A 72089-nucleotide genomic window follows, 5' to 3' on the forward strand; every position below is an offset into this window, starting at 1 on the left:
TGGCCTTACGGTTCAAAAGTTATTAGCAAAATAAAAGTGAAACTTTGGACAGGTGGTGGCGCTAGAGGGAATGACTTAGAAACACCAAAATTGGTGTATTTAATGTTGAGACGGTCCTCTATCAGAATGTCAAACCAAAACAACTTTCCCGCAATCGGTTCTATGGGCTGCCATAGACTCCCATGGCGGAAGAATAATAATAATAATAATAAATATAGCTGCAAGCAGCAATTACCGGGGCCAAGCAGAATAAGACGACAAGACATTTCGACATGTTTGAAAGTGTCAGACCAACTGCAACAATGAGCAATTAAAGACATTTAAAGAGGATTTTAGGCAAAATGGCTGAAAAATCATAGAAACAATAATTAAAAATATGATGTAATGGATTATCACTTTCGACCAATAGGTGGTGCAGTTACAAAACTGATGTGATGTGGTCAGAGTGAAGTGACAATGACACATGCAAAGTTTGGTGTCAATATGTCAAGGCATTGCAGACATAAAGCCTGAATAATGCTTTTAGCATCATGCCTCAAATTTGCTGCTGCGCTATACGAAAACGGTTTCGTCAATCGACACGAAATCCATAACTTTCAGTCGGCACGGTCTGGAGATGATATGATTCGATTTTGGTGAAAATCGGACAAACGGTGTAGGAGGAGTTCGAAAAAGTAGGTTTTTAATGAAAATAGCATTTTATTTCACAAAACTGTATTGAAGTCAATGGGAATTTTATGTTTTGTTCTATTATAGCGCCACCAAGAGGCTCAGTCTCACAATTTTTTTTACGTGTCCTCAGAGTGAGCCCATACATATGTGTGTCAGTTTTGGTGAAAAAATCTCAATTTGCTTCAGAGTTATAGGCATTTATATGAAAAAACACGTAAAAAATGACTGACACATGACTTTGTTTGGAATTTACTACCCCTAAACATCAATATTTTCGCATTTGGGCATTGGCGTATAGCTATCGACCTATGTTTCCAAACTTCTGACGGTGGTTTCGTCTCGATCGGACTAGCGGTTTCGAAGATATAGCCAAATGTTTTTTAAGCGCTAAATCACAACGCTACACAAACCGTAAGGCAAAACCTAGCATGTTTGGTATCGTAGGACTCGGCAAGGTTTCAGGAGTCTAATTAGATGAGTCTCGTGAAAATAAGTTGACCACACCCAAAGTTATAAGCATTTGAAAAAAAAAATTCACCACTAGGTGGCGCTGTTTCGAAACTTCTCACGCTCCTTCAGGACAACGTGCTGATGACCCATACCAAGTTTCGTAACAATTCGTTCATGCGTTCTTAAAATACAGTATTTTAGCACAAAATTCAAAATGGCCGACAGTCAAAAGGGCCGATATGGTAAAACTGGATATCATACGAATCGGCATATTGCCCTGAATCTAACGATACCAATTTTATGATTTTTGGACAAACTGTTCAGAAGTTATAAGCAAAAATAGCCATTTTTCATATCTCCGGACCAGTAGGTGGCGCTGCGCCGAAACGCAGCATGTAGCCTCAGGTCATGCTTGTGAGTACATGTACCAAGTTTGGTCTGAATACGATAAACCTTTGCGGAGATACAGCCTTACGACTGTTTTTGCTAGCGCTACGTAAAATGTATTTGTGCGTTTATCGAAAACGGTTTGACGAATCAATTTGAATTCCATAACTTTTGGTCAACACTGCCTGAAGATGATCTGGTTCAATTTTCGTGCAAATCGGACAAACCGTCTAGGACGAGTTCGAAAAAGTAGCTTTTTCAAAAAATTAAAAATGGCGGCCATATTTATATGACGGAAAATGACGTCATAGGGTGCAATCGAATCGGCATGAGCTCAGAAATAAGAGGAAAAAAGAATTTTGTTGATTGGCCTTACGGTTCAAAAGTTATTAGCAAAATAAAAGTGAAACTTTGGACAGGTGGTGGCGCTAGAGGGAATGACTTAGAAACACAAAAATTGGTGTATTTAATGTTGGGACTGTCCTCTATCAGAATGTCAAACCAAAACAACTTTCCCGCAATCGGTTCTATGGGCTGCCATAGACTCCAAGAGCGGAAGAAGAAGAAGAAGAAGAAGAAATATAGCTGCAAGCAGCAATTACCGGGGCCAAGCAGAATAAGACGACAAGACATGCCAACATGTCTGAAAGTGTCAGACCAACTGCAACAATGAGCAATTAAAGACATTTAAAGAGGATTTTAGGCGAAATGGCTGAAAAATCATGTAAAAAGTGATTCAAAATATGATTTAATGGATTGTCACTTTTGACCAAAAGGTGGCGCTGTTACGAAATTGATGTGGTGTGGTCAGAGTAAGGAGACAGTGACACATACAAAGTTTTGTGTCAATATGTCGAGGCATTGCAGATATAAAGCCTGAATAGTCATTTTGGCATCATGCCTCAACTTTGCTGCTGTGCTATACGAAAACGGTTTCATCAATCGACACGAAATCCATAACTTTTTGTCGGCACAGTCTGGAGATGATACGATTCGATTTTGGTGAAAATCGGACAAACGGTCTAGGAGGAGTTCGAAAAAGTAGGTTTTGAATGAAAATCAAGATGGCGGACAGGAAGTTTGGCCAAATAAGGAAAACTTGGTATCTATGTTCTCGGCTTGACCCAAGGAATCTATTAAGACCCGTGGCATTTCAATAGCCAGATTTATTCAAAAGTTATTAGCCTTTTTGGAAATTTTGTTATAACTTTTGACCACTAGGTGGCGCTGTCTTGAAATATTTTGGTTGCCTTCAGGGGATGGTGCTGATGACACAATCTGAGTTTCGTAATATTACACCAATGCATTTGTTTAGTATAGCATTTTATTTCACAAAACTGTATTGAAGTCAATGGGAATTTCATATTTTGTTCAATTATAGCGCCACCAAGAGGCTCAGTCCCACAATTTTTTTTACGTGTCCTCAGAGTGAGCCCATACATATGTGTGTCAATTTTGGTGAAAATATCTCAATTCGCTTCGGAGTTATAGACATTTATATGAAAAAACACGAAAAAAATGACTGACACATGACTTTGATTGGAAATTAGTACCCCTAAACATCAATATTTTCGCATTTGGGCATTGGCGTATAGCTATCGACCTATGTTTCCAAACTTCTGACGGTGGTTTCGTCTCGATCGGACTAGCGGTTTCAAAGATATAGCCAAATGTTTTTTAAGCGCTAAATCACAACGTTACACAAACCGTAAGGCAAAACCTAGCATGTTTGGTATCGTAGGACTCGGCAACGATTCAGGAGTCTAAAAAGATGAGTTTCGTGAAAATAAGTCGACCACACCCAAAGTTATAAGCATTTGAAAAAAAAAATTCACCACTAGGTGGCGCTGTTTCGAAACTTCTCAGGCTCATTCAGGGCATCGTGCTGATGACCCATACCACGTTTCGTAACAATCCGTTCATGCGTTCATAAAATACAGAATTTTAGCACAAAATTCAAAATGGCCGACAGCCAAAATGACCGATATGGTCAAATTGGATATCAGTCGACTCGGCATGTTGCCCTGAATCTAACGAGACCAATTGTATGATTTTTGGACAAACTGTTCAGAAGTTATAAGCAAAAATAGCCATTTTTCATATCTCCGGACCAGTAGGTGGCGCTGCGCCGAAACACAGCATGTAGCCTCAGGTCATGCTTGTGAGTACAAGTACCAAGTTTGGTCTGAATACGATAAACCGTTGCGGAGATACGGCCTTACGACTGTTTTTGCTAGCGCTACGTAAAATGTATTTGTGCGTTTATCGAAAACGGTTTGACGAATCCATTTGAATTCCATAACTTTTTGTCAGCACTACCTGAAGATGATCTGGTTAAATTTTCGTGCAAATCGGACAAACCGTCTAGGACGAGTTCGAAAAAGTAGCTTTTTTTGAAAATTCAAGATGGCGGCCATATTTTTATGACGGAAAATGACGTCATAGGGTGCAATCGAATCGCCATGAGCTCCGGAATCAGAGAAAAAAAGAATTTCGCTGATTGGCCTTACGGTTCAAAAGTTATTAGCAAAGTAAAAGTGAAACTTTGGACAGGTGGTGGCGCTAGAGGGAATGACTTAGAAACACCAAAATTGGTGTATTTAATGTTGAGACGGTCCTCTATCAGAATGTCAAACCAAAACAACTTTCCCGCAATCGGTTCTATGGGCTGCCATAGACTCCCATGGCGGAAGAATAATAATAATAATAATAAATATAGCTGCAAGCAGCAATTACCGGGGCCAAGCAGAATAAGACGACAAGACATGCCAACATGTCTGAAAGTGTCAGACCAACTGCAACAATGAGCAATTAAAGACATTTAAAGAGGATTTTAGGCGAAATGGCTGAAAAATCATGTAAAAAGTGATTCAAAATATGATTTAATGGATTGTCACTTTTGACCAAAAGGTGGCGCTGTTACGAAATTGATGTGGTGTGGTCAGAGTAAGGAGACAGTGACACATACAAAGTTTTGTGTCAATATGTCGAGGCATTGCAGATATAAAGCCTGAATAGTCATTTTGGCATCATGCCTCAACTTTGCTGCTGTGCTATACAAAAACGGTTTCATCAATCGACACGAAATCCATAACTTTTTGTCGGCACAGTCTGGAGATGATACGATTCGATTTTGGTGAAAATCGGACAAACGGTCTAGGAGGAGTTAGAAAAAGTAGGTTTTGAATGAAAATCAAGATGGCGGACAGGAAGTTTGGCCAAATAAGGAAAACTTGGTATCTATGTTCTCAGCTTGACCCAAGGAATCTATTAAGACCCGTGGCATTTCAATAGCCAGATTTATTCAAAAGTTATTAGCCTTTTTGGAAATTTTGTTATAACTTTTGACCACTAGGTGGCGCTGTCTTGAAATATTTTGGTTGCCTTCAGGGGATGGTGCTGATGACACAATCTGAGTTTCGTAATATTACACCAATGCATTTGTTTAGTATAGCATTTTATTTCACAAAACTGTATTGAAGTCAATGGGAATTTCATATTTTGTTCAATTATAGCGCCACCAAGAGGCTCAGTCCCACAATTTTTTTTACGTGTCCTCAGAGTGAGCCCATACATATGTGTGTCAATTTTGGTGAAAATATCTCAATTCACTTCGGAGTTATAGACATTTATATGAAAAAACACGAAAAAAATGACTGACACATGACTTTGATTGGAAATTAGTACCCCTAAACATCAATATTTTCGCATTTGGGCATTGGCGTATAGCTATCGACCTATGTTTCCAAACTTCTGACGGTGGTTTCGTCTCGATCGGACTAGCGGTTTCAAAGATATAGCCAAATGTTTTTTAAGCGCTAAATCACAACGCTACACAAACCGTAAGGCAAAACCTAGCATGTTTGGTATCGTAGGACTCGGCAACGATTCAGGAGTCTAAAAAGATGAGTTTCGTGAAAATAAGTCGACCACACCCAAAGTTATAAGCATTTGAAAAAAAAAATTCACCACTAGGTGGCGCTGTTTCGAAACTTCTCAGGCTCATTCAGGGCATTGTGCTGATGACCCATACCACGTTTCGTAACAATCCGTTCATGCGTTCATAAAATACAGAATTTTAGCACAAAATTCAAAATGGCCGACAGCCAAAATGACCGATATGGTCAAATTGGATATCAGTCGACTCGGCATGTTGCCCTGAATCTAACGAGACCAATTGTATGATTTTTGGACAAACTGTTCAGAAGTTATAAGCAAAAATAGCCATTTTTCATATCTCCGGACCAGTAGGTGGCGCTGCGCCGAAACACAGCATGTAGCCTCAGGTCATGCTTGTGAGTACAAGTACCAAGTTTGGTCTGAATACGATAAACCGTTGCGGAGATACGGCCTTACGACTGTTTTTGCTAGCGCTACGTAAAATGTATTTGTGCGTTTATTGAAAACGGTTTGACGAATCCATTTGAATTCCATAACTTTTTGTCAGCACTACCTGAAGATGATCTGGTTCAATTTTCGTGCAAATCGGACCAACCGTCTAGGACGAGTTCGAAAAAGTAGCTTTTTTTGAAAATTCAAGATGGCGGCCATATTTTTATGACGGCAAATGACGTCATAGGGTGCAATCGAATCGCCATGAGCTCAGGAATCAGAGGAAAAAAGAATTTCGCTGATTGGCCTTACGGTTCAAAAGTTATTAGCAAAATAAAAGTGAAACTTTGGACAGGTGGTGGCGCTAGAGGGAATGACTTAGAAACACCAAAATTGGTGTATTTAATGTTGAGACGGTCCTCTATCAGAATGTCAAACCAAAACAACTTTCCCGCAATCGGTTCTATGGGCTGCCATAGACTCCCATGGCGGAAGAATAATAATAATAATAATAATAATAAATATAGCTGCAAGCAGCAATTACCGGGGCCAAGCAGAATAAGACGACAAGACATGCCAACATGTCTGAAAGTGTCAGACCAACTGCAACAATGAGCAATTAAAGACATTTAAAGAGGATTTTAGGCGAAATGGCTGAAAAATCATGTAAAAAGTGATTCAAAATATGATTTAATGGATTGTCACTTTTGACCAAAAGGTGGCGCTGTTACGAAATTGATGTGGTGTGGTCAGAGTAAGGAGACAGTGACACATACAAAGTTTTGTGTCAATATGTCGAGGCATTGCAGATATAAAGCCTGAATAGTCATTTTGGCATCATGCCTCAACTTTGCTGCTGTGCTATACAAAAACGGTTTCATCAATCGACACGAAATCCATAACTTTTTGTCGGCACAGTCTGGAGATGATACGATTCGATTTTGGTGAAAATCGGACAAACGGTCTAGGAGGAGTTAGAAAAAGTAGGTTTTGAATGAAAATCAAGATGGCGGACAGGAAGTTTGGCCAAATAAGGAAAACTTGGTATCTATGTTCTCGGCTTGACCCAAGGAATCTATTAAGACCCGTGGCATTTCAATAGCCAGATTTATTCAAAAGTTATTAGCCTTTTTGGAAATTTTGTTATAACTTTTGACCACTAGGTGGCGCTGTCTTGAAATATTTTGGTTGCCTTCAGGGGATGGTGCTGATGACACAATCTGAGTTTCGTAATATTACACCAATGCATTTGTTTAGTATAGCATTTTATTTCACAAAACTGTATTGAAGTCAATGGGAATTTCATATTTTGTTCAATTATAGCGCCACCAAGAGGCTCAGTCCCACAATTTTTTTTACGTGTCCTCAGAGTGAGCCCATACATATGTGTGTCAATTTTGGTGAAAATATCTCAATTCGCTTCGGAGTTATAGACATTTATATGAAAAAACACGAAAAAAATGACTGACACATGACTTTGATTGGAAATTAGTACCCCTAAACATCAATATTTTCGCATTTGGGCATTGGCGTATAGCTATCGACCTATGTTTCCAAACTTCTGACGGTGGTTTCGTCTCGATCGGACTAGCGGTTTCAAAGATATAGCCAAATGTTTTTTAAGCGCTAAATCACAACGCTACACAAACCGTAAGGCGAAACCTAGCATGTTTGGTATCGTAGGACTCGGCAACGATTCAGGAGTCTAAAAAGATGAGTTTCGTGAAAATAAGTCGACCACACCCAAAGTTATAAGCATTTGGAAAAAAAAATTCACCACTAGGTGGCGCTGTTTCGAAACTTCTCAGGCTCATTCAGGGCATTGTGCTGATGACCCATACCACATTTCGTAACAATCCGTTCATGCGTTCATAAAATACAGAATTTTAGCACAAAATTCAAAATGGCCGACAGCCAAAATGACCGATATGGTCAAATTGGATATCAGTCGACTCGGCATGTTGCCCTGAATCTAACGAGACCAATTGTATGATTTTTGGACAAACTGTTCAGAAGTTATAAGCAAAAATAGCCATTTTTCATATCTCCGGACCAGTAGGTGGCGCTGCGCCGAAACACAGCATGTAGCCTCAGGTCATGCTTGTGAGTACAAGTACCAAGTTTGGTCTGAATACGATAAACCGTTGCGGAGATACGGCCTTACGACTGTTTTTGCTAGCGCTACGTAAAATGTATTTGTGCGTTTATTGAAAACGGTTTGACGAATCCATTTGAATTCCATAACTTTTTGTCAGCACTACCGGAAGATGATCTGGTTCAATTTTCGTGCAAATCGGACAAACCGTCTAGGACGAGTTCGAAAAAGTAGCTTTTTTTGAAAATTCAAGATGGCGGCCATATTTTTATGACGGAAAATGACGTCATAGGGTGCAATCGAATCGCCATGAGCTCAGGAATCAGAGGAAAAAAGAATTTCGCTGATTGGCCTTACGGTTCAAAAGTTATTAGCAAAATAAAAGTGAAACTTTGGACAGGTGGTGGCGCTAGAGGGAATGACTTAGAAACACAAAAATTGGTGTATTTAATGTTGAGACGGTCCTCTATCAGAATGTCAAACCAAAACAACTTTCCCGCAATCGGTTCTATGGGCTGCCATAGACTCCCATGGCGGAAGAATAATAATAATAATAAATATAGCTGCAAGCAGCCATTACCGGGGCCAAGCAGAATAAGACGACAAGACATGCCGACATGTCTGAAAGTGTCAGACCAACTGCAACAATGAGCAATTAAAGACATTTAAAGAGGATTTTAGGCAAAATGCCTGAAAAATCATAGAAACAATAATTAAAAATATGATTTGATGGATTATCACTTTCGACCAATAGGTGGCGCAGTTACAAAACTGATGTGATGTGGTCAGAGTGAAGTTACAATGACACATACAAAGTTTGGTGTCAATATGTCAAGGCATTGCAGAGATAAAGCCTTAATTAATGCTATTAGCATCATGCCTCAACTTTGCTGCTGCGCTATACGAAAACGGTTTCGTCTATCGACACGAAATCCATAACTTTTAGTCGGCACGGTCTGGAGATGATACGATTCGATTTTGGTGAAAATCGGACAAACGGTCTAGGAGGAGTTCGAAAAAGTAGGTTTTGAATGAAAATCAAGATGGCGGACAAGAAGTTTGACCAAATAAGGAAAATTTGGTATCTATGTTCTCGGCTTGACCCAAGGAATCTATTAAGACCAGTGACATTTACATAGGCCGATGTATTCAAAAGTTATTAGCAGTTTTGGAAATGTTGTTATAACTTTTGACCACTAGGTGGCGCTGTCTCTAAATATTTTGGGTACCTTCAGGGGATGGTGCTGATGGCACATTCTGAGTTTCGTAATATTACACCAATGCATTTGTTTAGTATAGCATTTTATTTCACAAAACTGCATTGAAGTCAATGGGAATTTCATGTTTTGTTCTATTATAGCGCCACCAAGAGGCTCAGTCCCACCATTTTTTTAATGTGTCCTCAGAGTGAGCCCATACATATATGTGTCGATTTTGGTGCAAAAATCTCAATTTGCTTCGGAGTTATAGACATTTATATGAAAAAACACGAAAAAAATGACTGACACATGACTTTGATTGAATATTACTACCCCTAAACATCAATATTTTCGCATTTGGGCATTGGCGTATAGCTATCGACCTATGTTTCCAAACTTCTGACGGTGGTTTCGTCTCGATCGGACTAGCGGTTTCAAAGATATAGCCAAATGTTTTTTAAGCGCTAAATCACAACGCTACACAAACCGTAAGGCGAAACCTAGCATGTTTGGTATCGTAGGACTCGGCAACGATTCAGGAGTCTAAAAAGATGAGTTTCGTGAAAATAAGTCGACCACACCCAAAGTTATAAGCATTTGAAAAAAAAAATTCACCACTAGGTGGCGCTGTTTCGAAACTTCTCAGGCTCATTCAGGGCATCGTGCTGATGACCCATACCACATTTCGTAACAATCCGTTCATGCGTTCATAAAATACAGAATTTTAGCACAAAATTCAAAATGGCCGACAGCCAAAATGACCGATATGGTCAAATTGGATATCAGTCGACTCGGCATGTTGCCCTGAATCTAACGAGACCAATTGTATGATTTTTGGACAAACTGTTCAGAAGTTATAAGCAAAAATAGCCATTTTTCATATCTCCGGACCAGTAGGTGGCGCTGCGCCGAAACGCAGCATGTAGCCTCAGGTCATGCTTGTGAGTACAAGTACCAAGTTTGGTCTGAATACGATAAACCGTTGCGGAGATACGGCCTTACGACTGTTTTTGCTAGCGCTACGTAAAATGTATTTGTGCGTTTATTGAAAACGGTTTGACGAATCCATTTGAATTCCATAACTTTTGGTCAGCACTACCTGAAGATGATCTGGTTCAATTTTCGTGCAAATCGGACAAACCGTCTAGGACGAGTTCGAAAAAGTAGCTTTTTTTGAAAATTCAAGATGGCGGCCATATTTTTATGACGGCAAATGACGTCATAGGGTGCAATCGAATCGCCATGAGCTCAGGAATCAGAGGAAAAAAGAATTTCGCTAATTGGCCTTACGGTTCAAAAGTTATTAGCAAAATAAAAGTGAAACTTTGGACAGGTGGTGGCGCTAGAGGGAATGACTTAGAAACACCAAAATTGGTGTATTTAATGTTGAGACGGTCCTCTATCAGAATGTCAAACCAAAACAACTTTCCCGCAATCGGTTCTATGGGCTGCCATAGACTCCCATGGCGGAAGAATAATAATAATAATAATAATAATAATAATAAATATAGCTGCAAGCAGCCATTACCGGGGCCAAGCTGAATAAGACGACAAGACATGCCGACATGTCTGAAAGTGTCAGACCAACTGCAACAATGAGCAATTAAAGACATTTAAAGAGGATTTTAGGCAAAATGCCTGAAAAATCATAGAAACAATAAATAAAAATATGATTTGATGGATTATCACTTTCGACCAATAGGTGGCGCAGTTACAAAACTGATGTGATGTGGTCAGAGTGAAGTTACAATGACACATACAAAGTTTGGTGTCAATATGTCAAGGCATTGCAGAGATAAAGCCTTAATTAATGCTATTAGCATCATGCCTCAACTTTGCTGCTGCGCTATACGAAAACGGTTTCGTCTATCGACACGAAATCCATAACTTTTAGTCGGCACGGTCTGGAGATGATACGATTCGATTTTGGTGAAAATCGGACAAACGGTCTAGGAGGAGTTCGAAAAAGTAGGTTTTGAATGAAAATCAAGATGGCGGACAAGAAGTTTGACCAAATAAGGAAAATTTGGTATCTATGTTCTCGGCTTGACCCAAGGAATCTATTAAGACCAGTGGCATTTACATAGGCCGATGTATTCAAAAGTTATTAGCAGTTTTGGAAATGTTGTTATAACTTTTGACCACTAGGTGGCGCTGTCTCTAAATATTTTGGGTACCTTCAGGGGATGGTGCTGATGGCACATTCTGAGTTTCGTAATATTACACCAATGCATTTGTTTAGTATAGCATTTTATTTCACAAAACTGCATTGAAGTCAATGGGAATTTCATGTTTTGTTCTATTATAGCGCCACCAAGAGGCTCAGTCCCACCATTTTTTTTATGTGTCCTCAGAGTGAGCCCATACATATATGTGTCGATTTTGGTGCAAAAATCTCAATTCGCTTCGGAGTTATAGACATTTATATGAAAAAACACGAAAAAAATGACTGACACATGACTTTGATTGGAAATTAGTACCCCTAAACATCAATATTTTCACATTTGGGCATTGGCGTATAGCTATCGACCTATGTTTCCAAACTTCTGACGGTGGTTTCGTCTCGATCGGACTAGCGGTTTCAAAGATATAGCCAAATGTTTTTTAAGCGCTAAATCACAACGCTACACAAATTGTAAGGCAAAACCTAGCATGTTTGGTATCGTAGGACTCGGCAATGATTCAGGAGTCTAAAAAGATGAGTTTCGTGAAAATAAGTCGACCACACCCAAAGTTATAAGCATTTGAAAAAAAAAATTCACCACTAGGTGGCGCTGTTTCGAAACTTCTCAGGCTCATTCAGGGCATTGTGCTGATGACCCATACCACGTTTCGTAACAATCCGTTCATGCGTTCATAAAATACAGAATTTTAGCACAAAATTCAAAATGGCCGACAGCCAAAATGACCGATATGGTCAAATTGGATATCAGTCGACTCGGCATGTTGCCCTGAATCTAACGAGACCAATTGTATGATTTTTGGACAAACTGTTCAGAAGTTATAAGCAAAAATAGCCATTTTTCATATCTCCGGACCAGTAGGTGGCGCTGCGCCGAAACACAGCATGTAGCCTCAGGTCATGCTTGTGAGTACAAGTACCAAGTTTGGTCTGAATACGATAAACCGTTGCGGAGATACGGCCTTACGACTGTTTTTGCTAGCGCTACGTAAAATGTATTCGTGCGTTTATCGAAAACGGTTTGACGAATCCATTTGAATTCCATAACTTTTTGTCAGCACTACCTGAAGATGATCTGGTTCAATTTTCGTGCAAATCGGACAAACCGTCTAGGACGAGTTCGAAAAAGTAGCTTTTTTTGAAAATTCAAGATGGCGGCCATATTTTTATGACGGCAAATGACGTCATAGGGTGCAATCGAATCGCCATGAGCTCAGGAATCAGTGGAAAAAAGAATTTCGCTGATTGGCCTTACGGTTCAAAAGTTATTAGCAAAATAAAAGTGAAATTTTGGACAGGTGGTGGCGCTAGAGGGAATGACTTAGAAACACCAAAATTGGTGTATTTAATGTTGAGACGGTCCTCTATCAGAATGTCAAACCAAAACAACTTTCCCGCAATCGGTTCTATGGGCTGCCATAGACTCCCAGTCGGAAGAAGGAAGAATAATAATAATAATAATAATAATAATAATAAGAACGGGAACGAAAACAATAGGTGCCTCCGCACCTTCGGTGCTTGGCCCCTAATAATAATAATAAGAAACGGAACAGATACAATAGGTGCCTCCGCACCTTCGGTGCTTGGCCCCTAATAATAATAATAATAAGAAACGGAACAGATACAATAGGTGCCTCCGCACCTTCGGTGCTTGGCCCCTAATAATAATAATAATAAGAAACGGAACAGATACAATAGGTGCCTCCGCACCTTCGGTGCTTGGCCCCTAATAATAAGAAACGGAACAGATACAATAGGTGCCTCCGCACCTTCGGTGCTTGGCCCCTAAATATAGCTGCAAGCAGCAATTACCGGGGCCAAGCAGAATAAGACGACAAGACATGCCAACATGTCTGAAAGTGTCAGACCAACTGCAACAATGAGCAATTAAAGACATTTAAAGAGGATTTTAGACGAAATGGCTGAAAAATCATAGAAACAGCAATTAAAAATATGATTTAATTGATTATCACTTTTGACAAATAGGTGGCGCAGTTACAAAACTGATGTGATGTGGTCAGAGTGAGGAGACAATGACACATACAAAGTTTGGTGTCAATATGTCAAGGCATTGCAGAGATAAAGCCTGAATAGTGCTTTTATCATCATGCCTCAAATTTGCTGCTGCGCTATACGAAAACGGTTTCGTCAATCGACACGAAATCCATAACTTTTAGTCGGCACAGTCTGGAGATGATATGATTCGATTTTGGTGAAAATCGGACAAACGGTGTGGGAGGAGTTCGAAAAAGTAGGTTTTGAATGAAAATAGCATTTTATTTCACAAAACTGTATTGAAGTCAATGGGAATTTCATGTTTTGTTCTATTATAGCGCCACCAAGAGGCTCAGTCACACCATTTTTTTTATGTGTCCTCAGAGTGAGCCCATACATATATGTGTCGATTTTGGTGCAAAAATCTGAATTTGCTTCGGAGTTATAGACATTTATATGAAAAAACACGAAAAAAATGACTGACACATGACTTTGATTGGAAATTAGTACCCCTAAACATCAATATTTTCGCATTTGGGCATTGGCGTATAGCTATCGACCTATGTTTTCAAACTTCTGACGGTGGTTTCGTCTCGATCGGACAAACGGTTTTGAAGATATAGCCTAATGTTTTTTAAGCGCTAAATCACAACGCTACACAAACCGTAAGGCGAAACCTAGCATGTTTGGTATCGTAGGACTCGGCAAGGTTTCAGGAGTCTAATTAGATGAGTCTCGTGAAAATAAGTCGACCAAACCCAAAGTTATAAGCGTTTGAAAAAAAAAATTCACCACTAGGTGGCGCTGTTTCGAAACTTCTCACGCTCCTTCAGGACATCGTGCTGATGACCCATGCCAAGTTTTGTAACAATCCGTTCATGCGTTCCTAAAATACAGCATTTTAGCACATAATTCAAAATGGCCGACAGTCAAAATGGCCGATATGGTAAAATTGGATATCAGTCGACTCGGCATGTCGCCCTGAATCTAACGAGACCAATTTTATGATTTTTGGACAAACAGTTCAGAAGTTATAAGCAAAAATAGCCATTTTTCATATCTCCGGACCAGTAGGTGGCGCTGCGCCGAAACGCAGCATGTAGCCTCAGGTCATGCTTGTGATGACATGTACCAAGTTTGGTCTGAATACGATAAACCGTTGCGGAGATACAGCCTTACGACTGTTTTTGCAGGCGCTACGTAAAATTTGTTCGAGCGTTTATCGAAAACGGTTTGACGAATCAATTTGAATTCCATAACTTTTTGTCAGCACTCCCTGAAGATGATCTGGTTCAATTTTCGTGCAAATCGGACAAACCGTCTAGGACGAGTTCGAAAAAGTAGGTTTTTCGAATGATTCAAAATGGCGGCCATATTTTTATTACGGAAAATGAAGTAATAGGATGCAATCGAATCGGCATAAGCTCAGGAATCAGATGAAAAAAGAATTTTGTTGATTGGCCTTACGGTTCAAAAGTTATTAGCAAAATAAAAGTGAAACTTTGGACAGGTGGTGGCGCTAGAGGGAATGACTTAGAAACACAAAAATTGGTGTATTTAATGTTGGGACTGTCCTCTATCAGAATGTCAAACCAAAACAACTTTCCCGCAATCGGTTCTATGGGCTGCCATAGACGCCCAGTCGGAAGAAGAATAATAATAATAATAATAAATATAGCTGCAAGCAGCAATTACCGGGGCCAAGCAGAATAAGACGACAAGACATGCCGACATGTCTGAAAGTGTCAGACCAACTGCAACAATGAGCAATTAAAGACATTTAAAGAGGATTTTAGACGAAATGGCTGAAAAATCATAGAAACAGTAATTAAAAATATGATTTAATGGATTATCACTTTCGACAAATAGGTGGCGCAGTTACAAAACTGATGTGATGTGGTCAGAGTGAGGAGACAATGACACATACAAAGTTTGGTGTCAATATGTCAAGGCATTGCAGAGATAAAGCCTGAATAGTGCTATTAGCATCATGCCTCAAATTTGCTGCTGCGCTATACGAAAACGGTTTCGTCAATTGACACGAAATCCATAACTTTTAGTCGGCACAGTCTGGGGATGATACGATTCGATTTTGGTGAAAATCGGACAAACGGTGTGGGAGGAGTTCGAAAAAGTAGGTTTTGAATGAAAATAGCATTTTATCTCACAAAACTGTATTGAAGTCAATGGGAATTTCATGTTTTGTTCTATTATAGCGCCACCAAGAGGCTCAGTCCCACAATTTTTTTTACGTGTCCTCAGAGTGAGCCCATACATATGTGTGTCAGTTTTGGTGAAAATATCTCAATTTGCTTTAGAGTTATAAACATTTATATGAAAAAACACGTAAAAAATGACTGACACATGACTTTGTTTGAATTTTACTACCCCTAAACATCAATATTTTCGCATTTGGGCATTGGCGTATAGCTATCGACCTATGTTTCCAAACTTCTGACGGTGGTTTCGTCTCGATCGGACAAGCGGTTTCGAAGATATAGCCTAATGTTTTTTAAGCGCTAAATCACAACGCTACACAAACCGTAAGGCGAAACCTAGCATGTTTGGTATCGTAGGACTCGGCAAGGTTTCAGGAGTCTAATTAGATGAGTCTCGTGAAAATAAGTCGACCGCACCCAAAGTTATAAGCATTTGAAAAAAAAAATTCCCCACTAGGTGGCGCTGTTTCGAAACTTCTCACACTCCTTCAGGACATCGTGCTGATGACCCATGCCAAGTTTCGTAACAATCCGTTCATGCGTTCATAAAATACAGCATTTTAGCACATAATTCAAAATGGCCGACAGTCAAAATGGCCGATATGGTAAAATTGGATATCAGTCGACTCGGCATGTCGCCCTGAATCTAACGAGACCAATTTTATGATTTTTGGACAAACTGTTCAGAAGTTATAAGCAAAAATAGCCATTTTTCATATCTTCGGACCAGTAGGTGGCGCTGCGCCGAAACGCAGCATGTAGCCTCAGGTCATGCTTGTGATGACATGTACCAAGTTTGGTCTGAATACGATAAACCGTTGCAGAGATACAGCCTTACGACTGTTTTTGCAGGCGCTACGTAAAATTTGTTCGTGCGTTTATTGAAAACGGTTTGACGAATCAATTTGAATTCCATAACTTTTGGTCAGCACTGCCTGAAGATGATCTGGTTCAATTTTCGTGCAAATCGGACAAACCGTCTAGGACGAGTTCGAAAAAGTAGCTTTTTCAGAAAATTAAAAATGGCGGCCATATTTATATGACGGAAAATGACGTCATAGGGTGCAATCGAATCGGCATGAGCTCAGAAATAAGAGGAAAAAAGAATTTTGTTGATTGGCCTTACGGTTCAAAAGTTATTAGCAAAATAAAAGTGAAACTTTGGACAGGTGGTGGCGCTAGAGGGAATGACTTAGAAACACAAAAATTGGTGTATTTAATGTTGGGACTGTCCTCTATCAGAATGTCAAACCAAAACAACTTTCCCGCAATCGGTTCTATGGGCTGCCATAGACTCCCATGGCGGAAGAAGAAGAAGAATAATAATAATAAATATAGCTGCAAGCAGCAATTACCGGGGCCAAGCAGAATAAGACGACAAGACATTTCGACATGTCTGAAAGTGTCAGACCAACTGCAACAATGAGCAATTAAAGACATTTAAAGAGGATTTTAGACAAAATGGCTGAAAAATCATAGAAACAGTAATTAAAAATATGATTTAATGGATTATCACTTTCGACAAATAGGTGGCACAGTTACAAAACTGATGTGATGTGGTCAGAGTGAGGAGACAATGACACATACAAAGTTTGGTGTCAATATGTCAAGGCATTGCAGAGATAAAGCCTGAATAGTGCTATTAGCATCATGCCTCAAATTTGCTGCTGCGCTATACGAAAACGGTTTCGTGAATTGACACGAAATCCATAACTTTTAGTCGGCACAGTCTGGGGATGATACGATTCGATTTTGGTGAAAATCGGACAAACGGTGTGGGAGGAGTTCGAAAAAGTAGATTTTGAATGAAAATAGCATTTTATCTCACAAAACTGTATTGAAGTCAATGGGAATTTCATGTTTTGTTCTATTATAGCGCCACCAAGAGGCTCAGTCCCAGCAATTTTTTTTTACGTGTCCTCAGAGTGAGCCCATACATATGTGTGTCAGTTTTGGTGAAAATATCTCAATTTGCTTTAGAGTTATAAACATTTATATGAAAAAACACGTAAAAAATGACTGACACATGACTTTGTTTGAATTTTACTACCCCTAAACATCAATATTTTCACATTTGGGCATTGGCGTATAGCTATCGACCTATGTTTCCAAACTTCTGACGGTGGTTTCGTCTCGATCGGACAAGCGGTTTCGAAGATATAGCCTAATGTTTTTTAAGCGCTAAATCACAACGCTACACAAACCGTAAGGCGAAACCTAGCATGTTTGGTATCGTAGGACTCGGCAAGGTTTCAGGAGTCTAATTAGATGAGTCTTGTGAAAATAAGTCGACCAAACCCAAAGTTATAAGCGTTTGAAAAAAAAATTTCACCACTAGGTGGCGCTGTTTCGAAACTTCTCACGCTCCTTCAGGACATCGTGCTGATGACCCATGCCAAGTTTTGTAACAATCCGTTAATGCGTTCCTAAAATACAGCATTTTAGCACATAATTCAAAATGGCCGACAGTCAAAATGGCCGATATGGTAAAATTGGATATCAGTCGACTCAGCATGTTGCCCTGAATCTAACGAGACCAATTTTATGATTTTTGGACAAACAGTTCAGAAGTTATAAGCAAAAATAGCCATTTTTCATATCTCCGGACCAGTAGGTGGCGCTGCGCCGAAACGCAGCATGTAGCCTCAGGTCATGCTTGTGATGACATGTACCAAGTTTGGTCTGAATACGATAAACCGTTGCGGAGATACAGCCTTACGACTGTTTTTGCAGGTGCTACGTAAAATTTGTTCGAGCGTTTATCGAAAACGGTTTGACGAATCAATTTGAATTCCATAACTTTTTGTCAGCACTCCCTGAAGATGATCTGGTTCAATTTTCGTGCAAATCGGACAAACCGTCTAGGACGAGTTCGAAAAAGTAGGTTTTTCGAATGATTCAAAATGGCGGCCATATTTTTATTACGGAAAATTAAGTAATAGGATGCAATCGAATCGGCATGAGCTCAGGAATCAGATGAAAAAAGAATTTTGTTGATTGGCCTTACGGTTCAAAAGTTATTAGCAAGATAAAAGTGAAACTTTGGACAGGTGGTGGCGCTAGAGGGAATGACTTAGAAACACAAAAATTGGTGTATTTAATGTTGGGACTGTCCTCTATCAGAATGTCAAACCAAAACAACTTTCCCGCAATCGGTTCTATGGGCTGCCATAGACTCCAAGAGCGGAAGAAGAAGAAGAAGAAGAAGAATAATAATAATAAGAACGCGAACGGATACAATAGGTGCCTCCGCACCTTCGGTGCTTGGCCCCTAAATATAGCTGCAAGCAGCAATTACCGGGGCCAAGCAGAATAAGACGACAAGACATGCCAACATGTCTGAAAGTGTCAGACCAACTGCAACAATGAGCAATTATAGACTTTAAAGAGGATTTTATGCAAAATGCCTGAAAAATCATAGAAACAATAATTAAAAATATGATTTTATGGATTATCACTTTCGACCAATAGGTGGCGCAGTTACAAAACTGATGTGATGTGGTCAGAGTGAAGTGACAATGACACATACAAAGTTTGGTGTCAATATGTCAAGGCATTGCAGAGATAAAGCCTGAATAGTGCTATTAGCATCATGCCTCAACTTTGCTGCTGCGCTATACGAAAACGGTTTTGTCTATCGACACGAAATCCATAACTTTTAGTCGGCACGGTCTGGAGATGATACGATTCGATTTTGGTGAAAATCGGACAAACGGTCTAGGAGGAGTTCGAAAAAGTAGGTTTTGACTGAACATCAAGATGGCGGACAGGAAGTTCGGCCAAATAAGGAAAACTTGGTATCTATGTTCTCGGCTTGACCCAAGGAATCTATTAAGACCAGTGGCATTTCAATAGACAGATTTATTCAAAAGTTATTAGCCTTTTTGGAAATTTTGTTATAACTTTTGACCACTAGGTGGCGCTGTTTCGAAATATTTTGAGTACCTTCAGGGGATGGTGCTGAAGGCACATTCTGAGTTTCGTAATATTACACCAATGCATTTGTTTAGTATAGCATTTTATTTCACAAAACTCTATTGAAATCAATGGGAATTTCATGTTTTGTTCTATTATAGCGCCACCAAGAGGCTCAGTCCCACCATTTTTTTTATGTGTCATCAGAGTGAGCCCATACATATATGTGTCGATTTTGGTGCAATAATCTCAATTTGCTTCGGAGTTATAGACATTTATATGAAAAAACACGTAAAAAATGACTGACACATGACTTTGATTGAATATTACTACCCCTAAACATCAATATTTTCACATTTGGGCATTGGCGTATAGCTATCGACCTATGTTTCCAAACTTCTGACGGTGGTTTCGTCTCAATCGGACAAACGGTTTCGAAGATATAGCCTAATGTTTTTTAAGCGCTAAATCACAATGCTACACAAACCGTTAGGCGAAACCTAACATGTTTGGTATCGTTGGACTCGGCAACAATTCAGGAGTCCAATGAGATGAGTTTCGTGAAAATAAGTCGATCACACCCAAAGTTATAAGCATTTGAAAAAAAAAATTCACCACTAGGTGGCGCTGTTTCGAAACTTCTCACACTCCTTCAGGACATCGTGCTGATGACCCATACCAAGTTTCGTAATAATCCGTTCATGCGTTGTTAAAATACAGCATTTTAGCACAAAATTCAAAATGGCCGACAGTCAAATTGGCCGATATGGCAAAATTGGATATCAGTCGACTCGGCATGACGCCCTGAATCTATCAAGACCAATTTTATGATTTTTGGACAAACTGTTCAGAAGTTATAAGCAAAAATAGCCATTTTTCATATCTCCGGACCAGTAGGTGGCGCTGCGGCGAAACGCAGCATGTAGCCTCAGGTCATGCTTGTGATGACATGTACCAAGTTTGGTCTGAATACGATAAACCGTTGCGGAGATACAGCCTTACGACTGTTTTTGTAAGCGCCACGTAAAATTTGTTCGAGCGTTTATCGAAAACGGTTTGACGAATCAAAAAGATTTTAATAACTTTTTGTCACCACTGCCTGAAGATGATCCGATTCAATTTTCGTGCAAATCGGACAAACCGTCTAGGACGAGTTCGAAAAAGTAGCTTTTTAGGAAAATTCAAAATGGCGGCCATGTTTTTATGACGGAAAATGACGTCATAGGGTGCAATCGAATCGTCATGAGCTCAGGAATCAGAGGAAAAAAGGATTTCGCTGATTGGCCTTACGGTTCAAAAGTTATTAGCAAAGTAAAAGTGAAACTTTGGACAGGTGGTGGCGCTAGAGGGAATGACTTAGACACACCAAAATTGGTGTACTTAATGTTGGGACTGTCCTCTATCAGAATGTCAAACCAAAACAACTTTCCCGCAATCGGTTCTATGGGCTGCCATAGACTCCCATGGCGGAAGAAGAAGAATAATAATAAATATAGCTGCAAGCAGCAATTACCGGGGCCAAGCAGAATAAGACGACAAGACATGCCAACATGTCTGAAAGTGTCAGACCAACTGCAACAATGAGCAATTATAGACTTTAAAGAGGATTTTATGCAAAATGCCTGAAAAATCATAGAAACAATAATTAAAAATATGATTTTATGGATTATCACTTTCGACCAATAGGTGGCGCAGTTACAAAACTGATGTGATGTGGTCAGAGTGAAGTGACAATGACACATACAAAGTTTGGTGTCAATATGTCAAGGCATTGCAGAGATAAAGCCTGAATAGTGCTATTAGCATCATGCCTCAACTTTGCTGCTGCGCTATACGAAAACGGTTTTGTCTATCGACACGAAATCCATAACTTTTAGTCGGCACGGTCTGGAGATGATACGATTCGATTTTGGTGAAAATCGGACAAACGGTCTAGGAGGAGTTCGAAAAAGTAGGTTTTGACTGAACATCAAGATGGCGGACAGGAAGTTCGGCCAAATAAGGAAAACTTGGTATCTATGTTCTCGGCTTGACCCAAGGAATCTATTAAGACCAGTGGCATTTCAATAGACAGATTTATTCAAAAGTTATTAGCCTTTTTGGAAATTTTGTTATAACTTTTGACCACTAGGTGGCGCTGTTTCGAAATATTTTGAGTACCTTCAGGGGATGGTGCTGAAGGCACATTCTGAGTTTCGTAATATTACACCAATGCATTTGTTTAGTATAGCATTTTATTTCACAAAACTCTATTGAAATCAATGGGAATTTCATGTTTTGTTCTATTATAGCGCCACCAAGAGGCTCAGTCCCACCATTTTTTTTATGTGTCATCAGAGTGAGCCCATACATATATGTGTCGATTTTGGTGCAATAATCTCAATTTGCTTCGGAGTTATAGACATTTATATGAAAAAACACGTAAAAAATGACTGACACATGACTTTGATTGAATATTACTACCCCTAAACATCAATATTTTCACATTTGGGCATTGGCGTATAGCTATCGACCTATGTTTCCAAACTTCTGACGGTGGTTTCGTCTCAATCGGACAAACGGTTTCGAAGATATAGCCTAATGTTTTTTAAGCGCTAAATCACAATGCTACACAAACCGTTAGGCGAAACCTAACATGTTTGGTATCGTTGGACTCGGCAACAATTCAGGAGTCCAATGAGATGAGTTTCGTGAAAATAAGTCGATCACACCCAAAGTTATAAGCATTTGAAAAAAAAAATTCACCACTAGGTGGCGCTGTTTCGAAACTTCTCACACTCCTTCAGGACATCGTGCTGATGACCCATACCAAGTTTCGTAATAATCCGTTCATGCGTTGTTAAAATACAGCATTTTAGCACAAAATTCAAAATGGCCGACAGTCAAATTGGCCGATATGGCAAAATTGGATATCAGTCGACTCGGCATGACGCCCTGAATCTATCAAGACCAATTTTATGATTTTTGGACAAACTGTTCAGAAGTTATAAGCAAAAATAGCCATTTTTCATATCTCCGGACCAGTAGGTGGCGCTGCGGCGAAACGCAGCATGTAGCCTCAGGTCATGCTTGTGATGACATGTACCAAGTTTGGTCTGAATACGATAAACCGTTGCGGAGATACAGCCTTACGACTGTTTTTGTAAGCGCCACGTAAAATTTGTTCGAGCGTTTATCGAAAACGGTTTGACGAATCAAAAAGATTTTAATAACTTTTTGTCACCACTGCCTGAAGATGATCCGATTCAATTTTCGTGCAAATCGGACAAACCGTCTAGGACGAGTTCGAAAAAGTAGCTTTTTAGGAAAATTCAAAATGGCGGCCATGTTTTTATGACGGAAAATGACGTCATAGGGTGCAATCGAATCGTCATGAGCTCAGGAATCAGAGGAAAAAAGGATTTCGCTGATTGGCCTTACGGTTCAAAAGTTATTAGCAAAGTAAAAGTGAAACTTTGGACAGGTGGTGGCGCTAGAGGGAATGACTTAGACACACCAAAATTGGTGTACTTAATGTTGGGACTGTCCTCTATCAGAATGTCAAACCAAAACAACTTTCCCGCAATCGGTTCTATGGGCTGCCATAGACTCCCATGGCGGAAGAAGAAGAATAATAATAATAAGAACGGGAACAGATACAATAGGTGCCTCCGCACCTTCGGTGCTTGGCCCCTAAATATAGCTGCAAGCAGCAATTACCGGGGCCAAGCAGAATAAGACGACAAGACATGCCAACATGTCTGAAAGTGTCAGACCAACTGCAACAATGAGCAATTATAGACTTTAAAGAGGATTTTATGCAAAATGCCTGAAAAATCATAGAAACAATAATTAAAAATATGATTTTATGGATTATCACTTTCGACCAATAGGTGGCGCAGTTACAAAACTGATGTGATGTGGTCAGAGTGAAGTGACAATGACACATACAAAGTTTGGTGTCAATATGTCAAGGCATTGCAGAGATAAAGCCTGAATAGTGCTATTAGCATCATGCCTCAACTTTGCTGCTGCGCTATACGAAAACGGTTTTGTCTATCGACACGAAATCCATAACTTTTAGTCGGCACGGTCTGGAGATGATACGATTCGATTTTGGTGAAAATCGGACAAACGGTCTAGGAGGAGTTCGAAAAAGTAGGTTTTGACTGAACATCAAGATGGCGGACAGGAAGTTCGGCCAAATAAGGAAAACTTGGTATCTATGTTCTCGGCTTGACCCAAGGAATCTATTAAGACCAGTGGCATTTCAATAGACAGATTTATTCAAAAGTTATTAGCCTTTTTGGAAATTTTGTTATAACTTTTGACCACTAGGTGGCGCTGTTTCGAAATATTTTGAGTACCTTCAGGGGATGGTGCTGAAGGCACATTCTGAGTTTCGTAATATTACACCAATGCATTTGTTTAGTATAGCATTTTATTTCACAAAACTCTATTGAAATCAATGGGAATTTCATGTTTTGTTCTATTGTAGCGCCACCAAGAGGCTCAGTCCCACCATTTTTTTTATGTGTCATCAGAGTGAGCCCATACATATATGTGTCGATTTTGGTGCAATAATCTCAATTTGCTTCGGAGTTATAGACATTTATATGAAAAAACACGTAAAAAATGACTGACACATGACTTTGATTGAATATTACTACCCCTAAACATCAATATTTTCACATTTGGGCATTTGCATATAGTTAACAAGCTATGATTCCAAACTTCTGACGGTGGTTTCGTCTCAATCGGACAAACGGTTTCGAAGATATAGCCTAATGTTTTTTAAGCGCTAAATCACAATGCTACACAAACCGTTAGGCGAAACCTAACATGTTTGGTATCGTTGGACTCGGCAACAATTCAGGAGTCCAATGAGATGAGTTTCGTGAAAATAAGTCGATCACACCCAAAGTTATAAGCATTTGAAAAAAAAAATTCACCACTAGGTGGCGCTGTTTCGAAACTTCTCACACTCCTTCAGGACATCGTGCTGATGACCCATACCAAGTTTCGTAATAATCCGTTCATGCGTTGTTAAAATACAGCATTTTAGCACAAAATTCAAAATGGCCGACAGTCAAATTGGCCGATATGGCAAAATTGGATATCAGTCGACTCGGCATGACGCCCTGAATCTATCAAGACCAATTTTATGATTTTTGGACAAACTGTTCAGAAGTTATAAGCAAAAATAGCCATTTTTCATATCTCCGGACCAGTAGGTGGCGCTGCGGCGAAACGCAGCATGTAGCCTCAGGTCATGCTTGTGATGACATGTACCAAGTTTGGTCTGAATACGATAAACCGTTGCGGAGATACAGCCTTACGACTGTTTTTGTAAGCGCCACGTAAAATTTGTTCGAGCGTTTATCGAAAACGGTTTGACGAATCAAAAAGATTTTAATAACTTTTTGTCACCACTGCCTGAAGATGATCCGATTCAATTTTCGTGCAAATCGGACAAACCGTCTAGGACTAGTTCGAAAAAGTAGCTTTTTAGGAAAATTCAAAATGGCGGCCATGTTTTTATGACGGAAAATGACGTCATAGGGTGCAATCGAATCGTCATGAGCTCAGGAATCAGAGGAAAAAAGGATTTCGCTGATTGGCCTTACGGTTCAAAAGTTATTAGCAAAGTAAAAGTGAAACTTTGGACAGGTGGTGGCGCTAGAGGGAATGACTTAGACACACCAAAATTGGTGTACTTAATGTTGGGACTGTCCTCTATCAGAATGTCAAACCAAAACAACTTTCCCGCAATCGGTTCTATGGGCTGCCATAGACTCCCATGGCGGAAGAAGAAGAATAATAATAAATATAGCTGCAAGCAGCAATTACCGGGGCCAAGCAGAATAAGACGACAAGACATGCCAACATGTCTGAAAGTGTCAGACCAACTGCAACAATGAGCAATTATAGACTTTAAAGAGGATTTTATGCAAAATGCCTGAAAAATCATAGAAACAATAATTAAAAATATGATTTTATGGATTATCACTTTCGACCAATAGGTGGCGCAGTTACAAAACTGATGTGATGTGGTCAGAGTGAAGTGACAATGACACATACAAAGTTTGGTGTCAATATGTCAAGGCATTGCAGAGATAAAGCCTGAATAGTGCTATTAGCATCATGCCTCAACTTTGCTGCTGCGCTATACGAAAACGGTTTTGTCTATCGACACGAAATCCATAACTTTTAGTCGGCACGGTCTGGAGATGATACGATTCGATTTTGGTGAAAATCGGACAAACGGTCTAGGAGGAGTTCGAAAAAGTAGGTTTTGACTGAACATCAAGATGGCGGACAGGAAGTTCGGCCAAATAAGGAAAACTTGGTATCTATGTTCTCGGCTTGACCCAAGGAATCTATTAAGACCAGTGGCATTTCAATAGACAGATTTATTCAAAAGTTATTAGCCTTTTTGGAAATTTTGTTATAACTTTTGACCACTAGGTGGCGCTGTTTCGAAATATTTTGAGTACCTTCAGGGGATGGTGCTGAAGGCACATTCTGAGTTTCGTAATATTACACCAATGCATTTGTTTAGTATAGCATTTTATTTCACAAAACTCTATTGAAATCAATGGGAATTTCATGTTTTGTTCTATTATAGCGCCACCAAGAGGCTCAGTCCCACCATTTTTTTTATGTGTCATCAGAGTGAGCCCATACATATATGTGTCGATTTTGGTGCAATAATCTCAATTTGCTTCGGAGTTATAGACATTTATATGAAAAAACACGTAAAAAATGACTGACACATGACTTTGATTGAATATTACTACCCCTAAACATCAATATTTTCACATTTGGGCATTTGCATGTAGTTAACAAGCTATGATTGCAAACTTCTGACGGTGGTTTCGTCTCAATCGGACAAACGGTTTCGAAGATATAGCCTAATGTTTTTTAAGCGCTAAATCACAATGCTACACAAACCGTTAGGCGAAACCTAACATGTTTGGTATCGTTGGACTCGGCAACAATTCAGGAGTCCAATGAGATGAGTTTCGTGAAAATAAGTCGATCACACCCAAAGTTATAAGCATTTGAAAAAAAAAATTCACCACTAGGTGGCGCTGTTTCGAAACTTCTCACACTCCTTCAGGACATCGTGCTGATGACCCATACCAAGTTTCGTAATAATCCGTTCATGCGTTGTTAAAATACAGCATTTTAGCACAAAATTCAAAATGGCCGACAGTCAAATTGGCCGATATGGCAAAATTGGATATCAGTCGACTCGGCATGACGCCCTGAATCTATCAAGACCAATTTTATGATTTTTGGACAAACTGTTCAGAAGTTATAAGCAAAAATAGCCATTTTTCATATCTCCGGACCAGTAGGTGGCGCTGCGGCGAAACGCAGCATGTAGCCTCAGGTCATGCTTGTGATGACATGTACCAAGTTTGGTCTGAATACGATAAACCGTTGCGGAGATACAGCCTTACGACTGTTTTTGTAAGCGCCACGTAAAATTTGTTCGAGCGTTTATCGAAAACGGTTTGACGAATCAAAAAGATTTTAATAACTTTTTGTCACCACTGCCTGAAGATGATCCGATTCAATTTTCGTGCAAATCGGACAAACCGTCTAGGACGAGTTCGAAAAAGTAGCTTTTTAGGAAAATTCAAAATGGCGGCCATGTTTTTATGACGGAAAATGACGTCATAGGGTGCAATCGAATCGTCATGAGCTCAGGAATCAGAGGAAAAAAGGATTTCGCTGATTGGCCTTACGGTTCAAAAGTTATTAGCAAAGTAAAAGTGAAACTTTGGACAGGTGGTGGCGCTAGAGGGAATGACTTAGACACACCAAAATTGGTGTACTTAATGTTGGGACTGTCCTCTATCAGAATGTCAAACCAAAACAACTTTCCCGCAATCGGTTCTATGGGCTGCCATAGACTCCCATGGCGGAAGAAGAAGAATAATAATAATAAGAACGGGAACAGATACAATAGGTGCCTCCGCACCTTCGGTGCTTGGCCCCTAAATATAGCTGCAAGCAGCAATTACCGGGGCCAAGCAGAATAAGACGACAAGACATGCCAACATGTCTGAAAGTGTCAGACCAACTGCAACAATGAGCAATTATAGACTTTAAAGAGGATTTTATGCAAAATGCCTGAAAAATCATAGAAACAATAATTAAAAATATGATTTTATGGATTATCACTTTCGACCAATAGGTGGCGCAGTTACAAAACTGATGTGATGTGGTCAGAGTGAAGTGACAATGACACATACAAAGTTTGGTGTCAATATGTCAAGGCATTGCAGAGATAAAGCCTGAATAGTGCTATTAGCATCATGCCTCAACTTTGCTGCTGCGCTATACGAAAACGGTTTTGTCTATCGACACGAAATCCATAACTTTTAGTCGGCACGGTCTGGAGATGATACGATTCGATTTTGGTGAAAATCGGACAAACGGTCTAGGAGGAGTTCGAAAAAGTAGGTTTTGACTGAACATCAAGATGGCGGACAGGAAGTTCGGCCAAATAAGGAAAACTTGGTATCTATGTTCTCGGCTTGACCCAAGGAATCTATTAAGACCAGTGGCATTTCAATAGACAGATTTATTCAAAAGTTATTAGCCTTTTTGGAAATTTTGTTATAACTTTTGACCACTAGGTGGCGCTGTTTCGAAATATTTTGAGTACCTTCAGGGGATGGTGCTGAAGGCACATTCTGAGTTTCGTAATATTACACCAATGCATTTGTTTAGTATAGCATTTTATTTCACAAAACTCTATTGAAATCAATGGGAATTTCATGTTTTGTTCTATTGTAGCGCCACCAAGAGGCTCAGTCCCACCATTTTTTTTATGTGTCATCAGAGTGAGCCCATACATATATGTGTCGATTTTGGTGCAATAATCTCAATTTGCTTCGGAGTTATAGACATTTATATGAAAAAACACGTAAAAAATGACTGACACATGACTTTGATTGAATATTACTACCCCTAAACATCAATATTTTCACATTTGGGCATTTGCATATAGTTAACAAGCTATGATTCCAAACTTCTGACGGTGGTTTCGTCTCAATCGGACAAACGGTTTCGAAGATATAGCCTAATGTTTTTTAAGCGCTAAATCACAATGCTACACAAACCGTTAGGCGAAACCTAACATGTTTGGTATCGTTGGACTCGGCAACAATTCAGGAGTCCAATGAGATGAGTTTCGTGAAAATAAGTCGATCACACCCAAAGTTATAAGCATTTGAAAAAAAAAATTCACCACTAGGTGGCGCTGTTTCGAAACTTCTCACACTCCTTCAGGACATCGTGCTGATGACCCATACCAAGTTTCGTAATAATCCGTTCATGCGTTGTTAAAATACAGCATTTTAGCACAAAATTCAAAATGGCCGACAGTCAAATTGGCCGATATGGCAAAATTGGATATCAGTCGACTCGGCATGACGCCCTGAATCTATCAAGACCAATTTTATGATTTTTGGACAAACTGTTCAGAAGTTATAAGCAAAAATAGCCATTTTTCATATCTCCGGACCAGTAGGTGGCGCTGCGGCGAAACGCAGCATGTAGCCTCAGGTCATGCTTGTGATGACATGTACCAAGTTTGGTCTGAATACGATAAACCGTTGCGGAGATACAGCCTTACGACTGTTTTTGTAAGCGCCACGTAAAATTTGTTCGAGCGTTTATCGAAAACGGTTTGACGAATCAAAAAGATTTTAATAACTTTTTGTCACCACTGCCTGAAGATGATCCGATTCAATTTTCGTGCAAATCGGACAAACCGTCTAGGACTAGTTCGAAAAAGTAGCTTTTTAGGAAAATTCAAAATGGCGGCCATGTTTTTATGACGGAAAATGACGTCATAGGGTGCAATCGAATCGTCATGAGCTCAGGAATCAGAGGAAAAAAGGATTTCGCTGATTGGCCTTACGGTTCAAAAGTTATTAGCAAAGTAAAAGTGAAACTTTGGACAGGTGGTGGCGCTAGAGGGAATGACTTAGACACACCAAAATTGGTGTACTTAATGTTGGGACTGTCCTCTATCAGAATGTCAAACCAAAACAACTTTCCCGCAATCGGTTCTATGGGCTGCCATAGACTCCCATGGCGGAAGAAGAAGAATAATAATAAATATAGCTGCAAGCAGCAATTACCGGGGCCAAGCAGAATAAGACGACAAGACATGCCAACATGTCTGAAAGTGTCAGACCAACTGCAACAATGAGCAATTATAGACTTTAAAGAGGATTTTATGCAAAATGCCTGAAAAATCATAGAAACAATAATTAAAAATATGATTTTATGGATTATCACTTTCGACCAATAGGTGGCGCAGTTACAAAACTGATGTGATGTGGTCAGAGTGAAGTGACAATGACACATACAAAGTTTGGTGTCAATATGTCAAGGCATTGCAGAGATAAAGCCTGAATAGTGCTTTTAGCATCATGCCTCAACTTTGCTGCTGCGCTATACGAAAACGGTTTTGTCTATCGACACGAAATCCATAACTTTTAGTCGGCACGGTCTGGAGATGATACGATTCGATTTTGGTGAAAATCGGACAAACGGTCTAGGAGGAGTTCGAAAAAGTAGGTTTTGACTGAACATCAAGATGGCGGACAGGAAGTTCGGCCAAATAAGGAAAACTTGGTATCTATGTTCTCGGCTTGACCCAAGGAATCTATTAAGACCAGTGGCATTTCAATAGACAGATTTATTCAAAAGTTATTAGCCTTTTTGGAAATTTTGTTATAACTTTTGACCACTAGGTGGCGCTGTTTCGAAATATTTTGAGTACCTTCAGGGGATGGTGCTGAAGGCACATTCTGAGTTTCGTAATATTACACCAATGCATTTGTTTAGTATAGCATTTTATTTCACAAAACTCTATTGAAATCAATGGGAATTTCATGTTTTGTTCTATTATAGCGCCACCAAGAGGCTCAGTCCCACCATTTTTTTTATGTGTCATCAGAGTGAGCCCATACATATATGTGTCGATTTTGGTGCAATAATCTCAATTTGCTTCGGAGTTATAGACATTTATATGAAAAAACACGTAAAAAATGACTGACACATGACTTTGATTGAATATTACTACCCCTAAACATCAATATTTTCACATTTGGGCATTTGCATGTAGTTAACAAGCTATGATTGCAAACTTCTGACGGTGGTTTCGTCTCAATCGGACAAACGGTTTCGAAGATATAGCCTAATGTTTTTTAAGCGCTAAATCACAATGCTACACAAACCGTTAGGCGAAACCTAACATGTTTGGTATCGTTGGACTCGGCAACAATTCAGGAGTCCAATGAGATGAGTTTCGTGAAAATAAGTCGATCACACCCAAAGTTATAAGCATTTGAAAAAAAAAATTCACCACTAGGTGGCGCTGTTTCGAAACTTCTCACACTCCTTCAGGACATCGTGCTGATGACCCATACCAAGTTTCGTAATAATCCGTTCATGCGTTGTTAAAATACAGCATTTTAGCACAAAATTCAAAATGGCCGACAGTCAAATTGGCCGATATGGCAAAATTGGATATCAGTCGACTCGGCATGACGCCCTGAATCTATCAAGACCAATTTTATGATTTTTGGACAAACTGTTCAGAAGTTATAAGCAAAAATAGCCATTTTTCATATCTCCGGACCAGTAGGTGGCGCTGCGGCGAAACGCAGCATGTAGCCTCAGGTCATGCTTGTGATGACATGTACCAAGTTTGGTCTGAATACGATAAACCGTTGCGGAGATACAGCCTTACGACTGTTTTTGTAAGCGCCACGTAAAATTTGTTCGAGCGTTTATCGAAAACGGTTTGACGAATCAAAAAGATTTTAATAACTTTTTGTCACCACTGCCTGAAGATGATCCGATTCAATTTTCGTGCAAATCGGACAAACCGTCTAGGACGAGTTCGAAAAAGTAGCTTTTTAGGAAAATTCAAAATGGCGGCCATGTTTTTATGACGGAAAATGACGTCATAGGGTGCAATCGAATCGTCATGAGCTCAGGAATCAGAGGAAAAAAGGATTTCGCTGATTGGCCTTACGGTTCAAAAGTTATTAGCAAAGTAAAAGTGAAACTTTGGACAGGTGGTGGCGCTAGAGGGAATGACTTAGACACACCAAAATTGGTGTACTTAATGTTGGGACTGTCCTCTATCAGAATGTCAAACCAAAACAACTTTCCCGCAATCGGTTCTATGGGCTGCCATAGACTCCCATGGCGGAAGAAGAAGAATAATAATAATAAGAACGGGAACAGATACAATAGGTGCCTCCGCACCTTCGGTGCTTGGCCCCTAAATATAGCTGCAAGCAGCAATTACCGGGGCCAAGCAGAATAAGACGACAAGACATGCCAACATGTCTGAAAGTGTCAGACCAACTGCAACAATGAGCAATTATAGACTTTAAAGAGGATTTTATGCAAAATGCCTGAAAAATCATAGAAACAATAATTAAAAATATGATTTTATGGATTATCACTTTCGACCAATAGGTGGCGCAGTTACAAAACTGATGTGATGTGGTCAGAGTGAAGTGACAATGACACATACAAAGTTTGGTGTCAATATGTCAAGGCATTGCAGAGATAAAGCCTGAATAGTGCTATTAGCATCATGCCTCAACTTTGCTGCTGCGCTATACGAAAACGGTTTTGTCTATCGACACGAAATCCATAACTTTTAGTCGGCACGGTCTGGAGATGATACGATTCGATTTTGGTGAAAATCGGACAAACGGTCTAGGAGGAGTTCGAAAAAGTAGGTTTTGACTGAACATCAAGATGGCGGACAGGAAGTTCGGCCAAATAAGGAAAACTTGGTATCTATGTTCTCGGCTTGACCCAAGGAATCTATTAAGACCAGTGGCATTTCAATAGACAGATTTATTCAAAAGTTATTAGCCTTTTTGGAAATTTTGTTATAACTTTTGACCACTAGGTGGCGCTGTTTCGAAATATTTTGAGTACCTTCAGGGGATGGTGCTGAAGGCACATTCTGAGTTTCGTAATATTACACCAATGCATTTGTTTAGTATAGCATTTTATTTCACAAAACTCTATTGAAATCAATGGGAATTTCATGTTTTGTTCTATTGTAGCGCCACCAAGAGGCTCAGTCCCACCATTTTTTTTATGTGTCATCAGAGTGAGCCCATACATATATGTGTCGATTTTGGTGCAATAATCTCAATTTGCTTCGGAGTTATAGACATTTATATGAAAAAACACGTAAAAAATGACTGACACATGACTTTGATTGAATATTACTACCCCTAAACATCAATATTTTCACATTTGGGCATTTGCATATAGTTAACAAGCTATGATTCCAAACTTCTGACGGTGGTTTCGTCTCAATCGGACAAACGGTTTCGAAGATATAGCCTAATGTTTTTTAAGCGCTAAATCACAATGCTACACAAACCGTTAGGCGAAACCTAACATGTTTGGTATCGTTGGACTCGGCAACAATTCAGGAGTCCAATGAGATGAGTTTCGTGAAAATAAGTCGATCACACCCAAAGTTATAAGCATTTGAAAAAAAAAATTCACCACTAGGTGGCGCTGTTTCGAAACTTCTCACACTCCTTCAGGACATCGTGCTGATGACCCATACCAAGTTTCGTAATAATCCGTTCATGCGTTGTTAAAATACAGCATTTTAGCACAAAATTCAAAATGGCCGACAGTCAAATTGGCCGATATGGCAAAATTGGATATCAGTCGACTCGGCATGACGCCCTGAATCTATCAAGACCAATTTTATGATTTTTGGACAAACTGTTCAGAAGTTATAAGCAAAAATAGCCATTTTTCATATCTCCGGACCAGTAGGTGGCGCTGCGGCGAAACGCAGCATGTAGCCTCAGGTCATGCTTGTGATGACATGTACCAAGTTTGGTCTGAATACGATAAACCGTTGCGGAGATACAGCCTTACGACTGTTTTTGTAAGCGCCACGTAAAATTTGTTCGAGCGTTTATCGAAAACGGTTTGACGAATCAAAAAGATTTTAATAACTTTTTGTCACCACTGCCTGAAGATGATCCGATTCAATTTTCGTGCAAATCGGACAAACCGTCTAGGACTAGTTCGAAAAAGTAGCTTTTTAGGAAAATTCAAAATGGCGGCCATGTTTTTATGACGGAAAATGACGTCATAGGGTGCAATCGAATCGTCATGAGCTCAGGAATCAGAGGAAAAAAGGATTTCGCTGATTGGCCTTACGGTTCAAAAGTTATTAGCAAAGTAAAAGTGAAACTTTGGACAGGTGGTGGCGCTAGAGGGAATGACTTAGACACACCAAAATTGGTGTACTTAATGTTGGGACTGTCCTCTATCAGAATGTCAAACCAAAACAACTTTCCCGCAATCGGTTCTATGGGCTGCCATAGACTCCCATGGCGGAAGAAGAAGAATAATAATAAATATAGCTGCAAGCAGCAATTACCGGGGCCAAGCAGAATAAGACGACAAGACATGCCAACATGTCTGAAAGTGTCAGACCAACTGCAACAATGAGCAATTATAGACTTTAAAGAGGATTTTATGCAAAATGCCTGAAAAATCATAGAAACAATAATTAAAAATATGATTTTATGGATTATCACTTTCGACCAATAGGTGGCGCAGTTACAAAACTGATGTGATGTGGTCAGAGTGAAGTGACAATGACACATACAAAGTTTGGTGTCAATATGTCAAGGCATTGCAGAGATAAAGCCTGAATAGTGCTATTAGCATCATGCCTCAACTTTGCTGCTGCGCTATACGAAAACGGTTTTGTCTATCGACACGAAATCCATAACTTTTAGTCGGCACGGTCTGGAGATGATACGATTCGATTTTGGTGAAAATCGGACAAACGGTCTAGGAGGAGTTCGAAAAAGTAGGTTTTGACTGAACATCAAGATGGCGGACAGGAAGTTCGGCCAAATAAGGAAAACTTGGTATCTATGTTCTCGGCTTGACCCAAGGAATCTATTAAGACCAGTGGCATTTCAATAGACAGATTTATTCAAAAGTTATTAGCCTTTTTGGAAATTTTGTTATAACTTTTGACCACTAGGTGGCGCTGTTTCGAAATATTTTGAGTACCTTCAGGGGATGGTGCTGAAGGCACATTCTGAGTTTCGTAATATTACACCAATGCATTTGTTTAGTATAGCATTTTATTTCACAAAACTCTATTGAAATCAATGGGAATTTCATGTTTTGTTCTATTATAGCGCCACCAAGAGGCTCAGTCCCACCATTTTTTTTATGTGTCATCAGAGTGAGCCCATACATATATGTGTCGATTTTGGTGCAATAATCTCAATTTGCTTCGGAGTTATAGACATTTATATGAAAAAACACGTAAAAAATGACTGACACATGACTTTGATTGAATATTACTACCCCTAAACATCAATATTTTCACATTTGGGCATTTGCATGTAGTTAACAAGCTATGATTGCAAACTTCTGACGGTGGTTTCGTCTCAATCGGACAAACGGTTTCGAAGATATAGCCTAATGTTTTTTAAGCGCTAAATCACAATGCTACACAAACCGTTAGGCGAAACCTAACATGTTTGGTATCGTTGGACTCGGCAACAATTCAGGAGTCCAATGAGATGAGTTTCGTGAAAATAAGTCGATCACACCCAAAGTTATAAGCATTTGAAAAAAAAAATTCACCACTAGGTGGCGCTGTTTCGAAACTTCTCACACTCCTTCAGGACATCGTGCTGATGACCCATACCAAGTTTCGTAATAATCCGTTCATGCGTTGTTAAAATACAGCATTTTAGCACAAAATTCAAAATGGCCGACAGTCAAATTGGCCGATATGGCAAAATTGGATATCAGTCGACTCGGCATGACGCCCTGAATCTATCAAGACCAATTTTATGATTTTTGGACAAACTGTTCAGAAGTTATAAGCAAAAATAGCCATTTTTCATATCTCCGGACCAGTAGGTGGCGCTGCGGCGAAACGCAGCATGTAGCCTCAGGTCATGCTTGTGATGACATGTACCAAGTTTGGTCTGAATACGATAAACCGTTGCGGAGATACAGCCTTACGACTGTTTTTGTAAGCGCCACGTAAAATTTGTTCGAGCGTTTATCGAAAACGGTTTGACGAATCAAAAAGATTTTAATAACTTTTTGTCACCACTGCCTGAAGATGATCCGATTCAATTTTCGTGCAAATCGGACAAACCGTCTAGGACGAGTTCGAAAAAGTAGCTTTTTAGGAAAATTCAAAATGGCGGCCATGTTTTTATGACGGAAAATGACGTCATAGGGTGCAATCGAATCGTCATGAGCTCAGGAATCAGAGGAAAAAAGGATTTCGCTGATTGGCCTTACGGTTCAAAAGTTATTAGCAAAGTAAAAGTGAAACTTTGGACAGGTGGTGGCGCTAGAGGGAATGACTTAGACACACCAAAATTGGTGTACTTAATGTTGGGACTGTCCTCTATCAGAATGTCAAACCAAAACAACTTTCCCGCAATCGGTTCTATGGGCTGCCATAGACTCCCATGGCGGAAGAAGAAGAATAATAATAAATATAGCTGCAAGCAGCAATTATCGGGGCCAAGCGCAAGCAGATGACAGGATATGCCAACATGGCTGAAGGTGTCAGACCATCTGCAACAATGAGCAATTAAATACATTTAAAGAGGATTTTAGGCGAAATGGCTGAAAAATCATATAAAAAGTCATTCAAAATATGATTTAATGGATTATCACTTTCGACCAATAGGTGGCGCAGTTACAAATGTGATGTGATGTGGTCAGAGTGAAGTGACAATGACACATACAAAGTTTGGTGTCAATATGTCAAGGCATTGCAGAGATAAAGCCTGAATAGTGCTTTTAGCATCATGCCTCAAGTTTGCTGCTACGCTATACGAAAACGGTTTCGTCTATAGACACGAAATCCATAACTTTTAGTCAGCACAGTCTGGAGATGATACGATTCGATTTTGGTGAAAATCGGACAAACGGTCTAGGAGGAGTTCGAAAAAGTAGGTTTTGAATGAAAATCAAGATGGCGGACAGGAAGTTTGGCCAAATAAGGAAAACTTGGTATCTATGTTCTCGGCTTGACCCAAGGAATCTATTAAGACCAGTGGCATTTCAGTAGTCAGATTTATTCAAAAGTTATTAGCCTTTATGGAAATGTTGTTACAACTTTTGACCACTAGGTGGCACTGTCTTGAAATATTTTGGGTACCTTCAGGGAATGGTGCTGATGGCACATTTTGAGTTTCGTAATATTACACCAATGCATTTGTTTAGTATAGCATTTTATTTCACAAAACTGTATTGAAGTCAATGGGAATTTCATGTTTTGTTCTATTATAGCGCTACCAAGAGGCTGAGTCCCACCATTTTTTTTACATGTCCTCAGAGTGAGCTCGTACATATGTGTGTCGATTTTGGTGAAAATATCTCAATTCGCTTCGGAGTTATAGACATTTATATGAAAAAACACGTAAAAAATGACTGACACATGACTTTGATTGGAATTTACTACCCCTAAACATCAATATTTTCGCATTTGGGCATTGGCGTATAGCTATCGACCTATGTTTCCAAACTTCTGAAGGTGGTTTCGTCTCGATCGGACTAGCGGTTTCGAAGATATAGCCAAATGTTTTTTAAGCGCTAAATCACAACGCTACACAAACCGTAAGGCAAAACCTAGCATGTTTGGTATCGTGGGACTCAGCAACGATTCAGGACTCTAATGAGATGAGTCTCGTGAAAATAAGTCGACCACACCCAAAGTTATAAGCATTTGGAAGCATTTGGGGAAAAAAATTCACCACTAGGTGGCACTGTTTCGAAACTTCTCAGGCTCCTTCAGGGCATCGTGCTGATGATCCATTCCGAGTTTTGTAACGATACATTCACGCGTTCATAAAATACAGCATTTTAGCACATAATTCAAAATGGCCGACAGCCAAAATGGCTGATCGGGGAAAATTGGATATCAGTCGACTCAGCATGATGCCCTGAATCTAACGAGACCACTTTTATGATTTTTGGACAAACCATTCAGAAGTTATAAGCAAAAATAGCCATTTTTCATATCTCCGGACCAGTAGGTGGCACTGTGCCGAAACGCAGCATGTTGCCTCAGGTCATGCTTGTGATGAGATGTACCAAGTTTGGTCTTAATATGATAAAGTGTTGAGGAGATACTGGCTTGTGTCTGTTTTCGCAAGCGCTACGTAAAATTTGTTTGCGCGGTATTCGAGAACGGTTTGATGAATCAACACGAATTCCATAACTTTTTGTCGGCATGGTCTGATGATGATCTGATTCAATTTTCGTGGAAATTGGAGCAACGGCCTAGGAGGAGTTTGAAAAAGTAGGTTTTTCGGAAAATTCAAAATGGCGGAAAAATTATTATGACGAAAAATGACGTCATAGGGTGCAATCGAATCGCCCTGAGCTCAGAAATCAGAGGAAAAAAGAATTTTGTTTCTAGCCCTTGTGGTTCAAAAGTTATTAGCAGAAACATGAGTGAAACTTTGGACAGTTGGTGGCGCTAGAGGGAATGACTTAGACACACCAAAATTGGTGTATTTAATGTTGGGACTGTCCTCTATCAGAATGTCAAACCATTACAACTTTCCCGCAATCGGTTCTATGGGCTGCCATAGACTCCCAGTCGGAACAATGAAGAATAATAATAATAATAATAATAATAATAAGAACGCGAACGAAAACAATAGGTGCCTCCGCACCTTCGGTGCTTGGCCCCTAATAAGAACGGGAACAGATACAATAGGTGCCTCCGCACCTTCGGTGCTTGGCCCCTAAATATAGCTGCAAGCAGCAATTACCGGGGCCAAGCAGAATAAGACGACAAGACATGCCAAAATGTCTGAAAGTGTCAGACCAACTGCAACAATGAGCAATTAAAGACATTTAAAGAGGATTTTAGGCGAAATGGCTGAAAAATCATGTAAAAAGTGATTCAAAATATGATTTAATGGATTGTCACTTTTGACCAAAAGGTGGCGCTGTTACGAAATTGATGTGGTGTGGTCAGAGTAAGTAGACAGTGACACATACAAAGTTTTGTGTCAATATGTCGAGGCATTGCAGATATAAAGCCTGAATAGTCATTTTGGCATCATGCCTCAACTTTGCTGCTGTGCTATACGAAAACGGTTTCATCAATCGACACGAAATCCATAACTTTTTGTCGGCACAGTCTGGAGATGATACGATTCGATTTTGGTGAAAATCGGACAAACGGTCTAGGAGGAGTTCGAAAAAGTAGGTTTTGAATGAAAATCAAGATGGCGGACAGGAAGTTTGGCCAAATAAGGAAAACTTGGTATCTATGTTCTCGGCTTGACCCAAGGAATCTATTAAGAACCGTGGAATTTCAATAGCCAGACTTATTCAAAAGTTATTAGCCTTTTTGGAAATTTTGTTATAACTTTTGACCACTAGGTGGCGCTGTCTTGAAATATTTTGGTTGCCTTCAGGGGATGGTGCTGATGACACAATCTGAGTTTCGTAATATTACACCAATGCATTTGTTTAGTATAGCATTTTATTTCACAAAACTGTATTGAAGTCAATGGGAATTTCATATTTTGTTCAATTATAGCGCCACCAAGAGGCTCAGTCCCACAATTTTTTTTACGTGTCCTCAGAGTGAGCCCATACATATGTGTGTCAATTTTGGTGAAAATATCTCAATTCGCTTCGGAGTTATAGACATTTATATGAAAAAACACGAAAAAAATGACTGACACATGACTTTGATTGGAAATTAGTACCCCTAAACATCAATATTTTCGCATTTGGGCATTGGCGTATAGCTATCGACCTATGTTTCCAAACTTCTGACGGTGGTTTCGTCTCGATCGGACTAGCGGTTTCAAAGATATAGCCAAATGTTTTTTAAGCGCTAAATCACAACGCTACACAAACCGTAAGGCGAAACCTAGCATGTTTGGTATCGTAGGACTCGGCAACGATTCAGGAGTCTAAAAAGATGAGTTTCGTGAAAATAAGTCGACCACACCCAAAGTTATAAGCATTTGAAAAAAAAAATTCACCACTAGGTGGCGCTGTTTCGAAACTTCTCAGGCTCATTCAGGGCATTGTGCTGATGACCCATACCACGTTTCGTAACAATCCGTTCATGCGTTCATAAAATACAGAATTTTAGCACAAAATTCAAAATGGCCGACAGCCAAAATGACCGATATGGTCAAATTGGATATCAGTCGACTCGGCATGTTGCCCTGAATCTAACGAGACCAATTGTATGATTTTTGGACAAACTGTTCAGAAGTAATTAGCAAAAATAGCCATTTTTCATATCTCCGGACCAGTAGGTGGCGCTGCGCCGAAACACAGCATGTAGCCTCAGGTCATGCTTGTGATGACATGTACCAAGTTTGGTCTGAATACGATAAACCGTTGCGGAGATACGGCCTTACGACTGTTTTTGCTAGCGCTACGTAAAATATATTTGTGCGTTTATTGAAAACGGTTTGACGAATCCATTTGAATTCCATAACTTTTTGTCAGCACTACCTGAAGATGATCTGGTTCAATTTTCGTGCAAATCGGACAAACCGTCTAGGACGAGTTCGAAAAAGTAGCTTTTTTTGAAAATTCAAGATGGCGGCCATATTTTTATGACGGAAAATGACGTCATAGGGTGCTATCGAATCGCCATGAGCTCAGGAATCAGAGGAAAAAAGAATTTCGCTGATTGGCCTTACGGTTCAAAAGTTATTAGCAAAATAAAAGTGAAACTTTGGACAGGTGGTGGCGCTAGAGGGAATGACTTAGAAACACCAAAATTGGTGTATTTAATGTTGAGACGGTCCTCTATCAGAATGTCAAACCAAAACAACTTTCCCGCAATCGGTTCTATGGGCTGCCATAGACTCCCATGGCGGAAGAATAATAATAATAAATATAGCTGCAAGCAGCAATTACCGGGGCCAAGCAGAATAAGACGACAAGACATGCCGACATGTCTGAAAGTGTCAGACCAACTGCAACAATGAGCAATTAAAGACATTTAAAGAGGATTTTAGACGAAATGGCTGAAAAATCATAGAAACAGTAATTAAAAATATGATTTAATGGATTATCACTTTCGACAAATAGGTGGCACAGTTACAAAACTGATGTGATGTGGTCAGAGTGAGGAGACAATGACACATACAAAGTTTGGTGTCAATATGTCAAGGCATTGCAGAGATAAAGCCTGAATAGTGCTATTAGCATCATGCCTCAAATTTGCTGCTGCGCTATACGAAAACGGTTTCGTCAATTGACACGAAATCCATAACTTTTAGTCGGCACAGTCTGGGGATGATACGATTCGATTTTGGTGAAAATCGGACAAACGGTGTGGGAGGAGTTCGAAAAAGTAGGTTTTGAATGAAAATAGCATTTTATCTCACAAAACTGTATTGAAGTCAATGGGAATTTCATGTTTTGTTCTATTATAGCGCCACCAAGAGGCTCAGTCCCACAATTTTTTTTACGTGTCCTCAGAGTGAGCCCATACATATGTGTGTCAGTTTTGGTGAAAATATCTCAATTTGCTTTAGAGTTATAAACATTTATATGAAAAAACACGTAAAAAATGACTGACACATGACTTTGTTTGAATTTTACTACCCCTAAACATCAATATTTTCGCATTTGGGCATTGGCGTATGGCTATCGACCTATGTTTCCAAACTTCTGACGGTGGTTTCGTCTCGATCGGACAAGCGGTTTCGAAGATATAGCCTAATGTTTTTTAAGCGCTAAATCACAACGCTACACAAACCGTAAGGCGAAACCTAGCATGTTTGGTATCGTAGGACTCGGCAAGGTTTCAGGAGTCTAATTAGATGAGTCTCGTGAAAATAAGTCGACCGCACCCAAAGTTATAAGCATTTGAAAAAAAAAATTCCCCACTAGGTGGCGCTGTTTCGAAACTTCTCACACTCCTTCAGGACATCGTGCTGATGACCCATGCCAAGTTTCGTAACAATCCGTTCATGCGTTCATAAAATACAGCATTTTAGCACATAATTCAAAATGGCCGACAGTCAAAATGGCCGATATGGTAAAATTGGATATCAGTCGACTCGGCATGTCGCCCTGAATCTAACGAGACCAATTTTATGATTTTTGGACAAACTGTTCAGAAGTTATAAGCAAAAATAGCCATTTTTCATATCTCCGGACCAGTAGGTGGCGCTGCGCCGAAACGCAGCATGTAGCCTCAGGTCATGCTTGTGATGACATGTACCAAGTTTGGTCTGAATACGATAAACCGTTGCAGAGATACAGCCTTACGACTGTTTTTGCAGGCGCTACGTAAAATTTGTTCGTGCGTTTATTGAAAACGGTTTGACGAATCAATTTGAATTCCATAACTTTTGGTCAGCACTGCCTGAAGATGATCCGATTCAATTTTCGTGCAAATCGGACAAACCGTCTAGGACGAGTTCGAAAAAGTAGCTTTTTAGGAAAATTCAAAATGGCGGCCATGTTTTTATGACGGAAAATGACGTCATAGGGTGCAATCGAATCGTCATGAGCTCAGGAATCAGAGGAAAAAAGGATTTCGCTGATTGGCCTTACGGTTCAAAAGTTATTAGCAAAGTAAAAGTGAAACTTTGGACAGGTGGTGGCGCTAGAGGGAATGACTTAGACACACCAAAATTGGTGTACTTAATGTTGGGACTGTCCTCTATCAGAATGTCAAACCAAAACAACTTTCCCGCAATCGGTTCTATGGGCTGCCATAGACTCCCATGGCGGAAGAAGAAGAAGAAGAATAATAATAATAAGAACGCGAACAGAAACAATAGGTGCCTCCGCACCTTCGGTGCTTGGCCCCTAAATATAGCTGCAAGCAGCAATTACCGGGGCCAAGCAGAATAAGACGACAAGACATGCCAACATGTCTGAAAGTGTCAGACCAACTGCAACAATGAGCAATTAAAGACATTTAAAGGGGATTTTAGGCGAAATGGCTGAAAAATCATGTAAAAAGTGATTCAAAATATGATTTAATGGATTGTCACTTTTGACCAAAAGGTGGCGCTGTTACGAAATTGATGTGGTGTGGTCAGAGTAAGGAGACAGTGACACATACAAAGTTTTGTGTCAATATGTCGAGGCATTGCAGATATAAAGCCTGAATAGTCATTTTGGCATCATGCCTCAACTTTGCTGCTGTGCTATACGAAAACGGTTTCATCAATCAACACGAAATCCATAACTTTTGTCGGCACAATCTGGAGATGATACGATTCGATTTTGGTGAAAATCGGACAAACGGTCTAGGAGGAGTTCGAAAAAGTAGGTTTTGAATGAAAATCAAGATGGCGGACAGGAAGTTTGGCCAAATAAGGAAAACTTGGTATCTATGTTCTCGGCTTGACCCAAGGAATCTATTAAGACCCGTGGCATTTCAATAGCCAGATTTATTCAAAAGTTATTAGCCTTTTTGGAAATTTTGTTATAACTTTTGACCACTAGGTGGCGCTGTCTTGAAATATTTTGGTTGCCTTCAGGGGATGGTGCTGATGACACAATCTGAGTTTCGTAATATTACACCAATGCATTTGTTTAGTATAGCATTTTATTTCACAAAACTGTATTGAAGTCAATGGGAATTTCATATTTTGTTCAATTATAGCGCCACCAAGAGGCTCAGTCCCACCATTTTTTTTACGTGTCCTCAGAGTGAGCCCATACATATGTGTGTCAATTTTGGTGAAAATATCTCAATTCGCTTCGGAGTTATAGACATTTATATGAAAAAACACGAAAAAAATGACTGACACATGACTTTGATTGGAAATTAGTACCCCTAAACATCAATATTTTCGCATTTGGGCATTGGCGTATAGCTATCGACCTATGTTTCCAAACTTCTGACGGTGGTTTCGTCTCGATCGGACTAGCGGTTTCGAAGATATAGCCAAATGTTTTTTAAGCGCTAAATCACAACGCTACACAAACCGTAAGGCAAAACCTAGCATGTTTGGTATCGTAGGACTCGGCAACGATTCAGGAGTCTAAAAAGATGAGTTTCGTGAAAATAAGTCGACCACACCCAAAGTTATAAGCATTTGAAAAAAAAAATTCACCACTAGGTGGCGCTGTTTCGAAACTTCTCAGGCTCATTCAGGGCATTGTGCTGATGACCCATACCACGTTTCGTAACAATCCGTTCATGCGTTCATAAAATACAGAATTTTAGCACAAAATTCAAAATGGCCGACAGCCAAAATGACCGATATGGTCAAATTGGATATCAGTCGACTCGGCATGTTGCCCTGAATCTAACGAGACCAATTGTATGATTTTTGGACAAACTGTTCAGAAGTAATAAGCAAAAATAGCCATTTTTCATATCTCCGGACCAGTAGGTGGCGCTGCGCCGAAACACAGCATGTAGCCTCAGGTCATGCTTGTGAGTACATGTACCAAGTTTGGTCTGAATACGATAAACCGTTGCGGAGATACGGCCTTACGACTGTTTTTGCTAGCGCTACGTAAAATATATTTGTGCGTTTATTGAAAACGGTTTGACGAATCCATTTGAATTCCATAACTTTTTGTCAGCACTACCTGAAGATGATCTGGTTCAATTTTCGTGCAAATCGGACAAACCGTCTAGGACGAGTTCGAAAAAGTAGCTTTTTTTGAAAATTCAAGATGGCGGCCATATTTTTATGACGGCAAATGACGTCATAGGGTGCTATCGAATTGCCATGAGCTCAGGAATCAGAGGAGAAAAGAATTTCGCTGATTGGCCTTACGGTTCAAAAGTTATTAGCAAAATAAAAGTGAAACTTTGGACAGGTGGTGGCGCTAGAGGGAATGACTTAGAAACACCAAAATTGGTGTATTTAATGTTGAGACGGTCCTCTATCAGAATGTCAAACCAAAACAACTTTCCCGCAATCGGTTCTATGGGCTGCCATAGACTCCCATGGCGGAAGAATAATAATAATAAATATAGCTGCAAGCAGCAATTACCGGGGCCAAGCAGAATAAGACGACAAGACATGCCAACATGTCTGAAAGTGTCAGACCAACTGCAACAATGAGCAATTAAAGACATTTAAAGAGGATTTTAGGCGAAATGGCTGAAAAATCATGTAAAAAGTGATTCAAAATATGATTTAATGGATTGTCACTTTTGACCAAAAGGTGGCGCTGTTACGAAATTGATGTGGTGTGGTCAGAGTAAGGAGACAGTGACACATACAAAGTTTGGTGTCAATATGTCGAGGCATTGCAGATATAAAGCCTGAATAGTCATTTTGGCATCATGCCTCAACTTTGCTGCTGTGCTATACGAAAACGGTTTCATCAATCAACACGAAATCCATAACTTTTTGTCGGCACAGTCTGGAGATGATACGATTCGATTTTGGTGAAAATCGGACAAACGGTCTAGGATGAGTTCGAAAAAGTAGGTTTTGAATGAAAATCAAGATGGCGGACAGGAAGTTTGGCCAAATAAGGAAAACTTGGTATCTATGTTCTCGGCTTGACCCAAGGAATCTATTAAGACCAGTGGCATTTCAATAGCCAGATGTATTCAAAAGTTATTAGCCTTTTTGGAAATTTTGTTATAACTTTTGACCACTAGGTGGCGCTGTCTTGAAATATTTTGGTTGCCTTCAGGGGATGGTGCTGATGACACAATCTGAGTTTCGTAATATTACACCAATGCATTTGTTTAGTATAGCATTTTATTTCACAAAACTGTATTGAAGTCAATGGGAATTTCATATTTTGTTCAATTATAGCGCCACCAAGAGGCTCAGTCCCACAATTTTTTTTACGTGTCCTCAGAGTGAGCCCATACATATGTGTGTCAATTTTGGTGAAAATATCTCAATTCGCTTCGGAGTTATAGACATTTATATGAAAAAACACGAAAAAAATGACTGACACATGACTTTGATTGGAAATTAGTACCCCTAAACATCAATATTTTCGCATTTGGGCATTGGCGTATAGCTATCGACCTATGTTTTCAAACTTCTGACGGTGGTTTCGTCTCGATCGGACTAGCGGTTTCAAAGATATAGCCAAATGTTTTTTAAGCGCTAAATCACAACGCTACACAAACCGTAAGGCAAAACCTAGCATGTTTGGTATCGTAGGACTCGGCAACGATTCAGGAGTCTAAAAAGATGAGTTTCGTGAAAATAAGTCGACCACACCCAAAGTTATAAGCATTTGAAAAAAAAAATTCACCACTAGGTGGCGCTGTTTCGAAACTTCTCAGGCTCATTCAGGGCATTGTGCTGATGACCCATACCACGTTTCGTAACAATCCGTTCATGCGTTCATAAAATACAGAATTTTAGCACAAAATTCAAAATGGCCGACAGCCAAAATGACCGATATGGTCAAATTGGATATCAGTCGACTCGGCATGTTGCCCTGAATCTAACGAGACCAATTGTATGATTTTTGGACAAACTGTTCAGAAGTTATAAGCAAAAATAGCCATTTTTCATATCTCCGGACCAGTAGGTGGCGCTGCGCCGAAACACAGCATGTAGCCTCAGGTCATGCTTGTGAGTACATGTACCAAGTTTGGTCTGAATACGATAAACCGTTGCGGAGATACGGCCTTACGACTGTTTTTGCTAGCGCTACGTAAAATGTATTTGTGCGTTTATTGAAAACGGTTTGACGAATCCATTTGAATTCCATAACTTTTTGTCAGCACTACCTGAAGATGATCTGGTTCAATTTTCGTGCAAATCGGACAAACCGTCTAGGACGAGTTCGAAAAAGTAGCTTTTTTTGAAAATTCAAGATGGCGGCCATATTTTTATGACGGCAAATGACGTCATAGGGTGCAATCGAATCGCCATGAGCTCAGGAATCAGAGGAAAAAAGAATTTCGCTGATTGGCCTTACGGTTCAAAAGTTATTAGCAAAATAAAAGTGAAACTTTGGACAGGTGGTGGCGCTAGAGGGAATGACTTAGAAACACCAAAATTGGTGTATTTAATGTTGAGACGGTCCTCTATCAGAATGTCAAACCAAAACAACTTTCCCGCAATCGGTTCTATGGGCTGCCATAGACTCCCATGGCGGAAGAATAATAATAATAAATATAGCTGCAAGCAGCAATTACCGGGGCCAAGCAGAATAAGACGACAAGACATGCCAACATTGCTGAAAGTGTCAGATCAACTGCAACAATTAGCAATTAAAGACATTTAAAGAAGATTTTAGGCGAAATGCCTGAAAAATCATATAAACAGTAATTAAAAATATGATTTAATGGATTATCACTTTCGACCAATAGGTGGCGCAGTTACAAAACTGATGTGATGTGGTCAGAGTGAAGTGACAATGACACATACAAAGTTTGGTGTCAATATGTCAAGGCATTGCAGAGATAAAGCCTGAATAATGCTTTTAGCATCATGCCTCAACTTTGCTGCTGCGCTATACGAAAACGGTTTCGTCAATCGACACGAAATCCATAACTTTCAGTCGGCACAGTCTGGAGATGATATGATTCGATTTTGGTGAAAATCGGACAATCGGTGTAGGAGGAGTTCGAAAAAGTAGGTTTTGAATGAAAATCAAGATGGCGGACAAGAAGTTTGACCAAATAAGGAAAATTTGGTATCTATGTTCTCGGCTTGACCCAAGGAATCTATTAAGACCAGTGGCATTTACATAGGCCGATGTATTCAAAAGTTATTAGCAGTTTTGGAAATGTTGTTATAACTTTTGACCACTAGGTGGCGCTGTCTCTAAATATTTTGGGTACCTTCAGGGGATGGTGCTGATGGCACATTCTGAGTTTCGTAATATTACACCAATGCATTTGTTTAGTATAGCATTTTATTTCACAAAACTGCATTGAAGTCAATGGGAATTTCATGTTTTGTTCTATTATAGCGCCACCAAGAGGCTCAGTCCCACCATTTTTTTTATGTGTCCTCAGAGTGAGCCCATACATATATGTGTCGATTTTGGTGCAAAAATCTCAATTTGCTTCGGAGTTATAGACATTTATATGAAAAAACACGAAAAAAATGACTGACACATGACTTTGATTGGAAATTAGTACCCCTAAACATCAATATTTTCGCATTTGGGCATTGGCGTATAGCTATCGACCTATGTTTCCAAACTTCTGACGGTGGTTTCGTCTCGATCGGACTAGCGGTTTCAAAGATATAGCCAAATGTTTTTTAAGCGCTAAATCACAACGCTACACAAACCGTAAGGCAAAACCTAGCATGTTTGGTATCGTAGGACTCGGCAATGATTCAGGAGTCTAAAAAGATGAGTTTCGTGAAAATAAGTCGACCACACCCAAAGTTATAAGCATTTGAAAAAAAAAATTCACCACTAGGTGGCGCTGTTTCGAAACTTCTCAGGCTCATTCAGGGCATTGTGCTGATGACCCATACCACGTTTCGTAACAATCCGTTCATGCGTTCATAAAATACAGAATTTTAGCACAAAATTCAAAATGGCCGACAGCCAAAATGACCGATATGGTCAAATTGGATATCAGTCGACTCGGCATGTTGCCCTGAATCTAACGAGACCAATTGTATGATTTTTGGACAAACTGTTCAGAAGTTATAAGCAAAAATAGCCATTTTTCATATCTCCGGACCAGTAGGTGGCGCTGCGCCGAAACACAGCATGTAGCCTCAGGTCATGCTTGTGAGTACAAGTACCAAGTTTGGTCTGAATACGATAAACCGTTGCGGAGATACGGCCTTACGACTGTTTTTGCTAGCGCTACGTAAAATGTATTCGTGCGTTTATCGAAAACGGTTTGACGAATCCATTTGAATTCCATAACTTTTTGTCAGCACTACCTGAAGATGATCTGGTTCAATTTTCGTGCAAATCGGACAAACCGTCTAGGACGAGTTCGAAAAAGTAGCTTTTTTTGAAAATTCAAGATGGCGGCCATATTTTTATGACGGCAAATGACGTCATAGGGTGCAATCGAATCGCCATGAGCTCAGGAATCAGTGGAAAAAAGAATTTCGCTGATTGGCCTTACGGTTCAAAAGTTATTAGCAAAATAAAAGTGAAATTTTGGACAGGTGGTGGCGCTAGAGGGAATGACTTAGAAACACCAAAATTGGTGTATTTAATGTTGAGACGGTCCTCTATCAGAATGTCAAACCAAAACAACTTTCCCGCAATCGGTTCTATGGGCTGCCATAGACTCTCAGTCGGAAGAAGGAAGAATAATAATAATAATAAATATAGCTGCAAGCAGCAATTACCGGGGCCAAGCAGAATAAGACGACAAGACATGCCGACATGTCTGAAAGTGTCAGACCAACTGCAACAATGAGCAATTAAAGACATTTAAAGAGGATTTTAGACGAAATGGCTGAAAAATCATAGAAACAGTAATTAAAAATATGATTTAATGGATTATCACTTTCGACAAATAGGTGGCGCAGTTACAAAACTGATGTGATGTGGTCAGAGTGAGGAGACAATGACACATACAAAGTTTGGTGTCAATATGTCAAGGCATTGCAGAGATAAAGCCTGAATAGTGCTATTAGCATCATGCCTCAAATTTGCTGCTGCGCTATACGAAAACGGTTTCGTCAATTGACACGAAATCCATAACTTTTAGTCGGCACAGTCTGGGGATGATACGATTCGATTTTGGTGAAAATCGGACAAACGGTGTGGGAGGAGTTCGAAAAAGTATGTTTTGAATGAAAATAGCATTTTATCTCACAAAACTGTATTGAAGTCAATGGGAATTTCATGTTTTGTTCTATTATAGCGCCACCAAGAGGCTCAGTCCCACAATTTTTTTTTACGTGTCCTCAGAGTGAGCCCATACATATGTGTGTCAGTTTTGGTGAAAATATCTCAATTTGCTTTAGAGTTATAAACATTTATATGAAAAAACACGTAAAAAATGACTGACACATGACTTTGTTTGAATTTTACTACCCCTAAACATCAATATTTTCGCATTTGGGCATTGGTGTATAGCTATCGACCTATGTTTCCAAACTTCTGACGGTGGTTTCGTCTCGATCGGACAAGCGGTTTCGAAGATATAGCCTAATGTTTTTTAAGCGCTAAATCACAACGCTACACAAACCGTAAGGCGAAACCTAGCATGTTTGGTATCGTAGGACTCGGCAAGGTTTCAGGAGTCTAATTAGATGAGTCTCGTGAAAATAAGTCGACCGCACCCAAAGTTATAAGCATTTGAAAAAAAAAATTCCCCACTAGGTGGCGCTGTTTCGAAACTTCTCACACTCCTTCAGGACATCGTGCTGATGACCCATGCCAAGTTTCGTAACAATCCGTTCATGCGTTCATATAATACAGCATTTTAGCACATAATTCAAAATGGCCGACAGTCAAAATGGCCGATATGGTAAAATTGGATATCAGTCGACTCGGCATGTCGCCCTGAATCTAACGAGACCAATTTTATGATTTTTGGACAAACTGTTCAGAAGTTATAAGCAAAAATAGCCATTTTTCATATCTCCGGACCAGTAGGTGGCGCTGCGCCGAAACGCAGCATGTAGCCTCAGGTCATGCTTGTGATGACATGTACCAAGTTTGGTCTGAATACGATAAACCGTTGCAGAGATACAGCCTTACGACTGTTTTTGCAGGCGCTACGTAAAATTTGTTCGTGCGTTTATTGAAAACGGTTTGACGAATCAATTTGAATTCCATAACTTTTGGTCAGCACTGCCTGAAGATGATCTGGTTCAATTTTCGTGCAAATCGGACAAACCGTCTAGGACGAGTTCGAAAAAGTAGGTTTTTCGAATGAATCAAAATGGCGGCCATATTTTTATTACAGAAAATGAAGTCATAGGATGCAATCGAATCGGCATGAGCTCAGGAATCAGAGGAAAAAATAATTTTGTTGATTGGCCTTACAGTTCAAAAGTTATTAGCAAAATAAAAGTGAAACTTTGGACAGGTGGTGGCGCTAGAGGGAATGACTTAGAAACACCAAAATTGGTGTATTTAATGTTGGGACTGTGCTCTATCAGAATGTCAAACCAAAACAACTTTCCCGCAATCGGTTCTATGGGCTGCCATAGACTCCAAGAGCGGAAGAAGAAGAAGAAGAATAATAATAATAAGAACGCGAACGGATACAATAGGTGCCTCCGCACCTTCGGTGCTTGGCCCCTAATAATAATAATAATAATAATAATAATAATAATAATAAGAAACGGAACAGATACAATAGGTGCCTCCGCACCTTCGGTGCTTGGCCCCTAAATATAGCTGCAAGCAGCCATTACCGGGGCCAAGCTGAATAAGATGACAAGACATGCCGACATGTCTGAAAGTGTCAGACCAACTGCAACAATGAGCAATTAAAGACATTTAAAGAGGATTTTAGGCAAAATGCCTGAAAAATCATAGAAACAATAAATAAAAATATGATTTGATGGATTATCACTTTCGACCAATAGGTGGCGCAGTTACAAAACTGATGTGATGTGGTCAGAGTGAAGTGACAATGACACATGCAAAGTTTGGTGTCAATGGCCCTCATTTATCAATCTTGCGTAGAAACAGGCGTATATATTGGCGTAAGATTATGCTTACACTCTTCTCATCGCCTGATTTATGAAGCTGTGCGTACCTTTGAAATCCAGGTGTACGCAATACCTGCCCTTGATAAATGCCACGGCTGAAAACGATCGTCATTAGAATAACACGCCCCTAAATATTCAAGTCTCCGCTCCCCCCACGCCCTCATTTTACGCCATGGACACACGGAAGACGGCAAAGAAGAGAAACTTCTTTGAGAAAGTCAAAGCGAAACCAGGGAAGTGGAAAGAAACAAAATTGATTTCTAGATTTTTATTATTAGCCTAATGACGCTTATTGTTATTTAGAAGAAGAATGTCGTTATTATTATTATTTGTATTATTATTATTATTATTTAAAATAAGAAGAATAGCATTTTTATTATTTTGTCAGTCTGAATTATTTTTTTGGTCATTGAAAGCCTTTCATTACTAAACCCAGTCTGTGCACATCTGCCGGGCCTAACCCTGGCCTAACCATCGTTTCAAAGAATAGTACAACGGCGAGCGCGTCGAGTATAAACGCCTCGTCCGTTTGGGGAGGTGCGCGCGCAGTCTGCGGAGACTCGCGCTGCGGAGCCAGGCGAAAGTATAAACAAGGCTTGAAACGTCAGGTAAAGCGCACAGGCTCGCAACTTAAGGAATACATATGCCTACAAATCAAATGCTTTGGTAAAATCGCACAAATTAAACATTGAAGTCCATGTTGCACAAAAATAAACACTGAAGTTTATAATTACTATGTTGTTGTTGTTTTTTACAGTGGGTAATAATATATTATATCTTTTAGTTTGTCAGTGCGTTTTTGGTGTTAGGAATTGTTTTTCTGCGCATTCCCGCACTCAAAACGTGCGTACACCACCTCCTGAGCTGGCGTAGGATTTGAGCGTGCCGTACGCCAACGTCCATATTGATAAATCTCAAAGTCACCGTGGTTTTGGGTGTACGCCAGGTGTACGCTGGAAATTTGGTGTACGCACTTTTGATAAATGAGGGCCAATATGTCAAGGCATTGCAGACATAAAGCCTGAATAATGCTTTTAGCATCATGCCTCAAATTTGCTGCTGCGCTATACGAAAACGGTTTTGTCAATCGACACGAAATCCATAACTTTCAGTCGGCACGGTCTGGAGATGATATGATTCGATTTTGGTGAAAATCGGACAAACGGTGTAGGAGGAGTTCGAAAAAGTAGGTTTTTAATGAAAATAGCATTTTATTTCACAAAACTGTATTGAAGTCAATGGGAATTTTATGTTTTGTTCTATTATAGCGCCACCAAGAGGCTCAGTCTCACAATTTTTTTTACGTGTCCTCAGAGTGAGCCCATACATATGTGTGTCAGTTTTGGTGAAAAAATCTCAATTTGCTTCAGAGTTATAGGCATTTATATGAAAAAACACGTAAAAAATGACTGACACATGACTTTGTTTGGAATTTACTACCCCTAAACATCAATATTTTCGCATTTGGGCATTGGCGTATAGCTATCGACATATGTTTCCAAACTTCTGACGGTGGTTTCGTCTCGATCGGACTAGCGGTTTCGAAGATATAGCCAAATGTTTTTTAAGCGCTAAATCACAACGCTACACAAACCGTAAGGCAAAACCTAGCATGTTTGGTATCGTAGGACTCGGCAAGGTTTCAGGAGTCTAATTAGATGAGTCTCGTGAAAATAAGTTGACCACACCCAAAGTTATAAGCATTTGAAAAAAAAAATTCACCACTAGGTGGCGCTGTTTCGAAACTTCTCACGCTCCTTCAGGACAACGTGCTGATGACCCATACCAAGTTTCGTAACAATTCGTTCATGCGTTCTTAAAATACAGTATTTTAGCACAAAATTCAAAATGGCCGACAGTCAAAAGGGCCGATATGGTAAAACTGGATATCAGTCGAATCGGCATATTGCCCTGAATCTAACGATACCAATTTTATGATTTTTGGACAAACTGTTCAGAAGTTATAAGCAAAAATAGCCATTTTTCATATCTCCGGACCAGTAGGTGGCGCTGCGCCGAAACGCAGCATGTAGCCTCAGGTCATGCTTGTGAGTACATGTACCAAGTTTGGTCTGAATACGATAAACCTTTGCGGAGATACAGCCTTATGACTGTTTTTGCTAGCGCTACGTAAAATGTATTCGTGCGTTTATCGAAAACGGTTTGACGAATCAATTTGAATTCCATAACTTTTGGTCAACACTGCCTGAAGATGATCTGGTTCAATTTTCGTGCAAATCGGACAAACCGTCTAGGACGAGTTCGAAAAAGTAGCTTTTTCAGAAAATTAAAAATGGCGGCCATATTTATATGACGGAAAATGACGTCATAGGGTGCAATCGAATCGGCATGAGCTCAGAAATAAGAGGAAAAAAGAATTTTGTTGATTGGCCTTACGGTTCAAAAGTTATTAGCAAAATAAAAGTGAAACTTTGGACAGGTGGTGGCGCTAGAGGGAATGACTTAGAAACACAAAAATTGGTGTATTTAATGTTGGGACTGTCCTCTATCAGAATGTCAAACCAAAACAACTTTCCCGCAATCGGTTCTATGGGCTGCCATAGACTCCAAGAGCGGAAGAAGAAGAAGAAGAAGAAGAAGAATAATAATAAGAACGCGAACGGATACAATAGGTGCCTCCGCACCTTCGGTGCTTGGCCCCTAAATATAGCTGCAAGCAGCCATTACCGGGGCCAAGCACAATCAGATGACAAGACATGCCAACATTGCTGAAAGTGTCAGACCAACTGCAACAATGAGCAATTAAAGACATTAAAGAGTATTTTAGGCCAAATGCCTGAAAAATCATAGAAACAGTAAATAAAAATATGATTTAATGGATTATCACTTTCAACCAATAGGTGGCGCAGTTACAAACCTGATGTGATGCGGTCAGAGTGAAGTGACAATGACACATACAAAGTTTGGTGTCAATATGTCAAGGCATTGCAGAGATAAAGCCTGAATAGTGCCTTTGGCATCATGCCTCAACTTTGCTGCTGCGGTATACGAAAACGGTTTCGTCAATCGACACGAAATCAATAACTTTTAGTCGGCACGGTCTGGAGATGATACGATTCGATTTTGGTGAAAATCGGACAAACGGTGTAGGAGGAGTTCGAAAAAGTATGTTTTGAATAAAAATCAAGATGGCGCACAGGAAAATAGGCCAAATAAGGAAAACTTGGTATCTATGTTCTCGGCTTGACCCAAGGAATGTAAGAAGACCAATGGCATTTCAAAAGGCAGATGTTATCAAAAGTAATTAGCCTTTTTGTAAATTTTGTTATAACTTTTGACCACAAGGTGGCGCTGTCTCGAAATATTTTGGGTACCTTCAGGGTATGGTGCTGATGGCACATACTGAGTTTCATAATATTAAACCAATGCATTTGTTTAGTATAGCATTTTATTTCACAAAACTGTATTGAAGTCTATGGGAATTTCATGTTTTGTTCTATTATAGCGCCACCAAGAGGCTCAGTCAAACCATTTTTTTTACATGTCCTCAGAGTGAGCCCATACATATGTGTGTCAATTTTGGTGAAAATATCTCAATTCACTTCGGAGTTATAGACATTTATATGAAAAAACACGAAAAAAATGACTGACACATGACTTTGATTGGAAATTAGTACCCCTAAACATCAATATTTTCGCATTTGGGCATTGGCGTATAGCTATCGACCTATGTTTTCAAACTTCTGACGGTGGTTTCGTCTCGATCGGACTAGCGGTTTCGAAGATATAGCCAAATGTTTTTTAAGCGCTAAATCACAACGCTACACAAACCGTAAGGCGAAACCTAGCATGTTTGGTATCGTAGGACTCGGCAACGATTCAGGAGTCTAAAAAGATGAGTTTCGTGAAAATAAGTCGATCACACCCAAAGTTATAAGCATTTGAAAAAAAAAATTCACCACTAGGTGGCGCTGTTTCGAAACTTCTCACACTCCTTCAGGACATCGTGCTGATGACCCATACCAAGGTTCGTAACAATCCGTTCATGCGTTGTTAAAATACAGCATTTTAGCACAAAATTCAAAATGGCCGACAGTCAAATTGGCCGATATGGCAAAATTGGATATCATTCGACTCGGCATGACGCCCTGAATCTATCAAGACCAATTTTATGATTTTTGGACAAACTGTTCAGAAGTTAAAAGCAAAAATAGCCATTTTTCATATCTCCGGACCTGTAGGTGGCGCTGTGCCGAAACGCAGCATGTAGCCTCAGGTCATGCTTGTGAGTACATGTACCAAGTTTGGTCTGAATACGATAAACCGTTGCGGAGATACGGCCTTACGACTGTTTTTGCAAGCGCTACGTAAAATTTGTTCGAGCGTTTATCGAAAACGGTTTGACGAATCAACAAGATTTTAATAACTTTTTGTCACCCCTGGCTGAAGATGATCCGATTCAATTTTCGTGCAAATCGGACAAACCGTCTAGGACGAGTTCGAAAAAGTACCTTTTTAGGAAAATTCTAAATGGCGGCCATGTTTTTATGACGGAAAATGACGATATAGGGTGCAATCGAATCGTCATGAGCTCAGGAATCAGAGGAAAAAAGGATTTCGCTGATTGGCCTTACGGTTCAAAAGTTATTAGCAAAGTAAAAGTGAAACTTTGGACAGGTGGTGGCGCTAGAGGGAATGACTTAGAAACACCAAAATTGGTGTACTTAATGTTGGGACTGTCCTCTATCAGAATGTCAAACCAAAACAACTTTCCCGCAATCGGTTCTATGGGCTGCCATAGACTCCCATGGCGGAAGAAGAAGAATAATAATAAGAACGGGAACAGATACAATAGGTGCCTCCGCACCTTCGGTGCTTGGCCCCTAAATATAGCTGCAAGCAGCCATTACCGGGGCCAAGCACAATCAGATGACAAGACATGCCAACATTGCTGAAAGTGTCAGACCAACTGCAACAATGAGCAATTAAAGACATTAAAGAGTATTTTAGGCCAAATGCCTGAAAAATCATAGAAACAGTAAATAAAAATATGATTTAATGGATTATCACTTTCAACCAATAGGTGGCGCAGTTACAAACCTGATGTGATGCGGTCAGAGTGAAGTGACAATGACACATACAAAGTTTGGTGTCAATATGTCAAGGCATTGCAGAGATAAAGCCTGAATAGTGCCTTTGGCATCATGCCTCAACTTTGCTGCTGCGGTATACGAAAACGGTTTCGTCAATCGACACGAAATCAATAACTTTTAGTCGGCACGGTCTGGAGATGATACGATTCGATTTTGGTGAAAATCGGACAAACGGTGTAGGAGGAGTTCGAAAAAGTATGTTTTGAATAAAAATCAAGATGGCGCACAGGAAAATAGGCCAAATAAGGAAAACTTGGTATCTATGTTCTCGGCTTGACCCAAGGAATGTAAGAAGACCAATGGCATTTCAAAAGGCAGATGTTATCAAAAGTAATTAGCCTTTTTGTAAATTTTGTTATAACTTTTGACCACAAGGTGGCGCTGTCTCGAAATATTTTGGGTACCTTCAGGGTATGGTGCTGATGGCACATACTGAGTTTCATAATATTAAACCAATGCATTTGTTTAGTATAGCATTTTATTTCACAAAACTGTATTGAAGTCTATGGGAATTTCATGTTTTGTTCTATTATAGCGCCACCAAGAGGCTCAGTCAAACCATTTTTTTTACATGTCCTCAGAGTGAGCCCATACTTATGTGTGTCAATTTTGGTGAAAATATCTCAATTCACTTCGGAGTTATAGACATTTATATGAAAAAACACGAAAAAAATGACTGACACATGACTTTGATTGGAAATTAGTACCCCTAAACATCAATATTTTCGCATTTGGGCATTGGCGTATAGCTATCGACCTATGTTTCCAAACTTCTGACGGTGGTTTCGTCTCGATCGGACTAGCGGTTTCGAAGATATAGCCAAATGTTTTTTAAGCGCTAAATCACAACGCTACACAAACCGTAAGGCGAAACCTAGCATGTTTGGTATCGTAGGACTCGGCAACGATTCAGGAGTCTAAAAAGATGAGTTTCGTGAAAATAAGTCGATCACACCCAAAGTTATAAGCATTTGAAAAAAAAAATTCACCACTAGGTGGCGCTGTTTCGAAACTTCTCACACTCCTTCAGGACATCGTGCTGATGACCCATACCAAGGTTCGTAACAATCCGTTCATGCGTTGTTAAAATACAGCATTTTAGCACAAAATTCAAAATGGCCGACAGTCAAATTGGCCGATATGGCAAAATTGGATATCATTCGACTCGGCATGACGCCCTGAATCTATCAAGACCAATTTTATGATTTTTGGACAAACTGTTCAGAAGTTAAAAGCAAAAATAGCCATTTTTCATATCTCCGGACCTGTAGGTGGCGCTGTGCCGAAACGCAGCATGTAGCCTCAGGTCATGCTTGTGAGTACATGTACCAAGTTTGGTCTGAATACGATAAACCGTTGCGGAGATACGGCCTTACGACTGTTTTTGCAAGCGCTACGTAAAATTTGTTCGAGCGTTTATCGAAAACGGTTTGACGAATCAACAAGATTTTAATAACTTTTTGTCACCCCTGGCTGAAGATGATCCGATTCAATTTTCGTGCAAATCGGACAAACCGTCTAGGACGAGTTCGAAAAAGTACCTTTTTAGGAAAATTCTAAATGGCGGCCATGTTTTTATGACGGAAAATGACGATATAGGGTGCAATCGAATCGTCATGAGCTCAGGAATCAGAGGAAAAAAGGATTTCGCTGATTGGCCTTACGGTTCAAAAGTTATTAGCAAAGTAAAAGTGAAACTTTGGACAGGTGGTGGCGCTAGAGGGAATGACTTAGAAACACCAAAATTGGTGTACTTAATGTTGGGACTGTCCTCTATCAGAATGTCAAACCAAAACAACTTTCCCGCAATCGGTTCTATGGGCTGCCATAGACTCCCATGGCGGAAGAAGAAGAATAATAATAAGAACGGGAACAGATACAATAGGTGCCTCCGCACCTTCGGTGCTTGGCCCCTAATAATAAGAACGCGAACAGAAACAATAGGTGCCTCCGCACCTTCGGTGCTTGGCCCCTAATAATAAGAACCGGAACAAACACAATAGGTGCCTCCGCACCTTCGGTGCTTGGCCCCTAAATATAGCTGCAAGCAGCAATTACCGGGGCCAAGCAGAATAAGACGACAAGACATGCCGACATGTCTGAAAGTGTCAGACCAACTGCAACAATGAGCAATTAAAGACATTTAAAGAGGATTTTAGACGAAATGGCTGAAAAATCATAGAAACAGTAATTAAAAATATGATTTAATGGATTATCACTTTCGACAAATAGGTGGCGCAGTTACAAAACTGATGTGATGTGGTCAGAGTGAGGAGACAATGACACATACAAAGTTTGGTGTCAATATGTCAAGGCATTGCAGAGATAAAGCCTGAATAGTGCTATTAGCATCATGCCTCAAATTTGCTGCTGCGCTATACGAAAACGGTTTCGTCAATTGACACGAAATCCATAACTTTTAGTCGGCACAGTCTGGGGATGATACGATTCGATTTTGGTGAAAATCGGACAAACGGTGTGGGAGGAGTTCGAAAAAGTAGGTTTTGAATGAAAATAGCATTTTATCTCACAAAACTGTATTGAAGTCAATGGGAATTTCATGTTTTGTTCTATTATAGCGCCACCAAGAGGCTCAGTCCCACAATTTTTTTTTACGTGTCCTCAGAGTGAGCCCATACATATGTGTGTCAGTTTTGGTGAAAATATCTCAATTTGCTTTAGAGTTATAAACATTTATATGAAAAAACACGTAAAAAATGACTGACACATGACTTTGTTTGAATTTTACTACCCCTAAACATCAATATTTTCGCATTTGGGCATTGGTGTATAGCTATCGACCTATGTTTCCAAACTTCTGACGGTGGTTTCGTCTCGATCGGACAAGCGGTTTCGAAGATATAGCCTAATGTTTTTTAAGCGCTAAATCACAACGCTACACAAACCGTAAGGCGAAACCTAGCATGTTTGGTATCGTAGGACTCGGCAAGGTTTCAGGAGTCTAATTAGATGAGTCTCGTGAAAATAAGTCGACCGCACCCAAAGTTATAAGCATTTGAAAAAAAAAATTCCCCACTAGGTGGCGCTGTTTCGAAACTTCTCACACTCCTTCAGGACATCGTGCTGATGACCCATGCCAAGTTTCGTAACAATCCGTTCATGCGTTCATAAAATACAGCATTTTAGCACATAATTCAAAATGGCCGACAGTCAAAATGGCCGATATGGTAAAATTGGATATCAGTCGACTCGGCATGTCGCCCTGAATCTAACGAGACCAATTTTATGATTTTTGGACAAACTGTTCAGAAGTTATAAGCAAAAATAGCCATTTTTCATATCTCCGGACCAGTAGGTGGCGCTGCGCCGAAACGCAGCATGTAGCCTCAGGTCATGCTTGTGATGACATGTACCAAGTTTGGTCTGAATACGATAAACCGTTGCAGAGATACAGCCTTACGACTGTTTTTGCAGGCGCTACGTAAAATTTGTTCGTGCGTTTATTGAAAACGGTTTGACGAATCAATTTGAATTCCATAACTTTTGGTCAGCACTGCCTGAAGATGATCTGGTTCAATTTTCGTGCAAATCGGACAAACCGTCTAGGACGAGTTCGAAAAAGTAGGTTTTTCAAATGAATCAAAATGGCGGCCATATTTTTATTACAGAAAATGAAGTCATAGGATGCAATCGAATCGGCATGAGCTCAGGAATCAGAGGAAAAAATAATTTTGTTGATTGGCCTTACAGTTCAAAAGTTATTAGCAAAATAAAAGTGAAACTTTGGACAGGTGGTGGCGCTAGAGGGAATGACTTAGAAACACCAAAATTGGTGTATTTAATGTTGGGACTGTGCTCTATCAGAATGTCAAACCAAAACAACTTTCCCGCAATCGGTTCTATGGGCTGCCATAGACTCCAAGAGCGGAAGAAGAAGAAGAATAATAATAATAATAAATATAGCTGCAAGCAGCAATTACCGGGGCCAAGCAGAATAAGACGACAAGACATGCCGACATGTCTGAAAGTGTCAGACCAACTGCAACAATGAGCAATTAAAGACATTTAAAGAGGATTTTAGACGAAATGGCTGAAAAATCATAGAAACAGTAATTAAAAATATGATTTAATGGATTATCACTTTCGACAAATAGGTGGCGCAGTTACAAAACTGATGTGATGTGGTCAGAGTGAGGAGACAATGACACATACAAAGTTTGGTGTCAATATGTCAAGGCATTGCAGAGATAAAGCCTGAATAGTGCTATTAGCATCATGCCTCAAATTTGCTGCTGCGCTATACGAAAACGGTTTCGTCAATTGACACGAAATCCATAACTTTTAGTCGGCACAGTCTGGGGATGATACGATTCGATTTTGGTGAAAATCGGACAAACGGTGTGGGAGGAGTTCGAAAAAGTAGATTTTGAATGAAAATAGCATTTTATCTCACAAAACTGTATTGAAGTCAATGGGAATTTCATGTTTTGTTCTATTATAGCGCCACCAAGAGGCTCAGTCCCACAATTTTTTTTTACGTGTCCTCAGAGTGAGCCCATACATATGTGTGTCAGTTTTGGTGAAAATATCTCAATTTGCTTTAGAGTTATAAACATTTATATGAAAAAACACGTAAAAAATGACTGACACATGACTTTGTTTGAATTTTACTACCCCTAAACATCAATATTTTCGCATTTGGGCATTGGCGTATAGCTATCGACCTATGTTTCCAAACTTCTGACGGTGGTTTCGTCTCGATCGGACAAGCGGTTTCGAAGATATAGCCTAATGTTTTTTAAGCGCTAAATCACAACGCTACACAAACCGTAAGGCGAAACCTAGCATGTTTGGTATCGTAGGACTCGGCAAGGTTTCAGGAGTCTAATTAGATGAGTCTCGTGAAAATAAGTCGACCGCACCCAAAGTTATAAGCATTTGAAAAAAAAAATTCCCCACTAGGTGGCGCTGTTTCGAAACTTCTCACACTCCTTCAGGACATCGTGCTGATGACCCATGCCAAGTTTCGTAACAATCCGTTCATGCGTTCATAAAATACAGCATTTTAGCACATAATTCAAAATGGCCGACAGTCAAAATGGCCGATATGGTAAAATTGGATATCAGTCGACTCGGCATGTCGCCCTGAATCTAACGAGACCAATTTTATGATTTTTGGACAAACTGTTCAGAAGTTATAAGCAAAAATAGCCATTTTTCATATCTCCGGACCAGTAGGTGGCGCTGCGCCGAAACGCAGCATGTAGCCTCAGGTCATGCTTGTGATGACATGTACCAAGTTTGGTCTGAATACGATAAACCGTTGCAGAGATACAGCCTTACGACTGTTTTTGCAGGCGCTACGTAAAATTTGTTCGTGCGTTTATTGAAAACGGTTTGACGAATCAATTTGAATTCCATAACTTTTGGTCAGCACTGCCTGAAGATGATCTGGTTCAATTTTCGTGCAAATCGGACAAACCGTCTAGGACGAGTTCGAAAAAGTAGGTTTTTCGAATGAATCAAAATGGCGGCCATATTTTTATTACAGAAAATGAAGTCATAGGATGCAATCGAATCGGCATGAGCTCAGGAATCAGAGGAAAAAATAATTTTGTTGATTGGCCTTACAGTTCAAAAGTTATTAGCAAAATAAAAGTGAAACTTTGGACAGGTGGTGGCGCTAGAGGGAATGACTTAGAAACACCAAAATTGGTGTATTTAATGTTGGGACTGTGCTCTATCAGAATGTCAAACCAAAACAACTTTCCCGCAATCGGTTCTATGGGCTGCCATAGACTCCAAGAGCGGAAGAAGAAGAATAATAATAATAATAATAATAAGAACGCGAACGGATACAATAGGTGCCTCCGCACCTTCGGTGCTTGGCCCCTAAATATAGCTGCAAGCAGCAATTATCGGGGCCAAGCGCAAGCAGACGACAGGATATGCCAACATGGCTGAAGGTGTCAGACCAACTGCAACAATGAGCAATTAAATACATTTAAAGAGGATTTTAGGCGAAATGGCTGAAAAATCATATAAAAAGTCATTCGAAATATGATTTAATGGATTATCACTTTCGACCAATCTGTGGCGCAGTTACAAAACTGATGTGATGTGGTCAGAGTGAAGTGACAATGACACATACAAAGTTTGGTGTCAATATGTCAAGGCATTGCAGAGATAAAGCCTGAATAGTGCTTTTAGCATCATGCCTCAACTTTGCTGCTACGCTATACGAAAACGGTTTCGTCTATAGACACGAAATCCATAACTTTTAGTCAGCACAGTCTGGAGATGATACGATTCGATTTTGGTGAAAATCGGACAAACGGTCTAGGAGGAGTTCGAAAAAGTAGGTTTTGACTGAAAATCAAGATGGCGGACAGGAAGCTAGGCCAAATAAGGAAACCTTGGGATCTATGTTCTCGTCTTGACCCAAGGAATCTATTAAGACCAGTTGCATTACAATAGGCCAACTTATTCAAAAGTTATTAGCAGTTTTGTAAATTTTGTTATAACTTTTGACCACTAGGTGGCACTGTCTCGAAATATTTTGGGTACCTTCAGGGGATGGTGCTGATGGCACATTTTGAGTTTCGTAATATTACACCAATGCATTTGTTTAGTATAGCATTTTATTTCACAAAACTGCATTGAAGTCAATGGGAATTTCATGTTTTGTTCTATTATAGCGCCACCAAGAGGCTGAGTCCCACCATCTTTTTTACATGTCCTCAGAGTGAGCTCATACATATGTGTGTCGATTTTGGTGAAAATATCTCAATTCGCTTCGGAGTTATAGACATTTATATGAAAAAACATGTAAAAAATGACTGACACATGACTTTGTTTGGAATTTACTACCCCTAAACATCAATATTTTCGCATTTGGGCATTGGCGTATAGCTATCGACCTATGTTTCCAAACTTCTGACGGTGGTTTCATCTCGATCGGACTAGCGGTTTCAAAGATATAGCCAAATGTTTTTTAAGCGCTAAATCACAACGCTACACAAACCGTAAGGCGAAACCTAGCATGTTTGGTATCATAGGACTCGGCAACGATTCAGGAGTCTAAAAAGATGAGTTTCGTGAAAATAAGTCGACCACACCCAAAGTTATAAGCATTTGAAAAAAAAAATTCACCACTAGGTGGCGCTGTTTCGAAACTTCTCAGGCTCATTCAGGGCATTGTGCTGATGACCCATACTACGTTTCGTAACAATCTGTTCATGCGTTCTTAAAATACAGCCTTTTAGCACAAAATTCAAAATGGCCGACAGTCAAAATGGCCGATATGGTAATATTGGATATCAGTCGACTCGGCATGTTACCCTGAATCTAACGAGACCAATTTTATGATTTTTGGACAAACTGTTCAGAAGTTATAAGCAAAAATAGCCATTTTTCATATCTCCGGACCAGTAGGTGGCGCTGCGCCGAAACACAGCATGTAGCCTCAGGTCATGCTTGTGATGACATGTACCAAGTTTGGTCTGAATCCGATAAAGCGTTGCGGAGATACGGCCTTACATCTGTTTTCGCAAGCGCTACGTAAAATGTATTCGTGGGTTTATCGAAAACTGTTAAGCGAATCAACTTGAATTCCATAACTTTTTGTCAGCATGGTCTGTAGATGATCTGGTTCAATTTTCGTGCAAATCGGACAAACCGTCTAGGACGAGTTCGAAAAAGTAGCTTTTTAGATAAATTCAAAATGGCGGCCATATTGTTATGACAGAAATGATGTCATAGGGTGCAATCGAATTGGCATGAGCTCAGGAATCAGAGAGAAAAATAATTTTGTTGATTGGCCTTACGGTTCAAAAGTTATTAGCAAAATAAAAGTGAAACTTTGGACAGGTGGTGGCGCTAGAGGGAATGACTTAGACACACCAAAATTGGTGTATTTAATGTTGGGACTGTCCTCTATCAGAATGTCAAACCAAAACAACTTTCCCGCATTCGGTTCTATGGGCTGCCATAGACTCCCAGTTGGAAGAAGGAAGAATAATAATAAATATAGCTGCAAGCAGCAATTACCGGGGCCAAGCAGAATAAGACGACAAGACATGCCGACATGTCTGAAAGTGTCAGACCAACTGCAACAATGAGCAATTAAAGACATTTAAAGAGGATTTTAGACGAAATGGCTGAAAAATCATAGAAACAGTAATTAAAAATATGATTTAATGGATTATCACTTTCGACAAATAGGTGGCGCAGTTACAAAACTGATGTGATGTGGTCAGAGTGAGGAGACAATGACACATACAAAGTTTGGTGTCAATATGTCAAGGCATTGCAGAGATAAAGCCTGAATAGTGCTATTAGCATCATGCCTCAAATTTGCTGCTGCGCTATACGAAAACGGTTTCGTCAATTGACACGAAATCCATAACTTTTAGTCGGCACAGTCTGGGGATGATACGATTCGATTTTGGTGAAAATCGGACAAACGGTGTGGGAGGAGTTCGAAAAAGTAGGTTTTGAATGAAAATAGCATTTTATCTCACAAAACTGTATTGAAGTCAATGGGAATTTCATGTTTTGTTCTATTATAGCGCCACCAAGAGGCTCAGTCCCACAATTTTTTTTACGTGTCCTCAGAGTGAGCCCATACATATGTGTGTCAGTTTTGGTGAAAATATCTCAATTTGCTTTAGAGTTATAAACATTTATATGAAAAAACACGTAAAAAATGACTGACACATGACTTTGTTTGAATTTTACTACCCCTAAACATCAATATTTTCGCATTTGGGCATTGGCGTATAGCTATCGACCTATGTTTCCAAACTTCTGACGGTGGTTTCGTCTCGATCGGACAAGCGGTTTCGAAGATATAGCCTAATGTTTTTTAAGCGCTAAATCACAACGCTACACAAACCGTAAGGCGAAACCTAGCATGTTTGGTATCGTAGGACTCGGCAAGGTTTCAGGAGTCTAATTAGATGAGTCTCGTGAAAATAAGTCGACCGCACCCAAAGTTATAAGCATTTGAAAAAAAAAATTCCCCACTAGGTGGCGCTGTTTCGAAACTTCTCACACTCCTTCAGGACATCGTGCTGATGACCCATGCCAAGTTTCGTAACAATCCGTTCATGCGTTCATAAAATACAGCATTTTAGCACATAATTCAAAATGGCCGACAGTCAAAATGGCCGATATGGTAAAATTGGATATCAGTCGACTCGGCATGTCGCCCTGAATCTAACGAGACCAATTTTATGATTTTTGGACAAACTGTTCAGAAGTTATAAGCAAAAATAGCCATTTTTCATATCTCCGGACCAGTAGGTGGCGCTGCGCCGAAACGCAGCATGTAGCCTCAGGTCATGCTTGTGATGACATGTACCAAGTTTGGTCTGAATACGATAAACCGTTGCAGAGATACAGCCTTACGACTGTTTTTGCAGGCGCTACGTAAAATTTGTTCGTGCGTTTATTGAAAATGGTTTGACGAATCAATTTGAATTCCATAACTTTTGGTCAGCACTGCCTGAAGATGATCTGGTTCAATTTTCGTGCAAATCGGACAAACCGTCTAGGACGAGTTCGAAAAAGTAGGTTTTTCGAATGAATCAAAATGGCGGCCATATTTTTATTACAGAAAATGAAGTCATAGGATGCAATCGAATCGGCATGAGCTCAGGAATCAGAGGAAAAAATAATTTTGTTGATTGGCCTTACAGTTCAAAAGTTATTAGCAAAATAAAAGTGAAACTTTGGACAGGTGGTGGCGCTAGAGGGAATGACTTAGAAACACCAAAATTGGTGTATTTAATGTTGGGACTGTGCTCTATCAGAATGTCAAACCAAAACAACTTTCCCGCAATCGGTTCTATGGGCTGCCATAGACTCCAAGAGCGGAAGAAGAAGAAGAAGAAGAAGAAGAAGAAGAAATATAGCTGCAAGCAGCAATTACCGGGGCCAAGCAGAATAAGACGACAAGACATGCCGACATGTCTGAAAGTGTCAGACCAACTGCAACAATGAGCAATTAAAGACATTTAAAGAGGATTTTAGACGAAATGGCTGAAAAATCATAGAAACAGTAATTAAAAATATGATTTAATGGATTATCACTTTCGACAAATAGGTGGCGCAGTTACAAAACTGATGTGATGTGGTCAGAGTGAGGAGACAATGACACATACAAAGTTTGGTGTCAATATGTCAAGGCATTGCAGAGATAAAGCCTGAATAGTGCTATTAGCATCATGCCTCAAATTTGCTGCTGCGCTATACGAAAACGGTTTCGTCAATTGACACGAAATCCATAACTTTTAGTCGGCACAGTCTGGGGATGATACGATTCGATTTTGGTGAAAATCGGACAAACGGTGTGGGAGGAGTTCGAAAAAGTAGGTTTTGAATGAAAATAGCATTTTATCTCACAAAACTGTATTGAAGTCAATGGGAATTTCATGTTTTGTTCTATTATAGCGCCACCAAGAGGCTCAGTCCCACAATTTTTTTTACGTGTCCTCAGAGTGAGCCCATACATATGTGTGTCAGTTTTGGTGAAAATATCTCAATTTGCTTTAGAGTTATAAACATTTATATGAAAAAACACGTAAAAAATGACTGACACATGACTTTGTTTGAATTTTACTACCCCTAAACATCAATATTTTCGCATTTGGGCATTGGCGTATAGCTATCGACCTATGTTTCCAAACTTCTGACGGTGGTTTCGTCTCGATCGGACAAGCGGTTTCGAAGATATAGCCTAATGTTTTTTAAGCGCTAAATCACAACGCTACACAAACCGTAAGGCGAAACCTAGCATGTTTGGTATCGTAGGACTCGGCAAGGTTTCAGGAGTCTAATTAGATGAGTCTCGTGAAAATAAGTCGACCGCACCCAAAGTTATAAGCATTTGAAAAAAAAAATTCCCCACTAGGTGGCGCTGTTTCGAAACTTCTCACACTCCTTCAGGACATCGTGCTGATGACCCATGCCAAGTTTCGTAACAATCCGTTCATGCGTTCATAAAATACAGCATTTTAGCACATAATTCAAAATGGCCGACAGTCAAAATGGCCGATATGGTAAAATTGAATATCAGTCGACTCGGCATGTCGCCCTGAATCTAACGAGACCAATTTTATGATTTTTGGACAAACTGTTCAGAAGTTATAAGCAAAAATAGCCATTTTTCATATCTCCGGACCAGTAGGTGGCGCTGCGCCGAAACGCAGCATGTAGCCTCAGGTCATGCTTGTGATGACATGTACCAAGTTTGGTCTGAATACGATAAACCGTTGCAGAGATACAGCCTTACGACTGTTTTTGCAGGCGCTACGTAAAATTTGTTCGTGCGTTTATTGAAAATGGTTTGACGAATCAATTTGAATTCCATAACTTTTGGTCAGCACTGCCTGAAGATGATCTGGTTCAATTTTCGTGCAAATCGGACAAACCGTCTAGGACGAGTTCGAAAAAGTAGGTTTTTCGAATGAATCAAAATGGCGGCCATATTTTTATTACAGAAAATGAAGTCATAGGATGCAATCGAATCGGCATGAGCTCAGGAATCAGAGGAAAAAATAATTTTGTTGATTGGCCTTACAGTTCAAAAGTTATTAGCAAAATAAAAGTGAAACTTTGGACAGGTGGTGGCGCTAGAGGGAATGACTTAGAAACACCAAAATTGGTGTATTTAATGTTGGGAATGTGCTCTATCAGAATGTCAAACCAAAACAACTTTCCCGCAATCGGTTCTATGGGCTGCCATAGACTCCAAGAGCGGAAGAAGAAGAAGAAGAAGAATAATAATAATAATAAGAACGCGAACGGATACAATAGGTGCCTCCGCACCTTCGGTGCTTGGCCCCTAATAATAATAATAAGAACGCGAACGGATACAATAGGTGCCTCCGCACCTTCGGTGCTTGGCCCCTAATAATAAATATAGCTGCAAGCAGCAATTACCGGGGCCAAGCAGAATAAGACGACAAGACATTTCGACATGTTTGAAAGTGTCAGACCAACTGCAACAATGAGCAATTAAAGACATTTAAAGAGGATTTTAGGCAAAATGGCTGAAAAATCATAGAAACAATAATTAAAAATATGATGTAATGGATTATCACTTTCGACCAATAGGTGGTGCAGTTACAAAACTGATGTGATGTGGTCAGAGTGAAGTGACAATGACACATGCAAAGTTTGGTGTCAATATGTCAAGGCATTGCAGACATAAAGCCTGAATAATGCTTTTAGCATCATGCCTCAAATTTGCTGCTGCGCTATACGAAAACGGTTTCGTCAATCGACACGAAATCCATAACTTTCAGTCGGCAAGGTCTGGAGATGATATGATTCGATTTTGGTGAAAATCGGACAAACGGTGTAGGAGGAGTTCGAAAAAGTAGGTTTTTAATGAAAATAGCATTTTATTTCACAAAACTGTATTGAAGTCAATGGGAATTTTATGTTTTGTTCTATTATAGCGCCACCAAGAGGCTCAGTCTCACAATTTTTTTTATGTGTCCTCAGAGTGAGCCCATACATATGTGTGTCAGTTTTGGTGAAAAAATCTCAATTTGCTTCGGAGTTATAGGCATTTATATGAAAAAACACGTAAAAAATGACTGACACATGACTTTGTTTGGAATTTACTACCCCTAAACATCAATATTTTCGCATTTGGGCATTGGCGTATAGCTATCGACCTATGTTTCCAAACTTCTGACGGTGGTTTCGTCTCGATCGGACTAGCGGTTTCGAAGATATAGCCAAATGTTTTTTAAGCGCTAAATCACAACGCTACACAAACCGTAAGGCAAAACCTAGCATGTTTGGTATCGTAGGACTCGGCAAGGTTTCAGGAGTCTAATTAGATGAGTCTCGTGAAAATAAGTTGACCACACCCAAAGTTATAAGCATTTGAAAAAAAAAATTCACCACTAGGTGGCGCTGTTTCGAAACTTCTCACGCTCCTTCAGGACAACGTGCTGATGACCCATACCAAGTTTCGTAACAATTCGTTCATGCGTTCTTAAAATACAGTATTTTAGCACAAAATTCAAAATGGCCGACAGTCAAAAGGGCCGATATGGTAAAACTGGATATCATACGAATCGGCATATTGCCCTGAATCTAACGATACCAATTTTATGATTTTTGGACAAACTGTTCAGAAGTTATAAGCAAAAATAGCCATTTTTCATATCTCCGGACCAGTAGGTGGCGCTGCGCCGAAACGCAGCATGTAGCCTCAGGTCATGCTTGTGAGTACATGTACCAAGTTTGGTCTGAATACGATAAACCTTTGCGGAGATACAGCCTTACGACTGTTTTTGCTAGCGCTACGTAAAATGTATTTGTGCGTTTATCGAAAACGGTTTGACGAATCAATTTGAATTCCATAACTTTTGGTCAACACTGCCTGAAGATGATCTGGTTCAATTTTCGTGCAAATCGGACAAACCGTCTAGGACGAGTTTGAAAAAGTAGCTTTTTCAGAAAATTAAAAATGGCGGCCATATTTATATGACGGAAAATGACGTCATAGGGTGCAATCGAATCGGCATGAGCTCAGAAATAAGAGGAAAAAAGAATTTTGTTGATTGGCCTTACGGTTCAAAAGTTATTAGCAAAATAAAAGTGAAACTTTGGACAGGTGGTGGCGCTAGAGGGAATGACTTAGAAACACAAAAATTGGTGTATTTAATGTTGGGACTGTCCTCTATCAGAATGTCAAACCAAAACAACTTTCCCGCAATCGGTTCTATGGGCTGCCATAGACTCCAAGAGCGGAAGAAGAAGAAGAAGAAGAATAATAAATATAGCTGCAAGCAGCAATTACCGGGGCCAAGCAGAATCAGACGACAAGACATGCCGACAAGTCTGAAAGTGTCAGACCAACTGCAACAATGAGCAATTAAAGACATTTAAAGAGGATTTTAGACGAAATGGCTGAAAAATCATATAAAAAGTCATTTAAAATATGATTTAATGGATTATCACTTTCGACCAATAGGTGGCGCAGTTACAAAAGTGATGTGATGTGGTCAGAGTGAAGTGACAATGTCACATACAAAGTTTGGTGTCAATATGTCAAGGCATTGCAGAGATAAAGCCTGAATAGTGCTTTTAGCATCATGCCTCAACTTTGCTGCTACGCTATACGAAAATGGTTTCGTCTATCGACACGAAATCCATAACTTTTAGTCGGCACAGTCTGGAGATGATACGATTCGATTTTGGTGAAAATCGGACAAACGGTCTAGGAGGAGTTCGAAAAAGTAGGTTTTGAATGAAAATCAAGATGGCGGACAGGAAGTTTGGCCAAATAAGGAAAACTTGGTATCTATGTTCTCGGCTTGACCCAAGGAATCTATTAAGACCCGTGGCATTTCAATAGCCAGATTTATTCAAAAGTTATTAGCCTTTTTGGAAATTTTGTTATAACTTTTGACCACTAGGTGGCGCTGTCTTGAAATATTTTGGTTGCCTTCAGGGGATGGTGCTGATGACACAATCTGAGTTTCGTAATATTACACCAATGCATTTGTTTAGTATAGCATTTTATTTCACAAAACTGTATTGAAGTCAATGGGAATTTCATATTTTGTTCAATTATAGCGCCACCAAGAGGCTCAGTCCCACAATTTTTTTTACGTGTCCTCAGAGTGAGCCCATACATATGTGTGTCAATTTTGGTGAAAATATCTCAATTCGCTTCGGAGTTATAGACATTTATATGAAAAAACACGAAAAAAATGACTGACACATGACTTTGATTGGAAATTAGTACCCCTAAACATCAATATTTTCGCATTTGGGCATTGGCGTATAGCTATCGACCTATGTTTCCAAACTTCTGACGGTGGTTTCGTCTCGATCGGACTAGCGGTTTCAAAGATATAGCCAAATGTTTTTTAAGCGCTAAATCACAACGCTACACAAACCGTAAGGCGAAACCTAGCATGTTTGGTATCGTAGGACTCGGCAACGATTCAGGAGTCTAAAAAGATGAGTTTCGTGAAAATAAGTCGACCACACCCAAAGTTATAAGCATTTGAAAAAAAAAATTCACCACTAGGTGGCGCTGTTTCGAAACTTCTCAGGCTCATTCAGGCCATTGTGCTGATGACCCATACCACATTTCGTAACAATCCGTTCATGCGTTCATAAAATACAGAATTTTAGCACAAAATTCAAAATGGCCGACAGCCAAAATGACCGATATGGTCAAATTGGATATCAGTCGACTCGGCATGTTGCCCTGAATCTAACGAGACCAATTGTATGATTTTTGGACAAACTGTTCAGAAGTTATAAGCAAAAATAGCCATTTTTCATATCTCCGGACCAGTAGGTGGCGCTGCGCCGAAACACAGCATGTAGCCTCAGGTCATGCTTGTGAGTACAAGTACCAAGTTTGGTCTGAATACGATAAACCGTTGCGGAGATACGGCCTTACGACTGTTTTTGCTAGCGCTACGTAAAATTTATTTGTGCGTTTATTGAAAACGGTTTGACGAATCCATTTGAATTCCATAACTTTTTGTCAGCACTACCTGAAGATGATCTGGTTCAATTTTCGTGCAAATCGGACAAACCGTCTAGGACGAGTTCGAAAAAGTAGCTTTTTTTGAAAATTCAAGATGGCGGCCATATTTTTATGACGGCAAATGACGTCATAGGGTGCAATCGAATCGCCATGAGCTCAGGAATCAGAGGAAAAAAGAATTTCGCTGATTGGCCTTACGGTTCAAAAGTTATTAGCAAAATAAAAGTGAAACTTTGGACAGGTGGTGGCGCTAGAGGGAATGACTTAGAAACACCAAAATTGGTGTATTTAATGTTGAGACGGTCCTCTATCAGAATGTCAAACCAAAACAACTTTCCCGCAATCGGTTCTATGGGCTGCCATAGACTCCCATGGCGGAAGAATAATAATAAT

This window comes from Scardinius erythrophthalmus (assembly GCF_964197995.2).
Source record: "Scardinius erythrophthalmus genome assembly, contig: HAP1_SCAFFOLD_56, whole genome shotgun sequence".
NCBI lineage: Eukaryota > Metazoa > Chordata > Actinopteri > Cypriniformes > Leuciscidae > Scardinius > Scardinius erythrophthalmus.